Source organism: Nothobranchius furzeri, chromosome 14 (genome assembly GCF_043380555.1).
Source record: "Nothobranchius furzeri strain GRZ-AD chromosome 14, NfurGRZ-RIMD1, whole genome shotgun sequence".
NCBI lineage: Eukaryota > Metazoa > Chordata > Actinopteri > Cyprinodontiformes > Nothobranchiidae > Nothobranchius > Nothobranchius furzeri.
In genome coordinates this window covers 29,368,809-29,439,872 of record NC_091754.1, presented here as the reverse complement: position 1 = coordinate 29,439,872, position 71,064 = coordinate 29,368,809, and the positions used below count along the sequence as shown (strand labels likewise).

General features: G+C 40.2%; 4 protein-coding genes across 6 annotated transcripts; all 4 read right to left on the bottom strand.

Moving 5' to 3' along the window:
* Positions 1 to 19,295: 19,295 nt before the first annotated feature.
* Positions 19,296 to 26,641, bottom strand: asmtl (acetylserotonin O-methyltransferase-like). The gene is made up of 15 exons (XM_054746710.2): positions 26,577 to 26,641; positions 25,846 to 25,960; positions 25,527 to 25,658; positions 25,384 to 25,431; positions 25,224 to 25,288; positions 25,070 to 25,134; positions 24,504 to 24,609; positions 23,821 to 24,094; positions 23,520 to 23,744; positions 21,589 to 21,751; positions 21,318 to 21,496; positions 21,096 to 21,228; positions 20,881 to 21,021; positions 20,682 to 20,804; positions 19,296 to 19,922 (listed from the first exon to the last, which is right to left on the bottom strand). The coding sequence occupies exons 2-15, from the start codon at positions 25,936 to 25,938 to the stop codon at positions 19,717 to 19,719; spliced, it is 1,953 nt and encodes a 650-aa protein (XP_054602685.1). The 5' UTR covers positions 25,939 to 25,960; positions 26,577 to 26,641; the 3' UTR covers positions 19,296 to 19,716.
* Positions 26,642 to 27,102: 461 nt separating this feature from the next.
* On the bottom strand, positions 27,103 to 29,653 carry p2ry8 (P2Y receptor family member 8). Its single transcript, XM_015965979.3, has 3 exons — positions 29,378 to 29,653; positions 28,030 to 28,343; positions 27,103 to 27,934 (listed from the first exon to the last, which is right to left on the bottom strand). Exons 1-3 carry the CDS (start codon positions 29,525 to 29,527, stop codon positions 27,247 to 27,249), a joined length of 1,152 nt encoding a protein of 383 aa, XP_015821465.1. The 5' UTR covers positions 29,528 to 29,653; the 3' UTR covers positions 27,103 to 27,246.
* A 1,266-nt stretch (positions 29,654 to 30,919) lies between these two features.
* upf3a (UPF3A regulator of nonsense mediated mRNA decay) lies at positions 30,920 to 36,006 on the bottom strand. 3 transcript variants are annotated; one of them, XM_015965977.3, is made up of 10 exons: positions 35,709 to 36,006; positions 34,832 to 34,938; positions 34,631 to 34,737; positions 34,372 to 34,470; positions 33,147 to 33,257; positions 32,994 to 33,049; positions 32,748 to 32,906; positions 32,502 to 32,635; positions 31,809 to 32,115; positions 30,920 to 31,286 (listed from the first exon to the last, which is right to left on the bottom strand). In XM_015965977.3, the coding sequence occupies exons 1-10, from the start codon at positions 35,847 to 35,849 to the stop codon at positions 31,098 to 31,100; spliced, it is 1,410 nt and encodes a 469-aa protein (XP_015821463.1). In that variant the 5' UTR covers positions 35,850 to 36,006; the 3' UTR covers positions 30,920 to 31,097. The 3 variants fall into 3 exon arrangements, with proteins under 3 accessions (XP_015821463.1, XP_015821464.1, XP_070400578.1); XM_015965978.3 differs by having other exon boundaries at positions 31,821 to 32,115; XM_070544477.1 differs by having other exon boundaries at positions 34,832 to 34,942; positions 35,616 to 35,739.
* Positions 36,007 to 36,610: 604 nt separating this feature from the next.
* Positions 36,611 to 51,213, bottom strand: cdc16 (cell division cycle 16 homolog (S. cerevisiae)). Its single transcript, XM_015965976.3, has 18 exons — positions 51,022 to 51,213; positions 50,800 to 50,854; positions 48,234 to 48,331; positions 48,067 to 48,105; positions 47,829 to 47,966; positions 44,758 to 44,917; positions 44,554 to 44,648; positions 43,074 to 43,207; positions 42,825 to 42,904; positions 42,686 to 42,735; positions 42,533 to 42,606; positions 42,321 to 42,446; positions 40,024 to 40,176; positions 39,654 to 39,717; positions 39,497 to 39,558; positions 37,943 to 38,078; positions 37,643 to 37,733; positions 36,611 to 37,094 (listed from the first exon to the last, which is right to left on the bottom strand). Exons 1-18 carry the CDS (start codon positions 51,067 to 51,069, stop codon positions 36,841 to 36,843), a joined length of 1,857 nt encoding a protein of 618 aa, XP_015821462.1. The 5' UTR covers positions 51,070 to 51,213; the 3' UTR covers positions 36,611 to 36,840.
* Between the last annotated feature and the right edge of the window lie 19,851 nt (positions 51,214 to 71,064).

Here is a 71,064-nt window from a genome sequence, read left to right as displayed (position 1 = left end):
TGCCTATTGATCGTGCGCCCCATCCCTACATCACACATGAACAAAACCCAGAGATCCTTAACTATATGTACGTATATCTGCACAGTGGTGCTGGCACTGCTGTCTTGCAGCAAGGAGGTCCTGAGCTCACATCCCAGCCTGGACTCCCTCTGCAAGGAGTTTGCATGTTGCATGCATGCAAAGTTATCTACTAAGCCTAAAGCATTTAGAGCCAGGGAAGTGAAAAATCAGGAATCGGTTTTTACTGGAAACCTCTTGGACACATAAAAGTAACATTTAATAAATATCGCTGCAGCAGAGATGGGCATCATTCTGTTTGAAAAGCTCATAATTGTAGGTATGGAGAGGACGACAAGCACCAGAATGAAAAACCCACCTGTTTATGCTACCCGGCTGCATGCTTTCTAAACTCTTTTTACAGAGAAATGCGTTTTTTTTTTTTTACTCCCCCTGCAAGATAAAATATGAAACTGTAGTTGCAGATGAACAGTATAAGAAGTCAAGAAGCCAGCCTTCATGACAACAAGCATCAACCGTTCTTTGGTTCAGCAGAGGAGCGTTTGTCTGGTTGTCTCCTTCCATGACCAGATGCTCCTGCTGCTGTTGCTGCTGCAGAGACTCGCTAGCTGATGACAGCGAGGCTGAGCAGGTGAGGTCACAGCCAATTGTCACTAATAGGAGCGAGATCAGCTGAGGCGCCGGCATGCCGTGCACAAACTCTAACCTTATTATTACAAAGCTGCAGCGAGCACCTTATCTTCAGTGTGTGCAGATTATCACAGTAAAAAAAAGGAGAAATGGAAGACAAGCGATACCGCAGCTGTCAAAATTTCATCCTGTCTGATTCCCTCTTTTACAAGTGCCTCACTATATGTAAACACACACCCACATAAAGAGGCACATCTAAACACACAACCAAAATAAGTACAGCCCCTACACACACACACACACACACACACACACACACACACACACACACACACACACAAACTGCAATTTCACCCATCATGGATGTTGGAGAAGCTGTCAGACTCTCACAAAGAGAAGCAAATATATTTATTTATTTAAGTTTGGAGTAATTACTGGCATTACGGCGGTGCTTGGCTATGACATCTCTTTATAAAATCAGGTGTCAGAGTGCGCCGTGTAGAGACGTGTCACAGAGGCAATGTGACTCTGTTCCTCCTCTAAATCTTTAATCAAATTAAAGAGGTGAGCACTTTCTCCCTCGTCTCTCTCCCCCTTGTTCTCCCCCTCCTCTGCCAAGCTGGGAGAAGATACTGAAACTGCCAAGTGTATATCTAGATGCCATGAAAAATACTGCCTGTCAGCACTTCTGTCACTTTTTAAGGTCCTGAGGAATTTTTCAATAAGAGTGCATGAGTACACACAGCAGAAGCTGAAGGAAAACACCAGAGCCAAGAATCCAATTGAAGGTATTTGTTTCCATTTCCGGCTATTTGGCAAAGATGAGACTAGATAAATATGTTATTCATTCCTGCCGAACGCAGCAGCTTCTGAGGAAATGTGTTACTCCTCTCTCCTTTTCTTTGACTCTAAATAATTGAAGAGAAAAAAAAAATAGAAAATAACGGGAAGGCCTCTGCAGGGTTCATATTGAGTTTTTGCTTACTTTCCCTCGCATCTGTTCCTACTAGATCATTCACACACACACACGCACATGTGCGCGCGTACACACACATCAGATGACAACGCATCTGTGTGAAATTCACAGCTTTGAACTTTTGACGAAATAAGCAAAATAAGACGCGAGCAGGTACAATATGGTCAAACTCCGCTGGGTTTGCAGATGCTCACCCTCCTCCTCTTCCTCCAGCGTGAGCACCAACCAGGCGCCCCGGGGCCCTGACAGAAAAGATGTGACACTTAAAAAAAAGAGAGAGAAAAGGAAAAAGAAGAGGGGAATGAAAACAACTTCCTTTGTAAATGGAAAAAAGCTTGTGTTTTACATCTTCTTTCACAGCTTCAGGGACAGTTTATGTGCGCGAGACAAAGACACTTTGACACCGTCAGCTTCTGTCACAGAGGCTCCTGCTAGTTGCTGGCGAGGAGCAAAAAAAGGAGGCTGCATGACTCGTGCATGTGTGTGTGTGTGTGTGTGTGTGTGTGTGGCTGAGAGACGAGCTGGGTCTTTCTGTGCAATGTCTAGAGGCCTTTATGATAATGAATGTAAGCCCCCCTCCTGCTAAAACATATCGATAAATAATACATAGGAACTCCTCCATTGTGGTTGATTCACACACAGCAAACAGGCGCAGGGGTCCATTTTAGCTGGCTGCCACTTTAAGGGAACACCGCATAGCTGTGGTACAAATATACCATCATAAACACTTAAGATGAACAATCCACCTGAGACTGAGGAAGCAGCCCTTTTATCCACAGAGAAGAAGAACTATACATAATTAAGAGAGGAAAGTGTAAAGATGTAATTGGTACGTTGTTGATCATCTTGATTACCATTATTAAGTAGTTTTTAAAGATACATGACTCTAAGCCATATTTAGAGGATGTAACTTATTAATCAGGCAGCTGTTTGCTGTGGCGCTTCAGAGAAAAGCAGTAATAAGTAAGAGAGAGAGAGAGAATTAGTGGAGAAAATGTCGATTTAGCTGCAGAAAAGTGCATCTGAAATGTGTGTGCAACAAATAAAGTAGTAAAATCTGCTTGAAATCTTTGCATAAAACAAAATATTCCTCCTGGTGTGTGTGTCTGTGTGTGTGTGTGTGTGTGTGTGTGTGTGTGCGTGCGTGCGTGCGTGCGTGCGTGCGTGCGTGCGTGTGTGTGTGTGTGTGTGTGTGTGTGTGTGTGTGTGTGTGTGTGTGTGTGTGTGTGTGTGTGTGTGTGTGTGTGTGTGCTCTAACTGCAGAGGTCATAGTGTGGTTCTCAGCCCCCGGTCTGGTGGAGTCGTTTTCTGTCCGGGTTTAACTCACCCCCAGCCGTCCCCTGGCTCCACTCTGCTCTTCAAACACAACTCGGACAGAAATATAACTAGCACAACGCCGCTGAAAAAAGGGAAGAGTGCGGCAAATTAGACACTGAAAAGGCATCAACACGAGTTTATATTTAAAGTTAGAATTTGTCTAAAAGGAAAAAACAGTAGAGAATGTAAAACAAAACTGTCTGAATGAGTCGTTTTTAAGGTTCAAAAACACCCATTCTCATTTTAACTTGTAGGATTTCTAATACATTTTTAATATCATCTCATAACTTTAGTAAAAATGTATATAGGCATAAACATTGTAAAATAATCAGAAAAGTGGAAATAATATGTGCTAAATGAAAATATTGGTTTTGATATGAACCAAATATTGAATATTTTACCAAATTAACATGTTGCTAATTAATCTTAGGTTTAACATTATTGTTGCTTTTGTTCATTGTTTGTAAGCCACTGCACAACATGAAGATCTAACGTGTTAAAGTGCATCATATGGATGACAGAAGACACACTTTTCTGTGTTATTTATATTATGGGTACTTTTCCTCCCGCAACAGGATACTCTACAGAACATGGAGACCTCAGATCATATACTGCTGCACCCATAGTCATACTGCCCTCCACTGGTGACATATTGAACTGCAACTGTACAGGACCTAAAGTTAGGGTGACAATTAAATTTGATTTATGGTAATTCGTTGTTATTATTATTTAATCATACATAATTAATGACCACTTTCAAAGACTCCATGATGACAAATCACAGACTAACGACTTTCAAACTTCTTGTTCTCTACAGGAAATAAAATTCAGTTCATGTTTGTCAGGTGGAGGCACAGTAGGAGTTTAACTAGAAACACCTTCTGTGGCTTTTGTGTATTTGTGGCTCCTAAACGGTTACTTGAAGACAAAGTTTCTCTCCAAGAAATGTCATGCATGTGTTTTTCCACATGCAAAGTCAACTTTTACAAATTATTTCACATTTAATTTCCCAATGTAGGTTAGACTAATTGCAGTAAATGTTTTGTGTATATATCCAGCACCTTGAGAACTGTACACTAGCTGTAAGGAAGGAGGCCGAGGACTAGTGAATGTGAGAGCCACCGTCCAGGATGCAACATACAAGGTCCATCGTTCCACCAACTGGCTGGCATCGTGAACGGGAACGTATGTGCAGAATGTGGGCTGGAAGTCCCAAGGTCAAAGTGGGAAGCATCCCCTCAGGTGGTAGAGAACTAGATAGCCAAGCTCCTGTGGGACTTCTAGATCCAGAATGACAAAATGGTGATGGAGGACAGCCGTTGTGGTTGATGTGGCCATACCAAGTGACGAGAACATCAGGAAAAAGGAACACGAGAAACTAGAGGAGTACCAGGGCCTCAAAGAAGAACTTGAGAAAGCCTGGAGAGTGAAGACATCGGTGGTGCCCGTGGTCATCGGGGCACTCAGGGCAGTAACCCCCAGACCGGAGGAGTGGCTAAAGCAGATCTCAGGAAAAACATCTGACATCTCAGTCCAGAAAAGAGCTGTTATTTCTAGGAAGAGCTAAGATGTTGCTGAATCATCAAGCTCCCAGGCTTGGAAGCTCGGAAGGATGAAACCACCTGTGGAGGGTGAGATGGGATGTTTATATTTATATTGTTTACTTTATATTTCAGCTTGTAGTTTAGGCTTGTCTTATTACCATGTTTACTTTATACTTTTACATTTTTGCACCTTAAACTGGCTGTGTGTGTGTTCTAATTTAGCCTTATTTAATTTTACTCATATTTTACGTGAGCTGTCTTTAGTTAGCACAAAGTCAGTTTTGTTGTACTCCCGTGCAATGACAATAAATTATCTTTAATCTTGATTTTCTTCTGTTATTCCACAACGTTTCTTCATGCAGTACTTTAACCCACAATGCAGTTTCTCATTTTAAAGACATTGTAGATAATTATACTAATGTGAAGCTAACACAGCGGCAGGAGTAATTCCTTCAATTTTAATGACATAATTATGGAAATGCGTGCGTGCATAAATAAGAGTAACCATAAAATCCTACGCTGGCTTCTATTTTGCAACCTCGACATATGTATTTAGTGTTACTTGAATTATACAAGGAACCAAAACAACAGTCATTTAGCTGATCTCATAAAGAAGCTGCATTGCTTTCTAAAACAAATCTGAGGACATATTTGAGGTCTTTTAGGAGTACTAGGAAGGCTCCACTTTTAAATTCCCTTCCCATCAGTGTCACAACTTCTGCTCAGATTTATGATGCGCTGGTAACAGAAGAATGCTTTTTATTAAAAAATATAAAGTGACATGTCATGGCAGATGTTGGCTTTTAGCTAAATGTATTTATTCTCAGATAAGTGGTTTAAATAGAGGACTGAGGGGAGCGTGGAGCAAAAGGCCCAGCACACTCGCAGTAAAAATAAACCTTAGATTGGGTTTGGTTTTTGGTAGATTTATTACACCCGTCTGTACAGGTATCATTATTAATGCAATGTATGATGTTAGTTAACTTAAAAATAATCAAACTGATCATTCATCTTTAAATTATTAGCATGTAGGTGTGCAGCCAAACCATTTTATTAGTTCATTTAGACATTTTATACGAGATGAATGTTAAAGCAGACACATGGCCTGTGTTTGTAACCCCCCAAAGTGCTTCACAACACAATCAGACATCCACACAATCACACATTGGTGGGGATGAGCTACAGTGTAGCCACAGCTGCCCCGGGGCACACTGATGAAGGAAAGACTGCCGAACACAGGTGCCACCGGTCCCACAGACCACCACCAGCAGGCAAGGTGGATTAAGAGTCTTGCCCAAGGACACAAAAGCAGCCTTCTCTGGCGAGAGTCAGGATTGAACCTATGACCTTCCGATTGCTGGACAACCCGCTCTACCTCCTGAGCTACTGCTGCCCTTCATTCTTCCATGTGGGTCTCTACCTCTTCTACTAACACTCCAAGCTTGTGAATTATCTGTCCATCTGTTTTCTGTCAGTGTTTGGTTTTAGGAATTATGTGCTTCAAACAAACCGTTTCAAGAAGTCCTTGTTTGTGATGTCACAAATAGGGAAAGTAGAAGAGAACCACCTCTCACATGCACGGAAGAGCTGCTGCTCCCGTAGAAGCAGCCCTTCCCTAAAAATGCCTCTCTTCTAATAGCAGTCAATCAGAAGACGGGTGGGCGTGGTCATCTCCAGCTCATTCTGGAAGGTATTGAAAATGTCAAGAATAAAACTTTTGAAACCGCTTTATGTGAGAGGGATTTAGTGCAAAGATCTTCTTAAAAACGTTTTGTATCAACCTTAGAAATAGGTCCTACCTCAAGTGGAGGAGTTTAAGTATCTCGGGGTCTTGTTCACGAGTGAGGGTAGGAGGGATCGGGAGATCGACAGGCGGATTGGTTCAGCGTCTGGAGTGATGCGGACGCTGAGCCGATCTGTCGTGGTGAAGAGAGAGCTGAGCCAGAAAGCCAGGCTCTCGATTTACTGGTCGATCTACGTCCCAATCCTCACCTGTGGTCATGAGCTTTGGGTAATGACCGAAAGAACGAGATCGCGGATACAAGCGGCCGAAATGAGTTTCCTCCGTAGGGTGGCCAGGCTCAGCCTTAGAGATAGGGTGAGGAGCTCGGACATTCGGGAGGGACTCGGAGTAGAACCGCTGCTCCTCCGGATCGAAAGGAGTCAGTTGAGGTGGTTTGGGCATCTGGTCAGGATGCTTCCTGGACGCCTCCCTGGGGAGGTGTTTTGGGCATGTCCTGCCGACAGGAGGCCCCCGGGTCCACACAGGACACGTTGGAGAGGTTACATCTCCAATCTGGTCCGGGAACACCTTGGGGTCCTGCCGGAGGAGCTGGTGGAGGTGGCCGGGGAGAGGACAGTCTGGAGCTCCCTAGTTGGGATGCTGCCCCCACGACCCGGACCCGTATAAGCGGAGGAAGACGACGATGACGACCTTAGAAAATAGAAATTTATAATATATCCCCTTTAAAATTATATTCTAATGCATTATAATTGTTAGCTTACAAAGTATTCTGACATTGTCCTAAACTAATAAAAACCGGTGAGGAAATTAAAGGATTAAAGTTTTTAAAATGCAGAGCCAACATTTGATGTGATGAAATTTAAAAGAAACATGGTGCTGATTTAAAAGCTTATCTGGCGAGGGAGAGGAAGTAATGAAGTCCTACAACAGCTTCACATAACTGTTGATATGTTTACTAAATGATGTCATTTAAGAACCACACAATGATCTGATTACCATTCACCAAAGATGCAGATCAGCTCATAAAAGCCTTACCTGGGACACACAGCCCAGAACCAACCTGCATCATGATGATGGTCCAAACCGCACGCCTCCTGCAGCTTCCATTCAGAAGATAATAAAGTAATAAAGGCTGGAGGAGCAGTGTCCTACATCACCTCACACATCTCCCTTCAATAGCTCTGAGTTTTGTTCTCATTGACTGCGACAGACATAACTAGTCCCAGACTTTGTCCTTCAAACACACTTATTCAACAGCACCCAACAGCACATGGAGTGGAATTTTATTTGGAATTACAAGCTTCGAGATGAGAGTGTAGTATTCATCGATGGGATGGGGACCACAGATGCAGCAATCTGTGACTATTAATCAATATTTAAACATCAATTTGGGTTCGTATCCAAACTTAGATCAACAAGAGCCATAAAAATGCTCAGAAAATAACAAGTTTTAACATTTCTAATTAAAATGCAACAATAAAAACCACATTAGAGCCTAATGATGAAGTGATTGATGGCAGATTTGATATAGATTTTAATGGTGAAAAGGTTTGATTTCTGTTTCTGTCACTGACGCCTGAGCAGAATAATGAGTGGCTAACGTCTGGGAGGCAGGTTGAGGGTAGCAGATTGAAGAAACTGGTCATGTTTAGGATATTGCTGAGATTGAAACCAGATGGAACTAAAAAAAACATATCCTTTTCATTTTTCATTATGAACTCATTGGGTGAAAGTCCTCGAGTTATAAAGTCCCACTCTTTTGAAGACGTGGGGTTTCTTTTGCAACCACATCAAACCGCCTGAAATGGGTTTCTCAATGAAAATCTTTATGAGAATCCTGGCAGCGTGTCTGAAGCGCCCTCAACAAACTTATAAACTCTGATGAGAACGTGCTAATCCAATCCGGCTAAAGTTCATTCTCCTCGTCCGCTGAATCCAAACTCCATCGTGCCAAAGAACACACTATTAAAGGGCTGTTGAATTAAAGCCTGAAACCCAGTGGCCCTCCTGTTAATGTGCAGGCCAGTCCAGCGTACATAAAGTCCCGGTCCCTCAGGGCCAGGAAGATGGTTTGGCAGGGGATCACGAGGAACAGGTCAGGACAGGGACGGAGGGAGAGGGGGAGGCAGAGGGGGAGGCAGACGGAGGAGTCAAAAGCAACCCCGGTGAAGTCTTTGAATCCCGTGGAATTCCTCTCCTCCTCCGCGGCTCCTCTGGGAGGCGTCAGGAGCCTGCGGAGAGAGCGAGGTAAGACGGGTCCTGTCAGGAACAAAGCTCCAAATTCACATGATATGTTTAGCTAAAAGGGTGAAAGAGAAATGAATCAAAGCTTGGCAGGATCAAAGAAACGCAACAATAAAGTCAAGGCGGTTGCCATGGGACCAGCAGGAGATGCATATCATTTATAAGTTGTTCTGCAGCTCTGTCAGATGTGGAGGGAATTGACTGTTATTGTTTGGAGGGTGAGGCGCTGCTGCAGGGGGTTAAGAGCAAAGGTCATCATCACACAGCAAAAGGAACGCATCTTCAGCCTTGTTTTAAACAGCAGCAGCCTGTGATCGGTGTCAGGGGCCACCGCAGAAGCACCTCCGGCTTGTGATAACAGACAACAAGACAGACACAACAACAACAACTCCTCTCAACCCCGTAAATATCACAGCGCCACCAGCACTCAGAGGCTAAACGTGCCTTTTACATATCACATTGTCAGCGGTTGTGATCATTCCTTCTGTTTCAGTATAAAAATCAAGTGGATTTAAGCTGCTGGCGGCTCGTTTTTATTTCGTTCACGCTTTGTGAAATTCTAACAAAGCATGATGAAGTTCGACTGTAAAAAACATCATTTCCCGTTCGGCTTCTGTGATAGCTAACAATGAGAAGGAAATAAAGCGTTTAAAAAGTACAAGATGCAAGGATTTCTAAATGATTTTGATGACAGAGACTACATATCGGATTCGAAAACCTGGAAAATGTATGTTTAATTCAGAATATGTATTATTATTATTATTATCATCATCATCATTATTATTATATATTTTTATGCATATATTATGCATTATTATTTTCTGAAAACTCCTGAGGAATCTGTAAACTCGTTGCTGTATTTTTTAAAGTTTTGTCACATTTTCCCTAACCCTAACGGTTACTAACTCGAGTTAGTTTAGGACATTTTTAGCAATTTTTTGCAAATGTTCATTTAAATCCAGTATGCTTTCTATTAACTCTAAATGTACACAAGTGAACTACAATCCAGTGGTGCCAAAAAAGAGCTGGAAAATCATGGTTCCCTGGAGAGCTGAAGAGTGTTTCTTTCTCTCTGCAGAACGTTTTCATCCTTGAAAGATTTTCTGAATTATTATGAGATCGTGAACTACTAATGAAGTTCTAATTTTAAATAGCTGAACTATTAACTCTTGTATTTTTTTCCACAGCATGGTTAATCTGTCCTCAGATACTCATTTCTACAGAAATCAGCCTCTAATAATGACAAGAGATTTAGAATCTCATTAGTTTCGTTGATGGATTAATCAATTGATTGCCAACTAGTGTGCATGCTTCATTTTGTGTGTAGTGTGTGTGTGTGTGTGTGTGTGTGTGTGTGTGTGTGTGACCCTGCTGTCTGCGCTTTCTGATTTCACCCAGGAGAAAACCCAAAATAACAACAAAGAGCTCTCAGTGGGTTTGATGAAAGCTCCGTCACCAAACATTTCAGCTCAGAGTCTCTTCCCCCGACTGTATTACTGAGTGACACCTCCCTCAGAGAGGGGTGGGGGTCCTATTTGACCGAACCATATGTTAATATGACTGTCATTAGCTTTTTGGGAGGGGTCAGTTGGCTCTGGGGGGGAGGGGCAGCTTGTTTGCTGTGTTACTGCTGCTGTCCTGAATGGTAAAAGAAAAATCAGTCACTGATGAAAAGTTCAATAATTTAATTGAATGAAGAAAAAAAGTGTAAATTCCTTCTCATTCTTGTACTTACACACTTAAATGAGTTATTGAAGCACTTATTAACCCTGCTAGGTACGGCTGATCGATTAATGGGAAAACAAATCTAATTACTCATTATGGTGGAAAAGAGCTCACATTTTAGGGAGACATTGTTTTCAACATTTTAGTGTTGATTAAAACATGAGACCAAAATTGCATTTCTCATTCTAGAATCTGTAATTAAACCATAAACATGGTTTAGGTGTGCTATTGTTTGAAAGTACATGGGAAGCACGTCACAGGATGCCGTGCTGCAGAGCACATTAAAAACAATCAAGGTCCACATTTTGATAACTTGCCTCCGGTGTGTTTTGCCCTCTTTCTGACATCTTTTGTTGAGTTGATCTTTTGCAACACTATACACACAAACATGTTTCTTATATGTTCATTCTGTGTTGTTTATCAAATTCCATCATTTGGTTCTTGTTGGTACACAGTGTTTGTTTGTTTTTACCTTTTTTGTTGACAAGTTTCAGCTAACTCTGTAGCCTTCCTCAGAGCAATGCTGATGTTGGTGACATCGCTTCTGTCTCCGCAGCAGAGGAAGATATCTCCGCGCCCTCCTTGCCGATGACCAAGTCCCATGAATGGTCCAGTGTATACACTCCTTTGTCCATGTACATTGTCTTGAGTCCACGTCTCCTTATTTCTAACTTACTTCTTAATCCATCTTCTGTATTTTTGTTCTGCGATAATGATCCCTGTACTGTCCCAGTCCATTATTACTGTTTCCTTCTCACACTCCTATGTTCTATTTTTGGTGTGTTGAGTTGACATTCTGTTCCTCCTGTTTTATTGCAGAGTTTGCACTGTATTTGTGTGCACCCAAAGATTAGTAAAGACTACACCCAAAATTCAAATTCAAAAATACTTTATTAATCCCAGAGGAAAATTGATTGCTGTTGTTGCTCAGAATAATAATAATAAAGTCATCAAAGAGTTATTGTATATTACAATGGCTGTTGGCAGGAAGGATCTCCAGTAGCGGTCAGTGTTGCAGCAAAACTGAAGAAGCCTCTGACTGAAGACACTCTTCCGTTGTCGGACAGTCTTGTGAAGAGAATGCTCAGGGTTGTCCATCATTTTCTTGATTCTCTGGAGAATCCTTCTTTGCATTATCTCCTCCAGCGGATCCGAAATTGCCGAAACTCTGGCTGAGTCCTTGAAAGGGCTTGGAGTTCCTCCATCTTGTTGGCCAGTGATCTCACATTGCCCATTATGGTCGATGGAAGAGATGGTTTGAATTTCCTCTTTCTCTGTCTCCATTTTGCTCCCGCTCTGCACCCACGCTTCTTGCGTTTTAGCTCATTTGGGATTTGTGGCTTCACTTGAGGTATTATTTCAGCCTTTCCAATGTTAATCAGCTGCTCCCGATTGTAAACCAGCATGTTGCCATGGTTACGCATCATAACAAATGCTCAAAAAGTGAAAAAAGCTGAAAAATAGCAGTAAAAATCCCCCAAGCTTCACAGCACCAGAGACAGAAAAGTAAAGTGTCCAAAAAATAGTTTTTCTTGAGAAACTAAAAGAAAAATGCCCAAGAAAAGGCAAAACTGAGGCCTAGTCCACACGTAGCTGGGTTTATTTAAAAAACGAATATCCGCCTTCCAAAAACTTGCATCCACACCACCTCGTTTTAAAAAATAACTGTCCACACGTATCCGGATAAATACGTTGTTAAGGACATGCCAGACCTGTAGGCGGCAGTACTTCCCCCGTTCTTAACCTCGTCCTTCGTCTGTGGTCTTCCACAAGGAGCAGTAATTCCGCTTGCAAAAACAAACAAGCAAAAAGCGAGCGCAGCTCTGAGGGCATCCATGATGCCGGCTAGTGTAAACACAGGTCACACACGTGATGTCAGCATTTTTTGTCGCGGAAAGTGACGTTGCGGACCTTAAAACTCCGGTTTTGTCTGTCCACACGCAGACACCCAAAACTGAGAAAACGCAGATCTTCACTTTGGCCGAAGTTTTTAAAAAGATCTGTTTTCATGTGAAAAAAACTCCGTTTTCGTGTGGATGACAGGCCAAAACGTAGAAAAATATCTACGTTTTGGCAGATCCCCCGCTACGTGTGGACAGGGCCTTATATATAGCCAACAGAGATACTCCAACATGCAGCCACTCAGAGCAGCACAGTTCTGGAAAATAGACTAAATATCAGCAGAACAAAAGTGTGAAGTCATGTATGAAATATCATGAAAACTCTCCAATAAAACAGGAGAAACAGAACGCCAACTCAACACACGAAAATAAAGGAGTGTGAGAGGGTAACATTCAAGAGCAGCGAAACAAGAAGCAAAAAGTACAATAAAGAAATCAGCCTTAACAGACAAGGGAAAACCATATAATGGACTGGGACAAAACATGAATCAGAAACACAGAACCACGAAAATACAAAAGATGCATCAAGGAAGAGATAGAAATAAGGAGAGGTGGGCCCAGGATCACGAACAGAGACGAAGGAGTGGATACACTGGACTGTTCATGGGACTTGGTCATCAGCCAGGAGGGTGCGGGCAGAGGGCGACATCTCTGCTGCCCGCAAATAAACGGAGACGAAAGTAACACCACCAACATCAGCATTGCTCTGAGGAAGGCTTCAGACTTAGTCTACACTTGTCAACAAAAATGGTAATACACATGTTTGTGTTTACGGGTAATTCAGGAAAACAAACCAAAAAAATAAAAAATAAATAAAAAAGAATATGTTGGCAAAACAGAATTTGATATTTTAATAATATAAATGAATGTGTTGATTGCATTGGTTTTGTGATTTTTCTGAGCCAACATCGAAATACAAATTTGGTTAATGGCACAACCCTTTTAGCAGATTACACAACCAGCTAGCTTCGTATTCTTTTGTCTCAGATTACACATTACACGATAAGAAGCACTGAGATTAGCATGTTTTTAGCTTTTTTTAAGCACAAAATAATAAAAAAGGAATTTACTTGCATTCACTTCAGATTTGCTGCTGTTTTGCTGTTCACGCACACAATGAAATCAAACCAATCCTTTTCCTTAATTAGAAGTACTCGTTTACATAATTCCTGTAGTTTGATGCCCGTTTCAGCACGGATGTCAGGCCAACAAGCTGCAAACAGCAGAGAAGGACTCCATTGTTATTTCTAACTGGTAGAAGCCCTCAGGTTATTTTTCCTCTGCCTTGAAACAAATCAATGAAGCACAGCTCACTTTGAACAATTGCACATTTGCTGAAATCAGATGTGGGTTGAGGAGCCAGCCGTCATCACGCTTATTCTGTTTGTTGACAGAAGGAGGACTTTGATAAACAAGACGGCTCTTTGAAACAGGTGCCTGGGCATGAGATCAGTTTTGAGAGGCGAAGTGCACTGATTAGAGGATGTTTGTTATTCTGCCTGCAAGCATGTAGACCGTGTGTAAAACTGGACCGATTTTCAGCATAAACACGGATATTATTTATATTTTAGGGAAGATCATTTCAGATTGTTATCTGTAAATATCCCAAACTGTCAAATCATCAGTTCTTGAGGTGTTAAAACAACCTATTTGTTTATTTAACAGTGTTTGCATGGCTGTTTGTTTAAACCAACATCGCCCCCTAGCGGTTTTCTAATACGTTGCATGACATTTTACTTTTAGCGTGAGTTCAAATTATAACTGAACATTACAAATATCATAAAACTTGGTTCTTGCTAGTACACAAAAGCCTTTAATTACATCAGTCTTGATAAACGTTGCTTGTTTAACCGAGATGCTGAAAGCACGAAGCGTGATCGTAATGTGTTTTCACTGGCAACGGCAAACACAACAAGCCCAGTTCACTCAGCTTATCCTTCCCATCAACATGTGGAAGTGTTTTTAAATCCCTATCTGCTAGCAGCAAACGCTCCTAAATCAGTCATTTTAATATCAAAGCACTTAACACTAGAATGGTGATTGCTTGCAGGTGGAAATCCATGCTTGGTTGTCAAGACTGCACTTGGAGAAAATGACTGAGCTCTTGTCCGACACGTACAGTACAGCCAGTGTTCAATACACAAGATCACGTTACACAAGATTACTTTGGAGTTTCAGCAATTTTCCCAAATTACACTGGCCTTTGGTCTCTGGTAAACGTGATTGACTTGAATGGTTTTCATTAGGAAGCGTAGCAGAGTGTTTGCTGTACACAAAAGCATAGAGGCATGTGAGGGTGAGAGGGTGCAGCTGGGACAGTCGGAGTGGACAGATATGCAAATCCTTTTCCTGGAAGTGCTTCATCGTGTGTTGAGGGAACACAGGCTTTGCTTTGATTCATGATGCTCATCAGTATTCCACATGCCTGACATTTTCCCACAACATTTGGGGTCATTTTTGTTAGATGTCTATAAAAAGGACCTCATTATAGTGCATAGGAACATTACTGAATCTATCCAAGCAGGCAACATTAGCTCTGAGTATCTGGAAATGTGGCGGACATGTTAGGGATATGCACCGGTGTCATGTTTGAACTAGAGTCCACCTTTAACCTCGTCTATCCCAATTCACACAAACAAAAACTGAGAAATGGAAATCAGTTAGATGTCACAAAAAGCCTGAACATGGAGTGACAAGAAAATAGCCACGAATAACACCGAACACCCTTAATAGGAAAATATTTAAGAGAGGGATCTAGAATGAAGAGCCACGTCTATGCGATCTGTTTATCAAAGCCAGAGATATTCCCGCAGTTTCCCTGCAGCTATTTGGCTGCCTTAAACATGAAATCTAAGAAGTCTCTCTGTAAGGAGTTAAGGATATCTTATGCTTCTACACATTTGGAAAAAATGCTGCTAAACTGAATGCATGAAGAACACGTTAATTCCCCAAACGTGCAGCATCAAGCTTGATTCTGTCATTTTTATACATTTGATCTCAGTAATGCTGGAAAGAATTAACATGGATTTCTGAACAGTTTACAAAGTGAGATATGCAGGTTTTTGATGCCATCTTGAGGAAATGTAATGACACAGCAACAACTCAACACACTCCAGCAAAAAAAAAAAAAGAAGAAAAGGGCTTACATTTCCAGACTATCAAATATCGCTGCTATCATTAATAAAAGTCAAACAACGACGTGCACAGACGCTGCAGCTTAACACCAAAAAGTTATTTCTTCTTTAATGATTATCTTCTGTTTGCATCTAACCTGCTTTGTCATGATGTAGGAGGCTAAATGCAACCAGACATGTTATGACCACCACTCAGCTGAGTGTGTAGTGTGTGTGTGTGGGGGGGGGTCTACACTCATCATTCACTTAGAACACCTTGTCATGTACGAAACCATTTTTACAGATAAATCCCACCCCTAATGTAGTAAATTTGTGAGATGCTACCCAACACCACAATGGTTCTGCTGCTATAGGTAACTAAGAAATAAAAAGGACTCAGATATATATATATATATATATATATATATATATATATATATATATATATATATATATATATATATATTTATATATATATATATATATATATTTTTTTTTTTTTTTTTTTTTTTTTTGCATATAGTCAGTGTTGTGGCAGTAGTTCAGTTAGATGGTCAAGATGTAATGACAACACATTCTCACACACAAAACATCCCATCTGGTGGCATCCAGTGTAATTCTAAAATATCCAAGGTAGGATTTTAAGTTTAGGGTCATCAGTGGCTTTAAAGTGATGGTGTGTATTTTCCCTGGTGACCGGGGCAGAGCATACCTAAATCATTGCAAGCAAACAGTATTGTTGTGTGCATGTAAGACCTTACCAACGGATGCCCATTAGGGTCAAACATCCCTGGGACTGCAACCTCCAGCAAAATGACAAGCACATTAGGTTTCCTTCCATCACTGGCAACAAGTGAAGAGGTAAATGTGTAAAACAACATTTAAGAATGGCAAAAGTTTAGTAACCGCGCAAATCAGTGCAAAACTACAAATTACAAATCATTTTGCATTGTCCTCACGAACTCCCGTAGAAGTAGGGTGGGAGTGAATAGGTTGTCCCGATAGAGCAGGGGTGGGGAACCCTGGTCCATCGAGGGCCGCTGTCCAGCATATTTTAGTTTCAACCCTGCATCAACACACCTGATTTCAATCAGCAGGTGATTAACAGGCTTCTGCAGAGCCTGATGAGCTGCTGAACAGGTGAATCAACCACTGAATCAGAAGTGTTGGAGCAAAGACATGCAGGATACCGGCCCTCGAGGACCAGGGTTCCCCACGCCTGCGACAGAGAGCCTAAGTCATGCCCATCTACATTCGGACCATGGGTCCCCGGAAGAACGAAAAAATGAATGCAAGTCAATGGGGCTAAAAACGCTATTTTCTAATTCTGCTTGTTTTGTGCCATGGATATCACACATGATGTCCGTGAATTTTAAAGACACATTTTGATACCAAGAACGCGCTTATTTAAAAACGGGTGAATGATATTTTAGGTTTTGTGTGAAAGTGATGTCACTGAACCAGACACGGAGAAAACTGAGGAAAAAGGGCTGTAGGTTCATTAAACTGCAAATCCTTCCCAAAGGAGGAAAGAACCACCATTAATCTGGCCATTTGGTAAGTAGTAGCAACATTAGGGGAGAGATTATGTGGTGACGTCTCAAAATGCAACATGCCGATGTCTAATTTGTGGTCATGCTAATTACAAACTTTTACAAGCGAATAAATCTCAAAGGACGTGGTGGTCAAAACACACCTGTCACGTCTGTACTTTTCATTTAAATTGCAGTACAACATATGGGTGCAGGGCGCATTCATTTTTTCGTTCTTCCCATGAGCCGACCGGAAAGGGAGGCGTCTTAGGCTCCCCATTCTCAAGTGCGGAAGTTGGCCACACCCCTTTTGCACCTTGATCTGCACTTCACTGAAATTTGCATCGATGCAAACTTTGGCAAAGGGTAAGTCCCATAATCCATTGCTGTGTGAGAATTTTGAGAAGGCGGAGAAAACGCTCAAATGCTTTTTCTGAAAATATGTATTTTTGAATGAAAGTAGTTCATTTTAGGACGATTAATGATGTTTATTGATGCTCCAACTATTTTACACTAGGATTTAATGTGGACAGATATTAATGTACATTTTGTTAATAAAGATTTTTTAAATGCTCCCTGTCCCAGTTCAGCAATTTATTAGCACACTTGAGCACCACACACTCGAAGCCTTTTGCGCACCTTCTGCAAGTGCACTTCACAGAAGACTGTAGGACAGTTTGAGTATTGGGACTGGGCCTTAGACCCACTCCCATGTATTTTAGACCAGATGTTTATGGTTATATGTTATGAAGCCGTCAACATTTGTCAACAACTGTGCATCATTTAATTCATTTTCAGCAACATTTTAATGGATATTTCCAGAGATTACCAGTAAAAACTACACATTGTCTCTTTAAAAATGCATTAAATAGAGTAAAAGTATGACTGAGCACTATCTCCTAAAATATGTGCAGTGCTTCATTTTTAAGATTTCATTATTGAATAAAGTAAATCAATCAAATAAAATCAGTTTAGTAATCTTTATAACCTTCTGAAGATTACGTCAAGATAAAAAAATGAAGAGGTCTTTATTCTGTTCTGGTTGGGGAAGACATTTGGTCAGCAGTACTAGAACATGAGGTTTTTGACAATTCTGCAAGGTGAGTCCAAGAATACCAAGGAGAGACTTGTAGACATCCAATGAGTAAACTACAGAAAGCTGTGAGGTACGCGATGACCAGAACTAGATAAAACACAGTGCAGCCCAGTTTCTTCAGCATTTATCAGGTGCAGACAAAAACAGCAAATCAGCATAATCTAAAGGTTGCAGAGATTGTGTTCCCTTCCCTTCTGAGAAAAACAGAATTTTGTCATTGAAAACCGATTCAGTTTCAGCTTTGTGATAAGGTTTTCCATGTGCAATTAAAATGAGAGGATTTGATCGATAATACTCAAGTATTTAGGATGCAAACATCTTAACAGGAACCACGTGTGCATTTGAAATTTCTGGAAGCGGGATTTTTCTTATCTTTTGAACATTAAACGCATTTGGCTAGCAGCCCATTGCTGCATAAACGCTTGTGGATATTTTCAGGGTTAGGGTTGAGTTTTTATTTTTTCCCACATTCCTCTTGAGGACTGACCACAGGTTCCTTTTTGTTCTGACAGTGCTCCATCACGCTTACAAAGACGATGTTCATTCAATTTTTCTTGGATGGTTGGAGTTCCTCTGGGAGGATGTTTAGGTACCAATGTTTATTTGTGTCTGTTCTGAGGCTAAATTACGAGTGAGTCATTTCCATTGGCTCAGAAGCGACCATACACATAAATACTTTAGTGTATAAAATAGTACCTTCTCTTCTTTTCTGGTACCTCTAACCATAAGAGGGGTTAATGGACTTTAAGTATTCAGAAGCACATTGGTCAGAAACTATTGATTGCAATGAATTATTGAAGGTAGCTAATGGGATGTAGGTAGTCCGCTTTAGTGTTTTTTGCAGCTCATTCCAGTCGTTGGAAGCAGCAAACTGGAATGAGGAGCGGCCTGAGGAGGTGTGAGCTTTGGGAGTAACCATAGAGATGAAGTTACTGGAACGTAAATTGCGCTGCTTGTTGGAAGTGATGAGTAATGAGCGAAAATATGACGTGTTCTACCGACGATTGTTTTGTATATGAACCGATACCAATGTAACAACCTGCGGGAATGGTGAGTAGTGAAAGGGGCACCAGTGACCAAACGGATTGCTGAGTGATAAATGGCATCGAGTTTATGAAGAAGTTTTTCAGAAGCAGTCCTATAAATAATGTCACCGTTATCTAAGATGGGAAGGATTGTTATTTTGACCAAGAGTTGCTTTGCAGAATGAGTAAAGGATGACCACCTGTGGTGGTCTAAAACCCAATTCTTGACTTGACTTTATATGAATTAATGTGAATGTCAAATGAAAGTGTGCTGTCAAGCCAGTCAGATGCACAAAAATGGTTGAGCTTCTTTGCTCAAGTCTTAAAATAGCTTTAACAATAACCCCGTCATTGCCCAGAGTCTAATAAACTGCATCGCTCTTCGTTCTTACATGAGTCAACAAGAGATGCAAAAATCAGGAGTTATGGATGATGGTTCTTATAAATAAGATGTATTTATAACAATGGTTGCAGGATCTTTGCACTTACTGGTGGTGTGGAAAATTGTGGAATTGTTTTAGAAAAAAAAAAGATGGTGATGCAACTAAAACAGCAAATCTCCTTATAACTGATGATTAAGTTACTGAAGATGTAAACTTTTCATAGTTGCCATTATTAAATGGAGAAACAGTCTTCCCTCAGTCTCTAGAGGACTAAAAAAACATCTCACCATGTTCCGAAACAAGAATGTTCATGATAAACGAGCCTGAACTTTGTGCCTAAATGTGCACTTTTTTGACAGAAACATTAAAAGATGAAAACACTAAAGAAATCTTAGTGCTTCATACTGAACGTTTACCTGCAACACACAGTGTACATTATAATGCACATTACAGGACAGCCATGGTTATTCATGCTTTTATACAGAGCATTGCACCCAGGAGGCCGTTTGTGTGTTTGACATGCGCCGTGATGAAACCGTAGTTCTTCAAAAGCTGACTGTACTCTGTTGCGCTTCGCTGTTTCCCCTCGCTCATGCTGAGAGCCTGCAGCAGCCCGAGACTCGGACCGCTTCGGTTTTCCTCCAGAAAGATCTCTCCCAGCAGGAGGCCGCAGCCTGGCAGCACAAAGTATATGCAAACAGAAAACTTTAATTAGAAGTGGTGTTTGTACCCGACCATCTCCTTACATTGCCCTACTTCACGCAAAGAACAAAGTATTGTATAAGAAATTAAACATTTCAGCTTAGTCGTAAACTTTTCACTGCTTTATATTCTGCCAAGCGTTTAAAGCTTTTATACAAGTTGAAAGGTGCAGCAGGAGATGTTTTTCTTTCTGTTCAAGCAAGCTACTTTTTGGAAATGCACAATGCTTTTTCCCCCTCCTAAAGACTCAGGTTTACGTTTTTGACCCGTTTTTGATACCTTTTCTGTCATAATCCTTAATGTTGCGCATCTATATAACCTTATTTTTGTTATTATTAAAACACTGGCTAATATATTGTTGTGTTTATTGGCCGTAAGTGCAAAATCACAGCAGCTCAGTGGCACCAACAATCTGGGAAACCCCACGAAGAACAAGTCAAGACTTCCAGAATCTGCCCCAAACTTCCACCCACTCGTTCCACCTTCTCTGCTCAAAATGCCCAAGAAAACATTTCCCACAGCGCACTCATGATCATTCACAGCTGCAGTTGTGCAGGTTTAAAGGAGCTCCATGCTGTCAAGTTTTACTAGAATCAAACAGAATGACACATTTTTCCAATAAAAACATTTTCAGTTATGTGTAATTATAAGTCTAGATGCTATTTTAATTATCTCTGAAGTTACTGCACAGATAAAACATGTAGTTAGAGAAAAGGTTACCAGATATTTACCTGGAGTGCATGCATCTGCAACTTTACTCAGGAGAACATGCAGCTTCTCATCAGTCAAATCATGAAGGACTCTGACCAGGATGTACAGGTCTGCTTTGGGTAATTCATCTTTAAAAAAGTCTCCTGTTCACAAAGCAAACATCATGTATTCTAGTGACAGACGGACTGAATCCTTAATAACCAGAAGAGAGTAACGGACCAGCTTGGAACGACACCCTGTTGTCTGCATGCTGCGGGTGAAAATGTTCACTCAGCTCTACAACAGCAGGTAAGTCAAACACAGAAACCGAGAGTTCAGGGTGAGCTTTAACAAGCTCATTGGCCACTGCACCGGTGCATCCTGGGAAAAAAGGTGAAAATATTCAGAGTAATGCTTTCTGATAAAACAAAACAGTTGTTTCTTTTAAATCCTACCTCCGAGGTCACAGGCAGTTTTATAACTGGACAGGTCAAAGGCCACAGCTACGGCTGTCGCTCCGATCCTAGCAGTGCAGTGCATGGCGCTCATGAATCTCAGTCGGACTTCTTGGCTGTTGTACGCAGCACTCTTCAAACAGGCAAAAAGTCCAAATCAGCCTGATGACTTCAAAGACCTCTGGAGTGTATTCTTCTGTTTCTGAAATCTAGGATGATCACCTGGGATTCCTGGAGCTTCTCCCGCTGACTAGATCCCTCCAGGACAGCACTCTCAAGGAGGGAGAAGAGGGGCCACACTACATCGTTACAGTACTGAATGTACCCATGAAGGGAGAAATGAGCATCCGAGCACAAGAAACGTGTAGCTAGATCTGTGTTCCGGTACACAGGCCTGGAGCCTGTTGGTGATGAAGACAACAGAACACATGAAACGTTCAGATGAAACATGAAACGTTTAAGCAAAGAAAAATAAAACATAATTATAACTAACTTTTTTCTTTGGTCTTCAACAATCCTAGGGAGACACATGCTTCTAGGAGGCACCGAGTCCCCCTCACAGAGGCTTTTATCTCCTGGGCGACTTGTTCTACATCCAGCTCGGCGTTGGTGTGCAGCAGGTCAAACACACGCAGCTTGGATGCTGTAAACAAGGCCTGAGAGAGAAAAAGAGATCTGGTGACTACAAAGCTGGCTGCATGGTGGCGCAGTGGTTAGTGCTGTTGCCTCGCAACACGAAGGCCGCAGGTTCGAAACTCGGCTGCGGCCTTTCTGCGTGGAGTTGTGTGTTCTCCCCATGCATTCGTGGGTTTTCTCCGGGTACTCCGGTTTCCCCCACAGATCACAACACGCCCTATAGGTTAAAAAAAATTGTAAGTCGCTTTGGGTAAAAGCGTCTGCTAAGCACATAAACATAAAAGCACAATTCTAACCATATACTGTCATTTTTATTTATAATTTCTATTTAACACAACCAGCCTAACCTGTACATTCCTACGACCAGGACACTGTAGCCCACAATTTAGAGTTTTGATTAAAAGCATTGCTCTGCAAGCCTGGTAAGAGTCCAAACTCTTTAAAGTGTTGTTAAACTGCTGTTTTTAAGCGACTGTGTGTGCGTGTTTCTCTGTAGGAAAGAATCTATTGTTCTGATTCCTAACGAGCAGCATCTGTATTAAAACATATCAGTCTACCTCTAATAACCAGCCAACTCATCAGAGGGAGTTGTACACCAAAACCAATGCAAAAATAATGCTCAACACTGATTTGAGAACTAAGTGGACAGAAGGCATGCAGCAGCAGACTGTTCTTTGTTAATTTAAGAACTTCCTGCTTGGTTTTAAACCTTTAGTGTCTCGTTTTATCCCGTCAATGCAAACAGTAGGGATGGCAAATTAGACTGATGAATTAGCCCAATGAAATGTGGGTAAATTGAAATTTCTAAAAGCAAAAATAAAGAAATATAATTCTAGCATCACACGGGCACTAGAACACCTTCTAACCTAGAAAACCCGTGGAACTAGTGGTTGATGGTTTCTGCCGTCATTTAAAAGAAACTAAGAACAAGCAGTCAAGATAAAGAAAACCTAAAAGAAACCGCAGCTAACAGGGCTGTACAACATATCTAACAGACCGCTAATACACCAAAGTACTGTAATCTGTTCTTGTTTGCAGAAGACATTAATAAAAACATCTAAACTGTTGAGGGTGAGTTAAAATTCAAACCAATGGAAAATCTTTTAATGCATCTAATAAACTGAGTTTGCAGGTTTTAGTTTCCGTTTACTTGCTACATTTTCTTTAAAAATAAACCATGTGCTGTCGTTTCAGAGCTACAAAATGTTCCTTCTGACATGTTTTCTACATGTCTTTGTCTCACTTTCCTCTTCGACATTAGTTTTGTGGTCACCTCAAGGAGGTCATAAAAACCAGCTAGAAGAAGAAACTTTGCACCTGAACAAATCAAAGTGCAGCGTTTTAGTCATTCTCACATCTGTACAACCACAGCCCTCTGGGTTTTTAACTGGGCAGAAGGTGCACAAATAAATGCTGCAGTGTGTAGCACAATCGCCTCACAGCAAGAAGGTTGAAGGTTCAACACCAAGTTGTGGTCTTCCTTCAAACCCCCCCCCCCCCCCCCCCTCCCTCCACCCCCACCCGGCATGTGTGGGTTAATTTTTGAGTTTCCATTCAAAGACCAAAAACATGCATGAGAAGTTAATTTGCTACTTTGTTCTGAGTAAGTGTAATAATAGTTGTTCATCTCCGGGTGTCCCTGTTACGGACTAGCGACCTGTCCAGAGTGTCTCCCACCACTCGCACAGAGGCACCGGCTCCCCATGATCCTTACTGGAAGAACTGGTTACAGGAGATGAAAAGATGAATAAAGGTTCATGGTAAAAGGTCGTCACAGACAAAAATCACCTTGGATGCTTTGAATCCATCCAGAAGTTTAGAAATCTGCTCCAAATCTTCTTTTTTAGGTTCTGTGTGCTCATGTTCCGTAACGTTTAGCTCCGTCCTTCGTTCTCCACTTCTTATTAATGGTGATGAAGAACTTTCAGAGTTTAGAAGCTCAGCCTCATCGAGTTCTGTCAAGCCGTTAACAGGTGTCCAGGAACTTTCTCTGTCGCCATCTTTCCTTTTAACCTGGAGGGGAGGACGGATTGGGATTAAACAGGAACAAAAGGTGACAGATTAGGCTCAAACTGTGAGATTAACAAACTTTATGAGCTGGACTGGCATTGTGGCGAGTGGGTGTGTCTCCACAGGAGCGAGGTGACTGCTGGGTGAGTTCTGATGAAAATTGAGAGTCCTTGTGGATCAGGGGGACAGACTCGTTTGTTTTGTTGGAAATCGAGGGACAGTGGTTGTAAATGATGTCCAGCTGTCTGCAAAAGTGGTTGAGGGGGAAGCCCACAACATTTAAGAAATCTCCATGGACGTACTCTACCAGCATCCCACCAAGAGCCTGAATGCCATAGCTGCCAGCCTTGTCCCTAAAAAACACACACACACACACACACACACACACACACACACACACACACACACACACACACACACACACACACACACACACACACACACACACACACACACACACACACACACACACACACACACACACACACACACACACACACACACACACACACACACACACACAAATCAGCCATAAAACACTAAGTGTTAGGCATGTAGATTTCCAGATGACCCAGATCTAAATTTATCTCAAACAAAAAAGACAAACACAGTCTGGATAAATTTCAGGTATCAAAGAGCAACAGGTTCATTTGACTCATCATTAAATACTTTTCAATGATCGTCTGGTCAAAGTTGCCACGCAGAGAACGATCAATAGCTCTTACACGGTGAGTCTCAGAGTTCACATTTTTTCTTACGCACATGGGTTCACCACTATTGATGTACTCCCACAGCATATCTTCAGAGAGATCAGCAAACTTCACCTTTGTTTCTTCATAGAAGTCTATCAGCTGGTAGTCTACCTCATCTGGCGAGAAAAGGGAGTTGGATTGGAAATGAGATTTGTTCTCTACACTTGGAAAATTACGCCCCGCTGTGTGTACTAGAGATCTACCAAAAAAAATGAACTAATGACAATAAAATCATCCCTAGATGCTGACTTAAATAAGCCTCTAATTAATATATATATATATATATATATATATAAATGGGTGTTTTTTCTTCAATCTGCTAATTATTGATTTTGGAGGGAAATTTGAAATGACCAAAACCAGTATCAGCAGGTCAGATCTGTACAACATCTGGAGGTGACATTGGTCTTGAAAACCAGAATCCATCCCTAACTGAATCATAAAATACTGTAACATTTCTCAATGAAAATATTTTTTGCAGGACAACCATCAACCACCCTTATCCGAGACCACTTCGCTTTTGTTTTTTTACCAAAAGTGAACAAAGTCAAACCCTTTTAAAGTTTTGTGACTTACTTTCTTTCTCATGGCAGAGGACGATAGCAACACCAGTGAAAACGCTATGCTCTTTCCCACTCAGGCTGAAGCAGAAAAATAAAAGTAGTAAATTAAAACAGTGAAAACTATTGTGAAAGTTCTTTTTATTGATGAAACGACAAATGATGCTGACCTTGACAGCATCCTGTATGCATCATGTTTGTCCACTGGCTTCTCCAGAATTATGCCATCCACAGTCTGTGCAAATTAGACCCAAAAACAAGCTATCAGCTACACATAAAAACATTAAATTAGAATCAGCAAACAAAGCTTTAACTCTCTCCACAACTTACCACAATCGTGTCTGCTCCAATGACTACGTCTGGAGTCTTCAGGTGTTTCTGAAGCAAATCAGAACAGAACAAGTCAATAATGTCATCCACTTGGCTGATTTAATTTATAATATGTAAAAACAAAAAAAAAAGGTCACACTCACTAAAGGCATCCTCCTGGCCACCTCCAGAGCCTTCTGCTTGGCCGTCTCAACAGCATACTCATGAGGTGCTTTGAAAAGTCTCTTATCGAGGGTTTCTTTAAACCAAGATGGCACTACCTCAAAACGCAAACCCTGAAATGTAAAAGGTCACAAATGAAAGATGTTCTCTTTTTGTTCAGAATGACATGATCACATGTATAATAACCAGAGAGTAATTTTGTTTTTCAATTAATTTGAAATGACTCAATTTAAGTTTCTATGCAAATGTTTTTCACCCAACATTGCATACATCTATGAGATACTTTAGGAAAGCACATACCGCGTTACGGAGAATCTCTAGTCTTCTAGGAGAGGCACTGGCCAGCACCACCAGTTTACCAGCAAGTTTGGAAATGACTGGGTTCAGCACCATGGTGGCCTTCGTGTTTGACTGACTAAAGGTGAACATAGTTAAACATTACAGATGTGCTCTCATTTCTGCCGAAACCTAAGCAGAAAAACTGGGAATCAAGTGGGTTCACCTGCACATTAAGGAGCATGTAAAGACCTAAAACTGGTCCTTTAATAAACTTCAGTCGGTCATCTCTTGTTGATTTAAACTTAAATGGTTGTAAATTTAAACTCAACGTTTTTTTAATTTATTAACTGATTTCCTACCACAGTGACCATTAACTGCGTTCTTGTATCCTGTTCTCTGTGCAAGTAAACAAAACAATTAAATATTATGAGTAATAAATAAGAGTCTCCAAATAATATAAACATTTTAAAAAATCAGAGTCTCTAAAAGCAGACAAAAATGTTCTAGTGACGATACGGTGGCCTATAAGAGACACGTGTCATTTGCAACAAACATAAGCATTCCTATAATGTAAATTCATGCTAGCATACGTTCACAAGCTAACGTGACAGAAAGAAGTTGCTAGAACCGCACAATGTAGACAAGTCTGGTCAACGAACTCCCCTCAAAACAGAACTTTGTTTTGTGAGCAAAAATTAGATACATAACATTTGACAACTTAATGCTGGAGTGAATGACTGTGTAGCTCTTACCTGCGCCACTCAGGACTCAGGAAACACTGGAAAGCCAATACAAGACGAGTCGACTCACGTAAATACGTGATGACGTTTAAAAAAGAATGGGCGGATCAACCAACTCGGAGAAGTAAATTGAAATCTCGCGCGAAGAGACAAGGCCACTTCTACGACTACAAAAAATAAAACACAAAACAAATAGCGATAAAAAGAATTAATAAATTTGTTTTTGCCGGAGCAAAACAGAAAATAACAATATTCAACAAGATTTTATTATAGCAACTTCAACAAACATTAATGACAGTTTGATGAACAAAGACATTTTTAAACATTCATAATAAAATAATAAAACATTAGCTTAATCTGGCTATACAAGGCTACACAGTTTATTTACATTAATTCACTGCTGGTATTGCTCCATATTTTGGGTGAAAATGAGGTTAAATCAAATTAAATTCACATTAGAAAAAAACTTTTTCTCTTAAATGTAAAAAGCAAATGTGCAGCACTGATCCTTCTGCTCAGAGCACCTTCCTTTGTTCTATGACTCAACTCTTTAGGTGATTTTGAAATACCAATATTTTGTAAGAGCTCAACCAGCTTTCAGGCTCTCTCACACGCTTCCTTTCTTGAATCCACCTTTGTTGAATTGTTATGCTAATGACTGCAGTGTTAAAGAACAATTAACTCATTGTCCAGAGTACAACGTCTCCATCTTCATGGAGTCTGCACTAGTCACGCTCGGCAGATTCACCATCTCTCTCAACTTCATTCTGAAATCTTTAGAAGCAAAGTAGTAAATAAAAGGGTCCAAACAGCTGTTAAGACAGCTTAAACAAAGAGAGAGTTTGTATGCCATGTACACAGATTTATCAAAGAAGAGTCTTAGCACACTGTGAACCAGCAAGAGAATGTTGTTTGGAGCAAAGCATAGCACAAAGACCAAGAGGACAACAAAAGCCAGACGAATCGCCCTCTTTTTCTGGGCTGTCTTAGAATCACGGGCCAGCTTGCGTATGACACTGACATAACAGAATGTTGTGACACAGAAGGGGAACAGGAACAGGGCAAACACCAAACTGAAAAGGAAAGCAGACCATGATGCCACAGATGGCAGCATGGCTTTTTTCAGAACGTCAAAGCAAGTGGTGATCCTGAGTTCAGGGATTTCAAACGTCAGGTCTGTGGTCATGAGAGGGTGCAGGATGCTCAGCACCAAACTCCACATCAGAAAGCAGCTGAAGATTGCAACAGCCTTCCGCTTGTTCTTTCTGAATGACATAGGCTTGACAATGCCCATGTAGCGATCAATACCAATGGCCATCATGGTCAGGATGGAGCAGTACATATTGGTGTAGAAAACAAGGGTCAGGAAGCTGTGAGCAAGAGACAAGATATAATTTAATTTCATGTGTTTGAGACACAGAATTAATCAAACTCAGTAGGGTTGATGTGAGCTTATTTTGGCTACCTGCACATCCTGGACCCCAGAGTCCAGTTGTATCCATGGAGCTGGTAGGAGATCTGAAAGGGCAGGGCAGTGCCAAGAGCCAGGTCAGTGAGCGTGAGGTTTATCATGAAGATAATGGAAGGAGTCTTTGGTGTTGTACGAAAGAGGAGAAGCCACATCGACAAGCCGTTTCCCACCAGGTTAATGCCTGTTACAATCATGTAGATGATAGAAATGGCAATGCTGGTGTTCACATTCTGAAACAATGACAGTGTGGCATTGTCGAGATGGGTCCTGCTGGAATTCCCCGTCATGACTGGGTGGTCTGTCACCTCCTGCAAGACGGAGTTTGAAAAAAAAAAGATTAATTAACTTGTTCAAGACTGGAACCAAAATATAGATGTGCACTCTCTTTGTTTACTTTTTAAAGCATGTTGCTTTATGTTTTGCAATAACTGAGATAAGCAGCAAAAAACATCAGAAACTGCAAGAGAAAAAAAAAGGTTGATGCACACGGTTGTCTATTTTCTACCGCATGCAGACTATACATATTTTTCAAAAGGTGTGAAAATCTGATTTCTGATTACTTTATTCACCTGCATTGTTTCCATGCAAGAAAAAATGCTTGTTTCGGGTGGAGTTTTCACACAGGAAAAGGACATGTTTGATTTGTGGTGAGGCATGACAGCTCTGTGTACTAATCATATTCTTACAATGTTTAAAAAGGTTGGAAAGAGGGCATCAAATCTGCAAACGCTGACCATCAATAATCCTTAAATTTAGTAAAAATCAGATTATTTAAATGCAATTGCCTTTAAATGGTTTAAGCACAACATGGCACGTTAAGTAAGAGTAAAAATCACTTTCTCACAAATGTGGTGATGGGCTTGGTTTGGGCAACCTCCATAAACCAAATCCATAAATCAAACTAGCAGAAACACATCCTTGAGTCATCTTGACTTTAAGGTATTCCTCAGCAATGGAAAGTACCATTGCAACAGTGAGTGTGTTGCCACACTGCCAACTATTTATTTATTTTTATTTTCTAATTGATGTTCTGCTTATTTTCTAATTTTTTTTACTTTCATGGCAGAAAATATATTTATTTTTAATGTTGTATCCATATTTTCAGAATATTATAAACTAGTTTGGTTGTTAGAATCACATTGTGACATGACCAAACTGCTTTTATTGAAGAAGTTTTCTAAATATACACTCATAAAATTAACCAAATATATGTAAAAAAAAAATGATGGGGGCTTATCCACTAGCATATTGTTCCCCTTGGGTTTTCATCAAGACATTATTAGTACTCGAAGTTATTAACAACAAGGAGGAAAACATCAAAGTACGTATTTAAGACACTTACCAACAAGCGCAGCGAGGCAGCAAAGGCAAGTGTGTGTGTGTGTGTGTGTGTGTGTCTGTTGCAGATAAAGGTACAGATATTGTGACTGAGGAAGACTGGTGAGGAAATGGGGTTTGTGTTCGTTATAGTGCCAGAGAGGAAATGCACCATGTGACAGCCTTCACCCTACCAACTGTAGTAACGGCCACATGTTGATTTGATCTTGGTAATGACTGTTAAGAAAGTGTCATGTACACCCCCCTCTACCCCTATGTATTCACACACACACATGCATGAATGCACACACACACACACTCTTGATAATATTTAAATTGAGATCACTCTCATTTACCGACCCGGGTTTGATTTATTTCTTGCTTAGGTAAATGATCTTTCTGCAGATTTTAAGGTACATTTTACAAAATTCTAGAGAAGCACAACAGTGACCTCATGATAAACCACGATGGAAACACTAAGTTAAACCCTTTGGGAAATCCCATAACATCAAAGAGAAGTTAGTTTCATTCTCTTTTGAGCAAGTTGTCTAACAATAAAATTCTACAAGACATATGACTAAAGTAAGTAACAGGTGGTATGTTAAAGAATGCACCAGACATAATTGAGGAATCAGTTTTATTCACTATTTCACAAAGAAATTGTTCTACATTTTAGGATAAAGCTTTAGAAAGTAATCAGAGTGAAGTGAAAATGCGAGCTTTCATCTAGTTCACAAGATTCACACACTAAGTGTGCTCTTTTGTCAGCTTCCTGTTGATTGTTATAGTTCTGTTTTCTCTGGTGAAAATGCAACAAAGTCCGTCCCTTTGTCTTTAGTCTTCTTCTGACTGAATCTGTGGGCCAACAGTCACAAAGTACAGTTTCTCATTTACAGAAATCAAAAATCAGATCAGATGTTCATCTGATTTAGGCCAACACCCTTTTTCTATTTACTCATATAAGAGCCACACCTTCACTAACCTTCTTGTGTTGAATCACCTCCAACTGTGATTAACTCACAACCATACGGTGTCTGTTGTCACACCCAGAGAACATCCTCAATGACGGAAACACCGCAGAATTGTTTGACATCATGTATTTCTTATAAAGAAACTTACAAATGAGACGTGCAAAGTTATTATTAAGCTCGTAAAACTATTTTTTACACAATGCTATAAAACGTAGCTACCCCTAAAGCTAATTGTAAAACCTATGTGGACAACAACTGCAGTGAAACATTTGTGATAACTAGTTTTGAGTAACAGAACAAAAATGCAAACTTTTCATTATAATTATGCGTTTTCCTTACAGATTCATTGTTGATCATGTATAAAGCTGGCTGACTAAACCACAGCACTAGTAAAATATTTAGACAGAAACTTTGTTTTTCTAAATTAATTCATAGTCATCTTCTCACCTGTACACAGTAATAAAAACATATTTTACTCTTATTAACCACGTCATCGGTCTGCAACTTCCTCCAACTTTATTGTTTGTTTCATTAAAAATCTATAAAATCAAGAATGATGTTCCCATGCAGAGGATACAATCCTATCAAGGGTTGACAATTAGACTGATGCTGGCAATCAGGCAGCGAATGCTCTAATTACTATTTTAAAAATATCTTCTTTCAGTTCCTTTTTTGAAACAGAACCAATAAGCCAGTTAACCCAGTCAAACCAGATAACCTGACAAACTGTTTATTTTACTTTATACATGTATTTCCTCATTTTACCCAGAATACTCACAGCTCATCTTTGCTTTTTTCAAAGCCCCTCTCTAGTCCAGTTGTCATGGTAACAACATCATAACAACGATCCGTCCTGCATTCGGGTGAGTGGCCCACAGGGATGCAGTCATAGCCTTTACTGGCTGAGCTCATACGTTTCCTGTTGCGTGCTCCCGGCTGATACAGCTGCATGGCTGGACGGTCCTGCAAGGAAGAGAAGAGGGCAGAGATGAAACAAAGGGCATAGTTTAGATCTAAAGGCTCCACTTGGGATTGAAATCCAGATGTTTGACTACATACTTAAAGACACACAGCTGTTAAAAGTTACAATGTGTATTTTTACACATTTTTAGTGACCTAAAAACACATGTGCCACACAACAAATTCTATTATAAATTAGTAATAGAAGAAAAAAACTATGAAAAAATGTACAAAGATTATGTTAAGAACACACAGGTGAGAGTGATGGTATAATAGGATTTCAGTTATGAATAAATATACTTTTAACATTTTGTTTTTCTTGTTTAAACAGCCCATCATCATCTCCACCACACCATTCAGTGAAAGTGTGAGTGTGTGGGTGGAGGTTGTGTATGTCACAACACTAAGTGACTGACATATTTTGTTTGTAGTAAAAAAATAAATAAATAAACCTTCCGAAGCATAGTTACATGTCTGCATCATGGGATACATCAGTGACCAGCTTCCTTTTAATCTCATGCTCACCTTCTCGCTCACCTTGTTTCGGAGGCGTTCCTTCCTGTTACTCAGCTCCTCCCTGTCCTCCTTTCCCATTTTTTCTCCACTGTCAGGACAGTAGGAGTAACCGTGGTGATGGCCCTCTTTCTTGGCCCGGTCCTGGCAGTAGCCTTTCCCCCACTTGGTCTCATCTTTCCGGCGCATGAACTTATCAAACTCATAGTGGTGTCGTTGTCGTTTTCTTTCTTCATCTTTTCCTCTGTGGTCTTTGTCTCGCTGCCTGCGCCCGTGTTGCTGCTGCTCTCTCTGCTCCTTGTCGCTTTCAGGCTGACCTCTAGTGGTTACATAAAGTAGAGCATGCACTACTGAAGATAATGAATTGTTTTTCATAAAGGTACAACCACAATAATGAAATTTCCGGCTACTTAAAAAAAACGTTTACATTTTTTTCCCTTAAATGTCAAAATGAATTTCACTGTTAAATAATTTTAACTGCAGGCAATAAAGAAATATTTAATTTTCCAACAAAAGTGTCTTTTGGATGAAGAACATTGCTAAAAATTTACATTCCATATACTTTTAAATGTCAACAACCTAGAAATAAACTAATTAGAACATTTACATTTGGATTATTTTGTTGATATAATAAAAAAGAAAACAATGGCAGAAATTTCTACATGTTTTCAATGCATGTACATTGAATCATTTAGCAGGTCTTACTTCTCTTTGGGATCTTTTGACTTCATTTGTCCCACAGATTTCTCCCAATTACCCCTGTCTCCATCACCAGTATCACTTTTCTCCTTCGTTCTGTCTGAATCAATATCATCATCTCTGTCGCTTTTCTTCAGGAGCTAAATATCCCACCCCAAAAAAAAAAAAAGGAAAATTACGTTCTATTTGTGTGCAGCTGCACCATTCACACATGATAACCACATTAACAGCACTGAAAAGGAGAAGTGATACCTTAATTTTGATGTCCTTTTCTGACAGTTTCTTCTGCTTCTCTGCCTCTTTTCGCTTGCGCCTCTCTTCCTCTCGCCGCTTTCGCTTTTCTTCCTCTCGCTGCCTTTTCTTTTCGAGTTCCCTCCTTCTCCTTTCCTCTCTCTTCTCCTCTCTGATTCTCTGTTAAATGTGTGAAACATCAAAAATGAGTTTATTTTTCATGGTTTACATTTAATTGAATTTTCCTCCAACTGTTTTATTTCTTACCTGTTTTTCAATTTTCTTATTTTTGATGTATTCCAGCAGAGGTGTTGTCCTTTTGGCTGAAAGCAAACCAAGAAAAAGAAGCAATGATGTGATTTATCTTTTGGAACAACCCTAATTTAGAGGTATGATTTTGTTTTAGTAAAAACAGAGTACCTATGAGTTCTTTAGTCTTGGCTTCAATCTCTCCGAGCAGAGTCTCGGGGTTAGCCATGGACTTCTCCTCATCACAGGAGTAATTCTCCAGGAATCGCTTGTATTCCGGGTCTAAAATAGTTTCACAGCCCAATTAGAGTTATAAATTGTACTGTTAAATTCAAACAAGATCCTTTTAAGTAGTAACATTCTGTGTATGCAATATTTTTAAGACAATAATAACAGCTTATATCGGTCAGCCGATATATCATGCCTATATTTACCGTTTGTTATACATCAGCATCGGCCTGTGTATTTGTCCTTAGTAAGACCAATTTAAAGTGACACTAAATAGCTTTTTTAAACTTTAAGCTAGAGCTCTAACATTGATCTCAGTGATTGGTGGGTTAAAAACTTGACCAGTTTCAAATTTGTCACCTCTCTGCAGCCCTCTGCTGGCCAGACACACTGAACTTTACAGTTTTGTGGAGGGGGTAGGTGTTCTACGAGGCGCTCTTTTATACGCATTACGGCTGTTAGCTATTCTCTGCAGTTAGCTTTTTTCAGTTTGCTGATCGTCAATAAAAAGTACAAGAAGAAGAAAAATAAATTTGCTTTTCTGTTGGCAGAGCCTGGAAGTAAAAGTAAGAGAGTAAAGCTAACAGCCATAATGTAGGTAAAAGAGCTCTACCTAACACCTACCCGCTCCACAACACTGTTAAGTGCAGTATCTGGCCAGCAGAGGGCTGAAGAGTGCTTTAAAATACGAAACTGGTCAAGTTTCTAACTCAACAATCTCTGAGATAAGTGTTAAAACACTAACTTAAAGTTTGAAAAGCTATTTAGTGGTACTTTAAAGTCAGCCACATCCTCAGGCAGCCCGGTGCTTTTGCAGAATTTAATTTAAACGTATTTTTATGTTCACTAATAATATCTGCATAATGAATATTCTAAATTTACTTTATTTAGGTGTCAGACTTTAACACTGAGTAGTGCACAAGGTTATAATTTAACAGTTAAATTCAGAGTTGAAAAACTGATTCTGTTTCAGAAATTTTGAGCATCAACTGATGTTGTTAGCATGAAAATAAGGTGGAAAATGTCCAGATTTCAGCCATGAAATTGGGCCCATAGCAATCAGCAGTACATATCAGCCATGCCTCCTCATTGGCATCGGTATTGGCAATTTAAAAAAAAAATCATTCTACCTCTATTTAGAATGTATACCCATACTTTGTTTTGATACCTTCTTCAATGCTTCCAGCTTTGGCATCTTTCTTCTTCAGTTTCTTCTTGGAAATCTTCTGAAAGGGAGCAAATTCTACCACAGCAGGATACTCCTGGCCTGAAATCAAATTAAACAAAATACTTTTTTACAAACCTACTATCAAATGGTGGCAATGACTATAAAAGCTCTGAATCCGCTCAAGTCTAATAAAGTTCAAATATGTTTTCATTTCTAGTTCACATTATAGTCAAAATCTTTTTGAGGAAAATTCAAATACCCTTGTTATCAATGAAGACATAGCCGTCAAACCGATCCCTGAACAGCAGAATGTCTTCTGTGTTTTTAAAATTGATGTAAGCTCTGGAGAACAGGTGAGGGTAAAGACTATGAAGAAAAACAAAAGTCAAACATTAATTAGGACAGCAAGTCACTGCAATAACCCTAACACTGCACTATTAGGTTTTACATCTGGTAATACCTTTGATCTGCAGAGAAAAACTCAAAATAATCATAAGATGGAAGTGGGCTCAGCTGTTCCTCTAACTGGTCCTTTGACAGGCTAGGTGGAAGCCTTCGGATTACCACCTGTAACAAAGTCGCACAGCTACATTTAGTTTCTTCCAAGCAAAACAAGCAGGCAATTCAATTATATTTGTTTTTATATTTGTCCCAAACATACATAAAAAATAAACATTTCCATGCAGATGTGAGTTTTAGGATCATCATCAGATGTAGTCCTGAATCAGTTTGTAACAAGGTAGGGCTGTTATAAAGAAGCAAGTGACTGAGTGGGATTAGAAATTAGCACATTTATTATTTTTCCTACTAATAAATAGTGTTTTCATTGTTAAGATTTTTATTTTAGTGTCAATACTTTTTTGTCTATAAAATGTCAGTTTTTTAATTGTGTAAATCAAAACAAATAAAAAACAACTGTTTTAATATATCGTTTTGGTCCCAATGTGTAGTGCATGGGGAAACTGGCAGCAATACTCTGGTTACTAAACATGCCGGATTATTTGTGTTTGACTCACAGCACGTAGATGAGATCAGCTGAGCCAGTAAAAAAACATTGAATTTAAGAAAATGTAGCCTTATTTCTGGATGTTTTTAATAACACAAGGGAATAAAAATGTATAAATTAGAGAAAACTAATCATATAGCAGACAGACTAACAGACAGATAGATAGATAGATAGATAGATAGATGATAGATAGATGATAGATCTCTCTGAACTGATAAAATGTGTTTCCCTTTCCTGTCGCTGTCCCTGGTCCTGAAGCGTCCTCCATGACTCCATGTTGGTATCCCGGAGTGTAAACACCGCTGCGCGTCTGTCCAGCCTGCTCACGTACCTTTGAGAAAACCTCTTTCTTCTCTTCCTTCTGCTTGGCGTTACCAGGAATGATGTCCTGCTCTCTCGAGAGGTCCCTAAACTGTATCTCGACGACACATTTCTCCTTGCCAACCATCATCTCGTCCTTTTCAGACCGCATTTCTCCCCATCACCCTTCTCTCGCTGATTGCCGTTTCTCTATGCTCGCGAGAAGACGGAAACAAAATACCGCGAGAGGTGAATTCGCGGATAATGGTTCGTCGGTTCATGCCGTTTGGAATTTGAATGGTACTTTTTTGTGATGTTTTATTATTTCTGTCAACCGTTACAAAAGTCTTAAGAGTGAGAATGTCCCAGTGGGTCTTTATTGTAATGCTTTATTTTAGGTTGTGTGTGTGTGTAACTTGTCAGTTTAGTGACGACCCCCCCCCCCCCCCCCACCACCACCACCACCACCATCCAACTGCTCTTTAACACAAATTGCTAATCAACCAATCACATAGTGGCAATTTTGTACTGGTTGACATGGCCAAGAAAACCTGCTGCAGAGTCTATGTACCACCAGTTTATTGCCATGTTAAAGTGTTGAACTGGGTGGGAAAAGCACAATAACCCATAACACAACTTTTTTTTTTTTTAAAGAGATAAATGCATGGTTTATTGTAGGAATAACAACAAAAATCTATTCACCAAAATTGATTCTATTCAGCTGGTTCTTCATCCAGAGTGAAAATCCACAGGTTAAGCAGCAGGGAGGGTCCTGCCTCAGGCAGTAACAAGTGATATCATCTTTAACATGTGATGTGAGGTACGTGGCTGTGTTTGAAAAACAGGAGGCAGGGGGCCACGTGTTTCCAGTGTTTCAGCCCAAGACTAAACACATTCAACCTCTTAAACAAGGCATGTGTTCATACACCCCCTTTTAAAGTGCATTCTTGTTAATTCTTATGGTATACAATGGGTACTGGATACAAATTCACAAATCTCCGTTCAAAACCTTCACTGTATCTTTGTTTAAGACCACTACATAGTGCACAAAGGGGGAAAGGACAGCTGCTGAACATGTGGGTTGGTTGATGTCCTTTGGGCTTGGGTACTTGCATCCATGACAACCTGTTACTACAGCAGTTCCACCTCCTCACAGGATAAGATCACGTGCTGGTGTCTGATAGGGTGTCTAGCATCATGTCGCTCTCGTACATGTCACACTCAAGGGTCAATGAGAGCCGAAGAGGCGTCTCCAGCATCATCTTGTCCTGATTGGATACGGGCGTTTCCAGTGGCGTCACGCTCGTCTCATCCAACCTTGGCTCAGCTGGAAGCTCACCAGACTCTGATGTGTTCAACATCTTCATCAGCGCCGGAGTGGTCAAGCTGCCTCGCACCTTGTCATTTATGTCTGTGCCTTTGGAGGAAACACAGAAAAAAAGAAAAAAAAAAAAACACATTAAAATCGCTACAATACAAAATAATAGCTTAAACATCTAATTTATCCTATTTTTTTTAAGTTAGACCAAAATCTGTCAATATTTGGTGTAGTCATATATTAATGTAATCAAATGTCATTTGATTTAACTTCAACATAAATGTGCAAAAAAATAAATAAGATGAACAAGAACTATAGTTTACAAAAATAGAAAATTATCTGAGGCTCTCAGGAGGATAAAAATAGTTTCAAAGCCTTTAATATTCCATGGCTAATCAAATAAACCAATGTCTACTAGTTTCAGCCACACTGGTCTTCGTCGGGACAAGACATGTTTGTTAGTCGGCTTACTTCTCAGAACCTTTTCTTTTTTGGTATTGCTTGTATCCCTAACCTGAAGAGCACCGGAGGTACTCACAACCGCTTCACACCCTAGAAGCACTACATGCGTTTTTGATGTTTTTTACCTGATATTTGAGGACATAAAAGTACTTGAATGTATTCTAAAACACCAATACAAAACCAACCGATATAGGAATCTGTGTCACCGAAGTACATCTCAATGCAATGACCGAGCATGGTCACGGAGAAAGTGTCATCCCTTTTCAGTCCTAGTGCCTGTCACGGGAAAGAAACATCAAATCAGAATCCATTCTCTATACTGCATCTAGCATTACAGCAATACACCTAAAAGCATGAGCATCATTAAAAACTATTTTCACTGATTCATGAGTTCATGCTTTCATCTTTTTAATCCGGTGACATTATATTGTTTGTACAAGCATGTAGAGGACTGAAATAGGCCAAATCATATTTTGTAAACTTACTGTGTGAAAATAGTCAATGGCACTTTCAAAGTCTCCCATGAGGCTGTGCACGTATCCTATTGCAGAATAAGTAGAGGCGTGCTGCGGGATCAACACCAGGGCTTGACGGTGGTACTCCAGAGCCTGCTCGTACTTTCTACAAAATTAAAAATGACAAATATGAATACAAAGTCAACTCTAAATAGGCAAATATTAGCAAAAAAACGAGTTAAATATATTTCAGTTGGAGTTTAACTCCATTCTTGGTGAAACAAATCACTAGTGGAGAAAGACAGTTCCACAGCTGTTGAGCACCGGTGTCCAGTTGGATGACGTGCAGAGTGCTATCTAGTCAAAAGTAATAAAACAATGCAAGTCACACATTCCATTTATAACACAGTACTCTATAAGTTACAAATAATGAAAAATCATCTACGTTTAAATGTTGCATCATATAAAAAACAGCTTTCACTATTGCTGCCACGATTAGTCGATTTGTCGCGATGACGCCAACAAACAAAATAGTCGAGAATAAATGTAATAGTCGTCGACATTGTTTATTCTGAGCGTTTTTTAAAGTTCGACTTCGGCGGCTGCTTTCTGCTTGAAGCACATGCACAGCAGTGGGCCTCCAGATCAGCTTTGGAATCATCACCGTAAAAAGAAAACATCATGAGGAGTCAGCAACGTGGCTCAAAAGTTTAGGATCATTTTACAAAGACAAAAGAAAGGCACGTAGAGTGCATAATCCGCAAAGTGAAACTCTCCTTTCACAGGAGCACATCGGCGATGCATGTCATGGCAGAGAACGAACAGTCACCTCTGTAAGCTAATTACCTCGTTAGCTGCTAACATCAACAGTTACTTGTACTCATTGGTGTAACAACAACTGTAGCGCTAATGTTACAAATGCTAGTGATTTATTTTATCCCGCTACGTTACAATGTTATAAAAAGCAACCCTACTCTACAACGGATGAGTTTGTTACAAAGCCAAAGAAAGATTATTTTAGCTGGATACATTTGTGAGCACAAGTCATTTTGTGTACTATGCATTTTTGTTTTAGGTGCCTATCTGCATTTGACTGTAACATTTGTATGAACAGGCTACAAAGTTAATTAAAAGTTGATAAGTTATCATCTTGTCTTTATTATTAGATGGCACATAAGTGATCACACTTCAAACTAGAAGCTATTGATGGGTATATTAGACAATCCTGGTGCAATAAACTATACTTTTGCACGACACGATTAGTCGAGTATTAAAATAGCCGTTTGTGGCAGCTCTGACTTGAACTCACTATTTCTCCACTCGCGTCACCAACTATCCCAGTTCTACAACAAGTGCATTAGTGGTTTACTGTGTTTTTAGAGATCCTACTCTGACACCCCATTTGGACGTCCAACAGGATCTTTTGCTTCTGATTCTGGTAAAACACTTTTTTTTTAATTAGAAATAAAATAAAATCTGCAGGTTCTTAGAGTGGGTGCTTCTGACGGCATTAAGCAAAAAGTAAAGCGTTAAAGTCCACATGGGATTTTAATTCAAATTAATCGGACGTAAACACAAACTTACTTCAGTTTTCGACACACGTGACCCAAGTTATTTAACAAGGGCTCCCACTTGTCCACAGTAACCTTGAGTAAACAAGACAGTAAAAAACAAAAACAATCATTCTTCTGTAGAACCACCTGTGTTAAAAACACAATGACTCCACCAAATGATCCCTTACCTCATTCCCTATGGCTTTGATCTTCTCCATTGCATCAAGAAATAACCTTTCTGCTGTTTTCCAGCTGCAACAGTAGCAAAGAAGCACTCTTACCACATATTAGTTTATTACAGAATACATCAAACACTATGGTGTTACAGACATCAGCTTCATGCAAATCTTTCTGTCCACTGAAACAACAGTTGAGGAACAATTAACTGAACTATCAATCATTTTGTTGCCATAGTGACTGCATCAGGACCAATAGTTAAAAACAGACCTACTTTAACAAAAAAAAACACAGCTTGGCAGCATCTATTTGTGGTAACATTTATACAACACCATGACCTCTTAGCATGCTGTCTTTGTGTGTTTGCAGTAATTAACTTACTCCCCATTTTGAAACGCAACCACCGCCACCTCATGGATGACAAATGGGTCTTCTGGAGCGATGCTGAGAGCCTGGCTGAAGAAACGCTCTGCCAGTTTAGAGTTGTTGGTCAGACCATATTCCAGTCCAATGTAGAGCATGGGTAAGTGACAGCTATAGAAAAAACAAATAAACAATCCACATTCATAGTAAATTAAAAACATCGAACAAAATAAACTTACATCTGAGACAGGTGACACCTCACAAAGCTAAAAACTTCTAACTTTATACAGTTGTGTAAAGACGCTGTTTATGAGGCCTAATTCTGTTATTCTAACTCTAAAACCCTGTCCTAAAGGAATAAATCCTCTGATACTTCAGCCTGTTTGCTTTTTAGGCATGAAATAAATAACTAAAAGAGTTTATTATCAGTTGCTATACAAAATTTTTGCTCTCAGTTTGAACTTGTCCCAAGTTCTGTAATTTAGGTTTTGTTAACTCTCAGTGAGTTAAACTCAAACCATTTAAAAGTGGCTATTGCAAATTTAGAAAACAAATTAGTTAAAAAAATATTCATGCCTCTTAACAACGTTCTAACATAGTATAGCTATAAATATCTTTTGGCGATAAAAAAAAAAAAGAATAAAGTGGTTCTCTTGCATTTATTTGAAAACCTCCGCCAATAGCACGGCTCAAACCGAAAGCAACTACTGAACCATCCGGATGTCGGTCTCACCAAACCGCCACAGTTCTGAGGGGTACTCCATTCATTACACACTCGCGTATTTAGCAACAGAACACCACTGGTGTGAGAGGTTCTCAGTAGTGATGTGTCAACGCTTCGAAGTGTGCTTCAGGTATACAGGAAGATTTTTTTGTGAAGCGCGTATCGAGGCTTGTGTTGATTACGTAAGCAGTGACGTTTGAGGCCTCGTTGGCAGTCCGTGCCGCGTGATCAATCCAGGAACTGGCTCGTGCTGGATTCTAAATAAAAGGGGCAGCCACACACCGCTGATTCCCTCGTCACATTGTGCTGTCGAAACCCCAAGTCCTGTTAGTTTTCTCTCTATTTTGGACCAGACCGTATATTAAAAGGACAGTTTAAGATGATATTAAGAATATATTGCCATCATAAGCATTTATTTCCTCAGTTTAAAGGTTTACAGTTTTACTTGAATCGTCCAACTGATGGCGCAATAGAGCAAACGAAGCACCTTGGCGCCTCAAATCAAGAGTTGACCAGTCGGATGGAAAGCTTCAGCTCATCATGACGCTTCATCTCGCCATCACTAGTTGTCAGCACAATAAGGAAAAACAGCCCTAGTCTAGGTAATCTGGATGTACTCAGGAGGTTTTTTTTTTTTAAGATATCGTAGAAAGTTGCTGACTTTTGGTCAAACTTAAAACGTAAGGCGGAAAACGTAGTCCAGTGTAAATACTGTAAAATGCATTTAGCCTGCCACAACACCACATCCTCCATGCTGCAGCACCTGACCAGGAAACATCCACATGTAAATGTCACTTCTGCAAGCGGACTCGGAGGTCCGCTATATATTCTGGACACTGTGCGAGTTTTTCGTATGTAGCACTCAGTTTTCAGCTCACACTGGTAGCAACACGTCGGACCTAAAAATGTGCTAAAAATAGCAGTTTTTACAACACGTCAGACTTTTTATTGCGTTGTTATTGACGTCTGTTGTCCCTCGGGATTGCTGCAGGAGGACACAGGTATTTATGAGTGGTGGAGGAAAATGAAAGAAAGTAAATAAATGTTTTGTGATCAGTATAACTTGACATAATCATGGCAAACATGCTTTCTCGAAAATCCTTGTTACTGTGTGAGAAAAAAAAGTGTAGAAATTAAAACGGACGTGTGTTAATAGGGAAATAGCTGGCGAGCCATGTTAGCACATGCGCCGTGAGCGGTTCTAGTGCTGTTTGGGCCGCAGCCGCTCCCAGCGCTACTTCAACAGTTATCCTCCTAGTTTTTGTCTGGCTTGCAAGCTAGTAGATTCTCACACGAGGGGAAAATCGGCTCAGGTGGTATACCTATTTTTTGCACAGACATTTGTTTACTGTGAAGTAAAGTTGAAGTGCTGAAGTTTTGAAAACTAATTTTGAATAAAACTTGAAGAATAACTGGCAATTGCGTGCTCATTGCAAGAGGTCTTTCATATTTTATAACATGCTATGTGATATAATGGTTTACAAACGCAAAAGGGTAATTTATTAGAGTACTTGATTAATCAATAAAAGATTCGATAGAGTACTCGATTACAAAAATAGTCGATAGCTGCAGCCCTAATTCGTTCATTAACCCTTTCATCAGCTGAGCAGCAGTGAAGTAGGCAGCCATGGCTTGATCGTGTTCACTCTCCACAGCAAACGAGTGGCCGTAGGCGATCCACGCAGGACCGTAGGTTCTCTCCAGGGTCGTGGCTTTGCTGCAGGAAATTCACAACAGGAGGTTAGCATTAACCTGAAGGTGCAAGTTCAGTAATATGGCCTTACATCTTTCTAACAAAATTACCTAAGGTATCGGCGGGCGTGTTCATTTTTGCTGCCGACCATGAGATAGTAGCACCCAACGGCAAACCAGGATACCTGGTAAAAGGTTCAACTGGTTATGAAAGACAGTTAAGAGTATGTTTCTGCAAAAAGGTAAATAAAACAAAACGCTTACCGGGTTGTTGGGGTACAAGTCAACAAGTCTGTGTGAGAGGTAAAATAACTCTGCAGAGATGAAAAAAAAAAAAACTGATCAAAAACAAAAGCCGAGAATTCCAGATTTTTTATGTATTTATTTATTTTGGGTGGATTACCATTTGATTTACCGAGCTCCACCAACGTTCCTATGTGAACTGGTAAACAGTTGGCATGGAAAGGGTCTTTTACCAACACCCTAAAGGAAAAAAAACAAGAGTCTGACTTTTAAGTAACTTGTTTAACTCTTTATATGTAGATGCACAGCTAAAAGGCTGCCAATAACAATACCAACCACACATTAGTTATCATTAAACTTAATATTTCACCAAAAGGAAAAAAAAAGGATGAAATGTGAGGACACCTACATGGCTGTGAGTTTGTAGCACATCTTGAAATCACAATTATAATAGTGCCTCTCAGCAAGAGACACGACTACATCCAAGTTGTCCTGAAGACCGTTTACCATCTCTGGCACCACCAGATCACTGGGCTTGTTATACTGCAGAGACAGAAAAGGACAGTTTATGTGTCTTCGCTCTCAGAGCAACGATTGGACGGCTATGAAACCACATAAAGGCCCTTATGCAAACGTATTACAAGGTATTTTTATACTACAATACAATATTGATGAGTATCATAGCATCAACTACATAGTTTTAACTCGTCTTTCTATAACCGTTCATAGATCAATCTGTAAAAGCGAATCTGAGCTCTTACTAGAGGTAGACGATATTTACCTTTTTTTATACATCGGCATCAGCCGATTTCTGTCCTCAGTCAAGCCGATTTTTAGTGAGGCGCATTATTAGGGCAGCCCAGTGCTGTTGCAGAGTTTAATTTCAAATTTAAATTCACTAATACAATCTAATTAATACTAATTAGGTGCCTGACTTTAACACTGAGCAGTTCACAAAGTGCAGATTTAACAGTTAGTTAAATTCAGAGGTCAAAAACTGAAACTGATGTTGTCAGTGAGTTTTGCATGAAAATAAGATGTAAAACCTCTGAAAATTGGCAGTACACATCGCTCATCGGCTGACCATGTCTCCTACATATCGGTATGGGCAATAGAAAAAACAATATCGGTCGACCGCTAGCTCTTACCACTGTAAAAGTGATTTTGGAACTACAGAGAAATCAGACCCACGTACCGCAAGGTCACAATGAGCTAAACCACAATTTAAGCATCAGTTAACATTATGGCTCCATACAAAAAGTGCTAATTGATTTTATAATAGGCGAAGCTGAAATAAAGATTTTAGCCTTGCCAGAGTCAGAAAGAGAAAAATATTACACTATAAGAAAAATGGCAGCACCTATAAGATCGCAGTTTATTTTCTTTATTGTTTTTTTACCTCCACCAAGGCGGTAATGCTATTGCTAACTTGCTTTTATGGTTGGGCAACAGGATATCTGCATGCATCTTTAATTTAGAAATTTTTTGGATGCTTTACACTGCTCCAGTATTTCATTTCCTGTCTGGCTTGATCTGAACTACTGAGCTTGATGCATTCTAGAAGTGCGGCATGTAAAATATAAACCTGACATGTAAATTATACGCGCTGTCAGAAGGAAAAAAAAAACATTGAGTATAACGATGACTCTTCCACGTGTACTGCACTTCACGCATGTCAAGTGTTGCTTACACATCCCGTGGAAAGCTGGGATAACTCTTCTGCAGTTTTGTTAAAATATTTAACAGTCAAATTTAAATTATTGTAATTTTTTGTCTGATAAAGGGCTGTTAATTGTCCACTCACCATTAAAATGCACAATTATTACATTTTACAGTTTAAAATATTTGTACGCATAGAAAACAAATGTTCCTTTGAAAAAAGATGTTACCTTCTTTAATTTATTTTCAAAAAGGAAGTGTAGCAGCTCCTCCTCTTCCTCTGTGCACTGCTGATTAAGGTTAAGTGACCCGAGGAAGTCTTTTTCTGAAAAAAGAGCAGAAAGTTTTCTTGAAATGGTAAAATTCTGAATGCTGCTGCTGCTGCACGGTAAACAAAAACAAAAAGCCACATGATTTGAACAGATTAACCGCACCTTCCTGTGCCGTCAACATGTGGTGGGAAGTCAAAAGGTCAAAGGCTTCAAAGCAGTACACATCTAGTTTCAAGGCCTCTTTGTAGCTGGAGGTTGCCAGAGGCCTGTTGTCCATGGCATCGTAGATCTTACCCCGCAGGAGGCAGATGGAGCTACTGATCTGCAGTTTACCAGAGTAAAGGAGAAAATAAACAAAGAGTAAATGCCTAGAAGTAGATTATTGTCAGTTTCCTATAAACTACTTCAGGCCTTAAAGTGGGATAATGAGGATGAGAATAGGGCTGTAACAAATGATTATTTGGATCATCGATGAATCGGACGGGGTCTCGACTCGATTAATCGGGAATTTTTTTAAATTGCAAGGGAAACCTTTTTTCTCTCCTTCAGTTACTCTGCCAACAGAACATGATTGTGTTCTGTTTGTTAACAGAGTTGTTAAATGTTAAAATAAAGTTCATTAAACAAAATAAGAAACATCCTGGATCGGTTTCTTCACTTTCTTTATTGAAGTATCAGATCGATACTCTGTAGCCGCAGATTCTCAAAATCTAATTATTAGGACTTGAGTGCAAAAGAAAAAAAAAAACTGATCAGAAAAAAAAAGTTTAGTTATCATTAAACTTATGCTACAGTAGCTTGCCGTATTCCTTCAGTGGAGTGGTGTTGGGCAGAGCAGACGTGAAGCAGCAACTAGGGGTTGCATGACTTAATTTTTTTTAAAGTCGACAGTCAAGTAATGAAAATCGAGTCGACTTTGACTAGTCGTCGATGACGTCATACACCTGAAGCAGCACAGGGGGGGGGGGGGGTCGGTAGGTTCGCTGGAGTTTTTGACAATTAAAATTGTGCCCACATTTTCAAAGTTAAACACATTTCTTTTAACAACGGTAGTTTCTGCTTCAGCCCTCTCCCCCCTCCCCCTGCGCAGCGGCCGCAAACTCACTGATGCGCCTGCAGCCTCTCAGTGTTCCTGCTGCTCTAAATATTAAAATAATTATTTCATTTTCTGTTCCTCACTTCTGATTACCTTCAATGGTGTCTGTTTGTTGCAACCACCAGGTACAAAAACTAACTTGTTTTTATTTGACTATTTTTCTGTCCTGTCTGTTTATTATCTTCCTGCATCTCCTCTCACTCCTAAAGAAAAACTGCTACATGGGTTCATATATATTCACCTTATGAGTTACCTTTGAACTGCAGTTCTAAAAGATCTACCGACCACAAAAACAGCAGAGTGCAGCTGCTCGCCGGCCGACTACAACGGGACCGTTTTTACTGCGGAATTCGTGCCGGAGCGGAGCGGATAGTGGAATCTTGGGGGTGCGTCACCGGAGGACAAAACAGGTGATGCGCCTGGCTCCGCAACAGCGAAACGCATCAGGCACAAATGACAGACAGAAAACATTAAAGGAAATGAGCCGACATGAACGATCGCGTGTTTAACTTGTTTTTGAGGTGGCGACACCTGATTTGGCGGTGCTCAGGACGCAGATGTCTGGAGCGCGTCAACAATCAGAGCTTTGCATGTGCAAACTGGTTAAGATTAGGATGGGGTGAGGGGAAGGTTAAATTGCAAGAGGGAAATGGTCACAGTTTGGTTAAATGTCCGTTTTACCGCGGGCGTCAGTACCGACGCTCTAGCACAGCGCGTTGCCTCCGCCTTCCGACGCGCAGGGGCTCATCACCTGCTGTCTTTTCCCAGGACTGCATCTTGTCAGTCATTATCACGTGACAGTGACTAGTCGATGACAGGCATAAAAAGTCACTACAGAGCCGTGAAGTCGACTAGTTCATACAACCCCTAGCAGCAACCTGACTGCAGCGGCGCTGGTTCTGCTCCGTAGCGTTGCAGACAGCTTCTGAACAGGATGATGATGGGGGACTTCTCTTCCGCTTGTAGAGTTTAGATTTTAGTTTCACAACTATCGTGTTTTTTGGAACCCACTTAATCGTGAGCCTGCTACCCGCTAGCATTAGCTAATCTGCTTGTAGCTACACCTTTGATAGCAAACTGGACTGTTTCTGCCTCTGTGTCTGCTGGTTTCTCTGCTTTCCTCCACAGAACCTAGATTAGCACAGCGTGTGCCAGTAAAAGGCATCTTCCTTACACAATAATTACACGTGCAACATATTTGTGTCTTGCGTTCTGATCTGCCTCGGTCTGCTCTGCTGACACATCAGATGAGCTGCACGCATTGACTGTTACTTAAAGGTTGCATAACACAAAAAAAAGTTGCACAACACGAATCGATGACGAAAAGCGTTGCCAACGCCTTTCTTCATCAAATTCTTTAGATTTGATCAATTTGTTGTTGCAGCACTAGATGAGAATTCACCAAAAACCATAAATAGTCCTATATGTCTACTGCCCCCCGGTGGAAAGGGACAGTTTTATGACTTCAATAATGTTGTTTTTGTAATTTGATTACACAATAAAATGTTGTTTTAACTAGGGATGTGTATTGGTGAAATTCTGGCGACACGATACTTATCACGATACAGGGGAGACGATACGATATTCAGTCGGACAATTATAGCGATTTTTTTAGGCTAAAATTATTATAAGAAAATTCAATAAATGGTCCAAACTGATTCTTAACACGATTAACATGAGGTATCTGAACCATAATAGAGGGATTTACATTTCAGTGGTGGAAAGCAACTCCACTGCACCCTACTGCTGACTAGCGGATGGCATTTGATTTGCACCAAAAGAAAAGAAAATACACAAATGTTTGCACGTAAATTCTTCCCAAAAAAATCAATACACAGCTTTTGAACATCGATATAATATCGCAGGAAAAATATCGCGATATATTGCTATATCGATATTTTCTTGCATTCCTAGTTTTAACATTAGCCAGCACGTAGCTAGGTTTAAAAAGTTACATTTAAACATTTTTCATAGTACAGGCTAAAAGGGGTTAACAAAATATTCATCAATCTTCAACAAGATGACAAATATTTTAAAAGAACATTTTATGCAAAATTTTCTATTAAGCATTGTGAAATAAAAAAAATAATGGTAGGTAGACTAGACAAACCATCATAACAATGACACCAAAGCTTACAGAAGCTGGAGACATGTCCCAGTCCTTTGCAGACTCTGTCCCACCGTCCTCCTTCCCCCTTTGCTCAAGTAGCTTCCTATTAGCTGGCTCCTCTGCATCCAGGATGTCCAAGGCCTGCTGGAACTCTTTGGCAGCATACTAAAGAGATGATAATCATACCATGTTTGTGTTTTAATATTTAATACGGTATAGACTGGAATACTTAGAAAATGGAATAACAAACTTCTTTTTGACTTACATGGCACCTAGCAGCAAGATACTGACAAGCTCCATATAACTGTATGGATAAAAGCAACAAGATAAATTATGTAGATTAAATTATTATGAAGTTATTTTTACAAACAAAAATAGGAATGTGTTTAAACTCCAATCTCATCACTCACTAACCAGTTCAATATTACCTACCTTGTCAAGCTTTCGTGACCGGAGGGCGTGTGAGGCTCTGTGGTACTGTGAGGTGAGATAAAGGCACTGAGCGAGCCAGTAGATATCCTGGGGGTCCTCTGTGTGTCAAACAAAGAGGCAGAGGTGATCATTTTCTGCTAAAATGTTGTTGAGAGCAGTGTTTCCCTTACATAGGCGTTGCCATAGCGGCCCGCCACGGCTGAAATCCAAGCGCCACGCCTACAATATCCCGAGTTTTTTTTTTTTACGCTGTTTCCCAAAGAAGCAGCGGGAACTACTCTGTTGTTGCTTGTGATCACAGGCGGCAGGCAGCAAGGAGGAGGAGGCAGGGCAGGGTGAAGTTACAGCATACGTTACTGAGTTCAAATTAGAAAGGTAGCAGTAGATATAATGCTTTTTTGTTTGCAGCCCGCCAGGTTTTCCTCCCCCTGCCAGGCTAAGCGTCACTTATTTATGTCAGGGTGACCATATATCCTCTTTCCCCGGGGCATGCCCACTTTTCACTGTCTGTCCGGGGCGTCCGGGAGGTTTTCCAACATTGATCAAAATGTCCGGTTTTTCATCCAGGAGCAGGGATCAAGTTATGGGGGGCTAGATATATTTCAGGAAAAGATCCAGCTTCTGCCTGTATTACAATATTTATGGACTCTCAGCGTAGCGGGATTCTGTGGAGCGGAGAGGATGCAGAGCGCTGATCGTTGGTGCGTCCGGCACATGATACATTCTCAAGGTGGTGCAACAAAACATTATTATTAACACATGATCGTTCATATCTGTTTATCCTCTGATATTCTGTCTGTTAATCGCTCCGTCATCGTGTGCTGCGGTGATTTCACCTCACTGACGCAATATCGAAATGCACACTCCGCTTTGCGGTCAGGAGATCCCTTTGATCTGCTCAAAATTAACTGATGAGGTGAAAAAGTAAGAATCCAAGCAGCAGTTTTTCTGGAGAGTTTAGAGGAGATGAAGGAAGATGAGAGACAGACAGGACAGGAAAATAGTTAAATAAAAACAAGAAAACAAAGCTACGTGTTTGAAAGTAAAATGTAGGTAGATTTATCTCCACTACGCGTTTTATAAAACAATAAGTTATACACATGTAATATTTATACATTTGATACAGTTCAGATTATCTGAATCAGATCATCTTCAAAACTCAGCCACACACCCAGGGCTGTTTCAAGGTATTTTGGGGGCCAAGGCAAAACAGAACATCCCCCCATCACTGGGTTCCCCCAGAATTGTGTAATTCCTACCCTGTCCAGGAGTGTTAATTATACAGTTTTTATAAAAAAACACCTCAGACATTACTGACATGTTCTAATATTGTCTGACGAAAAACAAAATTGTTGGACATGCTTTCTCATCTGCTTCTTTTCTAAACTCACAAAAATCTGTCAGTAACAAAACCGTTTAAAAGATACTATTTGTGGGTTTTCAGAAAGTTTTCATGGAGTTCATGACAAACTTGTTTTTTTATCATTGACCCTATTTTCTAATCTCACAGCTGAAACAAGCATCCTTAATAATCTGTGCACAGGAAGCTTACCAATGCTGTAGTAAAACAAAAGGTATAATCATTTTTTGATTAATAAAACCTTGTTGCAGCAATAAAGCAGCAGAAAAATTAGATTTTGCAATAAATATGCAAAATATTTACAAATGAATTGTTAGTTGGAGCTGCCCCGTGACTGCCTGATGGAAAATCAGCGGGTTTCATCAGACTCGTAAAGTTTCTTGTTTTTGCTGGGGATCCCCTGTATTTTACCGCTCCCTCCTGCAGTCTTCCTCTATTAAAATTTAAAGTGATTCTGTAATCAGACCACAAGGCCCTTGAGATGTTTTTCCAGATGCCAAGAAAAATTAAATGACAGTATGCGGCTAAACGCAGAAGATGTGCTACCACACATGAAAACAGGATAAAGTGGGAGGATGATTTGTGACAGAAAACTGTCCACCCACAGAAGATCCATTTAGAAAAATTTGAGACTGTAGAACAATGCATGTGAAAACAGCTCAAATGTACACTGTCAATCTACGTTTCTCCATTTTACTTTATAAAATAAATAAGTTGACCTAAAAGTGACAGTGCTAGTGCCAAATTATGGATTGAAGACCTAGACCCAGAGTCTATGCCTGGACTACCAACAAACTAGTAAACTAAACAGTAAAAGACTTCATGTGCTAATAAATCTATCAGTGCTTTCATGGGCTGTAATGCAGTTATGACACTACTTCCTTTAGCACTGAATGAAATGCCTCAAATGCGAGAGAGGGGGGAGAAAATCAAAGCAACGTGGGTTAAATATATTTGCAAGTGAGAGAGAGAGGAAGAGAAAATATGCATTGCTCACACTATCTGAGCTCTTTTTCTGAAGTTCCGTTTCGATTTATATAAACAATTATTTTGTCCAAATCACAACTCCAGGATTAAGTTGACCATTTTAAGACTGCAAGTCAGAAAGAAAACTAACAATGCGGCAGACAAAAAAGCTATATACTTTATAATTACTAGAGGAACAAATAACGTGTGATCTTTACTGGTTAAAAGCCATTTACTCACCATGAGAGAGTGATGCTATCTTATCGGCCCAAAACAGAGCACTTTGATATTGTTGCTGAAAACAAGCACACAGGTAAAGATCATTCATTTCTTTATCAATCCGATGTGTACATCGCTTTTCATTTGAGTGAATGGGAAGCCCACTGAAGGTTTGTTAAGCTAGTAAAAAGCTAGCATCAATTAGCGCCACATAAATTAAAAAAACATACTTGGACTTCTCACCTGGTCAATGTACTGCCGCACTCGCTTTCTGAGCCTGTCAAGGTTCATGTTGATTCATACAAAAACTGGACGTTCTGAGTGTTAGAAGTGAAACATTCCCATAAACAGACAAAGCTGTGCATTACACAGTACGTGTTAGCTTGTTAGCTGCAAAACTCAAATCCGCGGCTTCTCCCTGCAACGCGTGTTCTGCGAAATCGTGTCGTAAGGAAACTTGACCAAGAACAAATAGTTCCGTTTCCGTTTTGAAAAACATTTTTAAAAAGTAGTAAAAATAAATAGTATTTTGTTTCCTGTGAGAACAATGTAAATGAAAGCAATGAAAAGAACCATTAAACTTTATCTTGTTATTCTTTTTTATGCAAAGTCTTAGGACAAATTAAAATGTTGGACTGAACTGCATTAAGAGCTAAAGAAAACTCTTTATACAGTAGGTTACAGGTGTAGTGAAGTGCATTGTCAACCTCTCCCCTCTTCTTTTCCTCAACTGTAAAGGGCAGGGTGCCCTTCACATCCCAGAGTTAACTTTTCCTCAAACATGTTTTCCAAAGCAAAAGTGGTATTTTTTAAATTGTTTTGCTGACGTTTCAACTATCATTGTAGCCTTTCTCAGAGCTTTGCCGATGTTGGTTGTGTCACTTCCTTCTCCATTTATCAGCAAAAACAAGATTAAAATGACCCTTTTGCTGTGTTAAAAAATAAGTGTAATGCAGTTGGATGAAACATGCTGAATGAACAAAATGACTTGTAACAGAAAGGCTTTGTTACAAAAGTCGACAGGGCCACATGACAATCTACCTTATAGTGTTTTCAAATTCTTTGTAGACTTATACATCAACCATTACAATCATCTTTATATTACCTACACGGCTGCTTTGAGAGCAGCCTCAGAAAATATATTTATAGGATTTTAGAGTTTATGCGGGATTCCACACAGAAACGTTTGCAGAAATTAAAAGCAAAAAGAGAAAATTACATTTAGATTAGTGCCTAATTAGAAGACAATAGTTTCCAAAGTTCAAAGGTGAAAATGAAATAGGAATATGATTTCATTTTCTTAGACCCCCATACCTTTCCTTTGCAGCATATGGTTCTCAGTAATCTGCAGACAATTTGTGCATTTTAACTATTTTAATTACAGTCATACAGTCAAAGTTTATGGCAGGCAGCTCTCACGCAATGAGCGTGAAGCACACAGATTTGACTTATCTTGTGCGATCTCACGCCACATACTAATTTTTCATGCTGAAAAAACAATCAATCAATCAATCAATCAATCAATCAATCAATCAATCAATCAATCAATCAATCAATCATCAATCAATCAATACTATATTAATCCCAGAGGGAAATTAGAGTTTCAGTACACACAATTCAGAGATCAGACATACATGGGCAAGACACATGACAAGAATTGGTGACTGTGGTCATTCGCAACCTGAGTCGCGCTACCTTAATAGAGATAAGAGGGTTACATGAGGATTGGTTCAGGTGGAGGGAAAAAAAGGCACTTCAGAGTTTCTCTCCAGCAGGAGGACAGCTTTGCTCTGCAAAGAAACATCTCAACAGATATGCAACAGACCTCAGACAACACAACATAAAATGAGACTCCAATAGAAAGGCGGGGGGGTGGGGGTGGGTGGGGGGGTGGGGGGTGGGGGGGTGGGGGCTGGGATCCTGTTTCTCCCAGCGAGAGCAGCCATCTATGGCGCTCATCCACTTTACAGTCACAGGTGGGAGATCTTGGGAGAATCAAAGAGTACATTGACTCCTACAGATTGATGACCTCGCCAGGCTGAAGTCCACCAATCTGAAAGGGGGGGGGGGGGGGGTCCACAGCATCTGTCTGCATTCCTTCGTGGGGGTTTTAGTTGCTTGCAGCTCAAGGCTACCAGGGCGTCAGATTCAGATAACAAGACTTTGTTTGGGTCAGGTTGAGATAATTTTCCTCTCTGCTTTCAGTCTTTAAACTGATCATTCCAGTCCTTCAGTGAAGCCAATTTGGGGTTTTTTAACTTGTCCATACCGTCCGGTGACTCTCTTCGAGATGACATCCATTTTGTGCACTAATACCAGTATCACAGCTAGAACGTTGTCCAGCTTACGATTCACCTCGAGTAACGTCCCAGTCTGAGAAGTCTCCACATGGACGGTGCTTTCCGTGGGTGCGGGTCGCCCTCCAATCGCTCCCGTCTTCCCAAATTTCCAGAAAACCAGATATCCTCCCACTCCAATCAGGAGAAATCCAGTGATCATCAGGCCGAATATCCACACATCTTCGATATCCTCAATGGACAGCTGGGAGAGGCATATGATCTTCCACTCCTTACGGGAATCCAAAATATACCCCACCGGGTGTGTCCCCTGTGGACATGTGGGAGCCCCCTGCTCCGTTCTCATTGTTAAAAAAATCTTATCGATCGCATTGAATGACCAGTTTTTCAAATCCATGGTTAGTAAAAATAGTACAGCAAAGAAGTAGCCATATCTAAACACCAGCATCATGACAACATGCAGCAGCAAATCTCAGAAAACCACTTGGCCCCTGTGTGGAAAAGTTTCGGGAACATTGCAAACTACAAACCCAAAATCCCCACCTCCACTGGTAATCTGCTCTTGTCCAACAGCTTAAATAACTTCTATTGTTGGTTTGATGAGCCATCAAACAGGTCTCACACCTCTTCCAGTCCCAATAATGGAGATATTGGTGACCCATCCCCCACCCCAGAGCCATCACCATCATTTACCTTCAGCACCCTCCTCCTCACCCAGGAGGTCCTCACTTCACACACCTCCACCACAACCCTATGGGGCAGATGTGAAGAAGCAATTCAAAACTCTAAGTACACAGAAAGCCCCTGGACCTGATGGTGTATCTCCTGCCAATAACACTGTGCTGAAGTGTTTCCAGGCATTTTCAACTGCTTACCAAAGACAACTCATGTGCCTGCCTGCCTGCTTCAAGATCTCCATCATAGACCCAGTCCCCAATAAGTCAATGATCAGTGGACTCAATGACTACAGATTTGTGGCTCTGATGTCTGTGGTCATGAAGTCCTTTGAGCACATGGTTTTCCCCCACCTTAAGACCCCCACAGCCCCTCCTGGGCCGCCTGCAGTTTGCCTACAGAGCCAGCAGGGGTCTCATTTATCAAACATTGCGTAGAATCCTCACTAAAACCGTACTTAAGCTCAGCAAAAAAAAAAAAAAGAAAAAAAGTACTTACGCCAAGTAGGTTTGTGATCTATCAAACATGGAGTACGCACAGCTGCATGCAATCTCCGCTTCATAAATCGGAGACTAACGAGAATGTTTCTCAGCTGCATTTTAGTCACATCCTGCCTTCACCACGCCCACTTACTACCATAAATAGTCATTGCAAAGTGCCTTGTAGATCTCATGCATATACACAAGCCGGCTTGTTGTAGCGCTCTGCCAATGACAATGATGACCGTAGATCAAGGCAGATCAAGGAAGCGCAATTTCACAGAAGCAGAAATTGAGGTACTTGTGGGTGAGGTGGAGAAATGAAAGGAAGTGCTTTTGCAAAACAAATAAGAGAAAATCCACGGAGTGGCACAGCGTTGCTGAAGCCGTCAATGTTGTGAATTCTTCAGAAAGATCTGTGGCGGATATAAAAAAAATGGTCCAATCAGGATTCAAACCCCAGTCTCTCAGGTGAAAGTCACACACGCTAACCAGTCAGCCAAACAGAGATCTCCTCTGTACAAGTATCCAGGATGCATGATCAGTAGGGTCACAGTGACAGGACACACACTGTCACAGACGCATGACAATCTGTCTCAATCTGTCCCCCTGCTGATATTCTGCATTCTGCATTCCGTATTCTGTGCTTCAGGCTGTGTGTGTGTGTGTGTGCGTGCGCGCGTGTGTGAGTGTGCGCGCATGTGTGTGTACGCGTGTGTGTGTGTGTGGGGGGGGGGGGGGTCTTGTTCAGTGTGAAAACGATGCAGGATATCATAATTGTATCCTTCTCAGCAGCAGCACTACAGGTGCTCTCCATGTCCAAAATGTGCGTAAGCCAGGCCCTTAGTCAACTTAAAGTTGCACACATTTTTCCGCTAAGTTTTCTTTCATAAATCCCAAAGTTTACATGGAAAGTTGCTTACGCAGTTTTCCAAACCCGTTTTGTGCGTAAAGCCGGGCGTACACTGTGCGACTTTTTCACTCGCAGCGTTCAGCTTCAGCTCAAACTGTACGACTTCCTCGCAGAGCAGATCTCACGAGTCGTGTGCTCACACTGTACGACCCAGTTCTCGCATGCGACCTGACTGCTCACACTGTACGTCTGGTAGCAACACGTCGGCCCTAAAAATGTGCTAAAAATAGCAGTTTTTACTCAACACGTCAGACTTTTTTGTCTTGCCCGTTGTCCTTCGGGAGTGCTGCAGGAGGACACACAGGGATTTATGGGGGTTGGATGAGGAAAACAAAATAAAGAAAGTGAATCTGTGTTTTGTGATCAGTTTAATTTGACATGAACACGACAAACACGCTTTCTTGACAATCTTTGTGAGTAAAAAAAAACGTGTAGAAACAAAAACGAACAGCGTGTGTTATTAGGGAAATAGCGAGCGACCGGCGTTGATGCATGATTGCGCATGCGCCGTGAGCGGTTCTGACACTTTTTTTGGGATCGTAGCTGCTCGCAGCTGCTCGCAGCGCCGCTTCAACAGTGCGATACCCTCACGAGGGACGAGCGAAATATTAAACACACTAGAAGTCCCTGCGACCTCACGACTGCTGATCGGCGGCTGGTCACGTGGTGTTAATCACCTCTCGTAACCCCCTGTACACTACACGACCGCTCGGCGCAAAACTCGCCCCGATGTCGTGGCTTCTCGCACGACCGGAAAATCGTCTCAAAAAAGTGAAAAAGTCGCACAGTGTACGCCCGGCTTAAGCAAGCTTGATAAATGAGGCCCCTGGTCTGTAGAAGATGCCATCAACATGGTTCTTTCTTTCATCCTGCAGCATCTGGACTCCCTGGGTACCAATGCTAGGATCCTGTTTGTGAACTTTAACTCTGGCTTCAACACAATCCTTACAGACCTCCTCCAAGACAATATATCCCAGATGAACGTGCCTGACCCCATCTGCAGGTGAATCACCGACTTCCTGACAAGCAGGAAGCAGCAAATGAGGCTGGGGACAAATGTCTCTGACCTGCAGACCATCAGCACTGGCTCCCCTCAGGTTGTGTTCTCTCCCCTCTGCTCTTCTCCCTGTACACCAACAGCTGCACCTCCAACAATGAGTCTGTCAATCTTATCAAGTTTGTAGACTACACCACCATCATCTGACTCATCTCTGACAAGAATGAGTCTTTCTACAGAATGGAGGTCAAACGGCTGGCAGCCACAACAACCTGGGGCTAAATGCCCAGAAGACAGTGGAGGTTGTTGTGGACTTTAGGAAGCACCCCCCCCCCCCCCCCCCCAACCCTGTCTGACACTCTCATCATGATGGTGGATGTTGCTTCCTGGAGACCACCATCATCCAAGACCTCAAGTGGGAGCCCATCATGACCTCTGTCATAAAAAAGGCCCAGGAGAGGATGTACTTCCTGAGGCAGTTGAAGAAATTCAACCTGCCAGTACAGTCGATGAAGTAGTTCTACACCGAAATCATCGAGTCCATCCTCACCTCTTCAATCACCGTGTGGTATACTGGAGCTACCATCAGGGAAAAGAAGAAGCTCTGATCAGTACCCATACTGTCTTGTGTATAGTAGCTGTTTCTCTAAGTACTGCCTCTTTATTTAATCACGATTATACTCTTACTTCTTTTTTGCACCAAGTACCGCAGCAATTTTCTAATGCTGTGATTTCTCGCACATATGACAATAAAACCTTCTGATTCTGAATCTGTAATGTCTGGCTCCAGAGAGGACAGATTTTTTTCCTGTACTGGATGAAAGTTGTTTCTACAGGCAGTGTTCATCAAGCTAAACAAGACATTACTCATTAGCACTCCCTAGATTCATTCAAAATAAAAAAACAACTTCAAAAATTGCTTGGGGTTTTAATTTAGTGTTACCAACATAAATAGTCGAGATAACTGGAAAGTCAGAATGTCTTCACCAACTACTTAACTATTAAACTCAACAAATGTATTTTAATTTTCTGCGTTCAATAAGATTAAGCCAAGGAGCTAAATTAGGAACTATTAGCAACTAGCTAACAGCACCACAAACACATCAGATCATACACTCGCTGGCAGCCACAGGTCAAAATGAAGTTCCCAGTAGACTAAAAGGTATTTTACTCTTAATAAATGAAATGAAGTTATTAACAGGGCATAAACATTAAATGTATTTATTTACAATTTTTTTTACCAGCATACATTTGTAGTTTATAATCAGCCTTGTCATAAATTAAACTATTATTTTATGGCAAAGACCACTAAATACCCAACTTCATTTATGTACATGAAAATAAACATCTTTGATATGTTTTGGTCATCATTAATTAACGTTGTGTTTTTTTACATAGCAAACTGTGATTAGAGAATCCATTTTGCCTCTGAAAAATGAAATCTGCCCACATATCAGTATTTTTTTTATCTGCCAGATTAATGTGTCCTTTTATCCAAACCTAATGCCCTAACGTCCTGAATCACATTCATATTGTACCTTAATTTAACAGAAAAATATTGACATGTGTTTCAACTATGTCTGTCAATTTGTTTTAGATTAATTTGCTTGTAAACCTTCTTAAAATGACTACAATGCACCAGTCGCATGTTTGACATCACAGCAGTCTCCTCTCCCCCAGTGTAGTTGCTATGACCAGATTTATTGTGGTTTTCTCCACGTTTACTGCTTCTTTCATCCTGGAAGAAGAATTTGAAGCTCGCTAAACGTACAGCCATTTTTCTTCTCCTTGTTCTCCTTGTCGGGTTTGGTGACAAATTTCAGGAGAAAAGCAGTTGGAGTTCTTAGTTTTCACACAAAACCTAAAATAACTTTTCCCTGTCAAAAACAAGCCCCTTTTTCTATGCATCAACATGTGTCGTTATATTTCACAGACATGTATGAAATTCATGGCACATATCAAACAGAATCAAAACGTAAATGTTATCGACCCATAGACTCCCATTCATTTCTTTTTTTTGGCAGCAGGGCATAGGCTCCCCATACACAAAGATTCACATATTGAAGTTTCTTTGAATGAAACTCATTCAGGAGAAATAACTTCATGAATGATAATCTACATTACATCTCCCTCTGCTGGCCACAGTTGGCTATGGTCTTGTTTGATTCAGCTGAAACAACTCCTGTATTTTTTCATTATTATGCTACAATTCATAACTGAATCATTTATTAATCATACCAGCTTAAACTAATACATAGTAATTACCCTCACTCGCGTGTTATGCTTTTGTGCAGCAGTGTTCTTGTGTCATCTATGAGTCATGTATGTCTGTACGAAACTAAGACTAAAGAAGTGGTTGTAAAGTCAGTTAGGCTAACAATACATCTTATTTCTGACATTTTCCAGTTGCTCCCAGAGCCAAATTGATTCTCCATCTTCTCCCACATTCTTGTCTTACATGGAAATATTTCTCAAGAATGGATTACAAGTAATGAAAGGTTTCCTGTCTCACCCCCGTCTTTGTCTTTTTATATTTTTTCATAATCAAAGTTGTTATAGATGGGACAAATACAGAATATTTGCAGATGTGTTAAATTATTTATGATAATTTTCTTCCTGTAAATATTTGGGCATCAATTCAAGAGCAATTATTTGTTTAAAAAATGTAATCAACATAAACTTAAAGGGAATTAATAATTTTGCAAGGCAGAGTAAGATTCATTACCCACAGGGTGGATTATGTAATCGAAAAAAGAAAATACACGTGTATTCAATCATACAAAATCTTGGTTATTGTTGTGGTATGAGTACAAACCACATTGATTTATGTCTTGAGGTTTCATTTTGATGATTCAAAATCTTTTGTGAGTGAGTGACTTACTGCATCAGCTAACCAATGAACCAACCAGCCAACCAACCAACCAACCAGCCAACCAGCCAGCCAGCCAGCCAACCAGCCAACCAGCCAGCCAGCCAGCCAACCAACCAGCCAGCCAGCCAGCCAGCCAACCAACCAGCCAGCCAGCCAGCCAGCCAGCCTACCAGCCAAGCTGCCAACCAAACAACCAACCAACAACCAACCAACCAGCCAGCCAGCCAGCCAGCCAGCCAACCAACCAGCCAGCCAGCCAGCCAACCAACCAACCAGCCAGCCAGCCAGCCAGCCAGCCAACCAGCCAAGCTGCCAACCAACCAACCAACCAGCCAGCCAGCCAACCAGCCAGCCAGCCAGCCAGCCAGCCAGCCAGCCAACCAGCCAGCCAGCCAGCTAACCAACCAACCAGCCAGTCAGCCAACCAACCACAACTTTGAAATACCTTCATAACACTGTTTCTTTGGAAATGAAAAATGAAACAGTGGCCCAAGACCTTTGCACACCGAACTACACATTAGAACTCAAGTCATATTCAGTCCTATATTACTCAAAAAATTCTTTATTTAATTAATATACAGATAAATAAAAACCTCAGTAACTTATTTGTGGATCATTAAATATTGCGTGTTTATCTCAAAGTAAGTTCTCTTGTTCGTCAGCACCAGTAAACACATAACCCAAAAGAGAAACAGAGGGAAGTGAAAACCTTAACCAAGGCGGAAGATAATAATGATTTAATGAAGCTTGTTTTCATGTCCAGCTCAGAATGGCAGGGGATGCTGCCTTTTCCGGGAATCTTCCATTGCACTCTTGTGGGGAAAGAAGGTCTCTTTGGGCCTGAGGACGTACAGTCAGACTCAAAGCTTAACAATGAAAACTGTGTGAGTGTGTAAGGTTGTGCATATGTATGCATTGTTTTGCAGATGTTAAAAAAATGGACACATTTTTGGTCACACTCAAAAACAGGAAACATAATTTTTTTGCAGAAGTAAGTAAATTTGGTCAAATATAGGTCCATAGTGCAATTGTTTTGCCTTAATGAGCCAGTTAGTTTGACAAATCAAGGAAGCGTCCAAAAGAGATTAAATGTTTTTTTTTATTGAGATACACGATTAAAGTTTACTTATAGTGCTCTTCTTGTTTTATCTTTGTTTGTCCAATCATTTAGAGATAAGCTAGAAGAAACTGTGCTCCTCCCTGAGGTCAGGTTTTGATCCAAGTGATGGTTGTGACCATGGCAACAGGTCCCAGTGGAGGACCCTGTTTTCAGGTGGCTGCGTCACCGTGGCTCCAAGCCTGCATGTTAGGATTATGGAGGACACACCTGCAATCAGGGTCTATTGTTATCTAAATTAAAAGCTATAGTCTAATAAAGTCAAAGTCTAATTCTTTTTCAGACAAAATATTCTCATGTCTCCTGCTAGGGCGAACAGATAAAATATTATTGCGTGTTTTATTTAAATGCATTTTCCAAATCAAAGCAAATCTGGAGTAAAACTGACAGGAAAATTTTGTTGTGCAATGATAAAAGATTCATGTTAAAGAGCCAACAAAGTCATGACCTTTACAAAAATAGAAAAGGGAAATTAGAGACACCTCTAGACCCACAACTGTGTCTGAGAATTGGAATGACTTTTCTACATTTCACAAGGGTGGGGGGCTACTCTCACAAAAAATAAAATAAAATAAAATAAAACCTCTCAAACCATTGCTTGCTTGTAATGCAGAAAGCTGTTTCAAAGTCAACAATATTTCCAGCTAATGGGCGAGAGAAAAGGTAAGGCACTACAAGCTCAGCCCTGCTGCACCACTAATGCCCCTGAGCCATGGATGAATGGATGCCTTGGCAGGTAAATAGGTTTTAACCATGTAAAAGTGTCCCTTCTGGAACATACTGGCAGCACTCAAAGTGGGACGTTTGCCCTATTTCAGCACAAGCCCTTACAGGTCTATGTTCCAAACAGATCTGCCCTATGAAATGATATAAATAATGAAAGGTGCGGTCTTTACAAGTAGAAAAAACACAGCCTCACCACTGTTACATAATGGTAAAATGAGTTATGAGAATAACATATAAGCCTGGGTAAGGCTGGCTACAGTAAAACGCTGGGCTAATTGACTGCAGGACAAGTTTATTTTCATTTCCAGGTGTTTTTTTTCAATACTGACATAATCAGGGACAATTTAAAGATTTTTATTGTTAAGGTAGACTTCTTGAAATAGGTTGATTCTTGAAATGACAGTGTGTATTTTCCTTGGCAATAGGGGGCAGCACATACCTAAATCATTGCAAGCAAACTGTATTTTTGTGTCCAAGACCTTACCAACGGATGGCCATTAGGGTCAAAAATCTCTGGGAGTGCAACCTCCAGCTAAATGACAAGCACATCAGACTCCCTTTCATCACTGGCAACAATTGAAGAGGTAAATGTGTTAAACAACAAGGTTTGTGAATGGCGAAAGTTTTGTAACCACTTGCAATGATTTGCATTTACAAATCAGTAAATTGCATTTTGTCCTCACGTGCTCCCGTAGAAGGAAACATGGCCTCTAATAAGGCGTTGCCCAGAGGCTTAGGCCCAATCCCAACACTTGCACTGCACCCTATAATCTTCAGCAAAGTGCACTTGGAGGACGTGCACAGTAGGGCTTTGAGTGAGTGGTCGACAAATGTGTAAATAATTGCCAAATTGGCACAGGGAGCATTGCATCATAAATCACAACGCATGATGCAGGTCATTGTGCTACTTAAAAAAATTACTTTACTAACAACTTTCAAACAAACAACCAAACACTTATTTTAAATAAATGTACATTCATTGCTGCTTTGTCTGAAACGTTCAGAGCATCAACTAATCCTAAAATTAACTATTTTGATTTCAAAATACATATTTTCAGAAAAGGCACTTGAGCCTTTTTCCCCGCAGCAATGGCTGGTGGGCAATAAGGAGCCTAAGTCTACTTCCACACCATGGGTCCCCGGAAGAACGAAAAAAATGAATGCAAGTCAACAGGGCTAAAAACGTAATTTTCTAATCCGCTTAGCCCTATGATCTGGATCGCACATATGTTGTACTGCAATTTAACCGTCTGGAGACAGACGTTGCAGATTAGCAACGTTAAAACCTACCTACCTACCTTACTCCACATACATATTTCAAGAGCATTTGTTAACTCAGAAGTACCCCTGAAGGACTTAGTTGTTCGTCCTTTTATCAACACTTATTTTGAGCCTGACAGGGTTAAATGAAAAGTAATGATGGGTGTTTTGGCCATGCCATTCATGCACTTTGAGATTTATCAGCTTATTAAAGTTCGTAATTAACACGACTACAAACTGGAAATCGTCATGTCGCATATGTGACGTCACCACATAATCTCCTTTTCCCTAACGTAGCTGCTACTTAACAAATGACCAGATTTATGGTGCTTCTTTCCTTCTGTGGGAAGTTTGCTGAACTTACAGCCATTTTCCCTCAGTTTTCTCTATGTCTGGTTTGATGACGTCACTTTCGTGAAGCGCAGTTGTAGTCTTGGACTTATTTTCACACACAACGTAAAATAGCGTTTCCCCCCCGTTGGAAAATAAGCAGGTATCAAAATGTGTATTTAAAATTCGCAGACATCATATGTGAAATCCATGGCACAAAACAAGCAGAGTTAGAAAGTAGCGTTTTTAGCCCATTAACTTGCATTAATTTTTTCGTTTTTCTGAGGACCCATGGTGCGGAAGTGACTTAGGCTCCCTATACACTTCACCCAAGTCTTCATCGATGCAGACTTGGGTGAAGTGTGGATAATGGGGCGACGGTGGCACAGGAGTTAAGTGCTCGCCCCGTAATCGGAAGGTTGCAGGTTCGAGCCCCGCTCAGTCTGTCGCTGCCGTTGTGCCCTTGGGCAAGACACTTAACCCACGTTGCCTGCTGGTGGTGGTCGGAGGGACTTGGCACCAGTGCTCAGCAGCCTTGCCTCTGTCAGGGTGCCCCAGGGTAGCTGTGGCTACATTGAAGCTTATCTCCACCAGTGTGTGAATGTGTGTGTGAATGGATGAATGACTGATTGTGTTGTAAAGCGCCTTGGGGGGTTCCAGGACTCTAGAAGGCGCTATATCAAATACAGGCCATTTACCATTTAACGGGTGTAAAGGGGGCGTGATCAACTTCCTCACTTTAGAATCAGGACACCCTATGCACTCACACCTCTGGCCGGGATCGCGGAAGACTGTGGAAGTGTGGGTCTTGGGATTGGACGTTAGACCTGCTCCCACCAGATTTTTATGGTTATATGTTACAAAGCCGCCAATATTTTTCAACATCTGGGCATCATTTAATTTACTTTCAACATTTCAATTGCTATTTCTAGAGATTAACAGTTAAAACTACACATTGTCTCTTTAAGTATTCCTCAAATCTGAACTCATCAGAATAAAACAACGTACTTAATGGAAACACAACACCCAGCTCATGTCTTGCACACTGAATACTCGGCTGGTATCACATTTGTTTTGATTCTTCCGTTTCATTCTGGTGCAAGATAATCCTTTTTACCTGTGGTCACACTCCGTGTTTATGCTGGAACAAGAACAGAGTGGAGCAGAAACGAGTGCATAGGAGAAAAATGGCTGCAAATATTGATTATCCTGGTGGCAAAAACAAAATTGGTCAATGTCTCCGTGAACTTTGGCTTCATTGGCATGACTAGATGCTGTTTCATTACAGCCAATCTTAAGCAATATCCAGAGAGGCTGAAAATAGAAACATGTTAATGTTAAGGAAGAAGGATTTTGAAGATGTGAAAAGGAAACTCCCAGAGAGATGATCATAGAAGGGCACGATTTGGGCGTGGGCTTTATTTTGGGCCATGCACTTCATTGAGATACGAGTTTACGTATCACTTCTGAGGAAGGTTTAGGTGAAGGGGCAAGAGTAAAAGGCCAAAAGAGGACAGCCTTGGGGTCAGGCAGTGCTTGGGGTTCGAGTGACCAGAGCAGCATTTGCAGCTAATGGCTACTAATGTGTTCACTGGTCCATTTGACCCTTCTCCATGACTGGTCTCTGTTGGGATGTCCTGGTGTCTATGTTTATGTATGATTAAGCTACATAGCTTTGTGACAGAAGTTTCCAAAAGCAAGTGTTTTTGGTTAGATTTTAAACTTTGAGACCGACATTGAAGGGAAAAAATCACACGTCACATTTTGGATCATCATTGCATCATGGTGTGTTTAATTTCTAGTGTAGCTGCATCTATGTCCTCACAGAATGTGGGCCTGCCTTGTGCCCTTTCAGCATGCCCGAGGCTCTGCCCTTATTGCTCTGCACAAGTGAATGCACTCAGTAATGACTTGATTTTAAAGAGTAGACATCTAGTATGTGTGTGGGATTCCCCTATTTGCTTGATTGGTCTTTTGGCCTTTTATTCACAATGTGAGTGCACTTAGGAGGTTTCAGAGAGGATGTCTAATTATTACATATGATGTGTTATTTAAACCACAGAGAGGAGGAAAAATTATGATGACTCAAAAGAGGATCGTAGCCTATGATAAACTGTTCAGTGGCTATTATGTCATGTGTCGTAGGCGTGTAATGAACACTAACCCATTCTGATACAAGAGTGATTTGTAGTGCAGTGACGCTTTTTGAGCTCAGCAAAGCACCAGATACTACTGAGATGTGTTCAACACCTATTGCCTTCAATTAAAAAAGCATTTGTTAGTCGTGTGTGTGTGTGTGTGTGTGTGTGTGTGTGTGTGTGTGTGTGAGCATGTGTATATTTCTCTGATTGGTTGACCACTTGGCTGCAGGCATGAGAGAAAAGGGCCAGGTCTGCTCGGTTCTGCCCAGCTCCCCGTCCCCGCCATCACACATAAATATATAAAAAAGCATCTAAGTCATTAGATGGCTATAACTTGTTTGTTTCTGCAAATGTGGTGCAGACATTTTACTTATTTATTCTGTCACGAGTCTTTGCCTGCCATGATGTGGGTGATTTATCCACTACAACTGGCTGTTAACCACTGCCTTCGGCCAATTTTATCAACTGGAAACCTGTAAAATTTAATGTTTACTGTCCTTTCTTCCACTTGTGCAGCCCACAGCTCTACGTGTGTTAACCATGCTGGTAGATTTTATTTTGCTGCTATTTAACTCAGTTTATTGATAACTAAAAGATAAACACAACGCTGGTCAACATGGAGGTGCCGGCTTCTTGCCCTGTAGCCTGGGGGTGGGGGTGGGGGGGTGGGGGGCATGTGACATCATGCTTCAGTGGGTCTATAGGAGCTGAGGGAAAACAACTTTAATTGGGGCAAAATTGAAATAAAAAAATATTAATTTAGTAAATTGAACTTTACATTATTAAAAATTATCTGAACATCTGATGAAATATTATCTGAAGGGAGAAGAAAAAAAAATAAAGAAGGTACACAGGGCAGGAAATTGTAAAGAATTAGGGAAAATCAGGTTAATGAAATATTAATTTAATAATTTTTTCATTATTTAGAAATCAAGATGAACAATGGGCAATATATGAAACAAATAGATTATTATTATATACATCAGTTTCGTATTATTATGAATTTAAATATATTAGGAGAACGAACAAACATAACATAACTTTGCTATAGTTTAATGAAGATATGTTATGAATGCAGTTCTAAGTAAAGATTATTCACACATTTTTAACCATAAAGAAAGATACAATTTGGGCCTTACATTTCCCTCAATAAATGTACCCTACTCTGTCCAAAACTCACAACCATAAATCTAGTCGACATTCTGTGGGGGGCAGTTTTCAGTCCCTCAATTTAGTCTTATTTTATTTCACTGAAATTATTTTCTTTTAAGTTTGACCCCGTGTGTCGTCTGCTCACCGCTTTCTTTTGCTTGCTTCTCTGCTCATTACATACATGCCCATGCTCCATCTGCCAATCCCCTCTGCTGTTTGCCACTGAATAATCACTCCTCCCTGCAGATGTAGTCCTCAGTTTCTCACAATCAGTGTCAGTTCATCCTCCTTCCTTCACTGTTGCTTTTTCATGCACTTTTTGCTTTGCTTTAGTTGCACAATTGGATCATTTTCACTACATGTACTACCGTAAGATGTGACTTCCTTTTAATGAGTTCATAATATTTAGGCTGATAATGAATCTTACAAAAGAAAAACGACTAACATTTTTTACAATTAATCGACCCACATTTGTCGTAGTCATCGTCCTCATTCCCTAAGCAGCCCATTTTCTTGTGAAAATTCTTGCATAAACTTGTGAATGTTTCCAAAAATAATGTGTAAACATGGTTTGTCACCTGTCTGCAAATGTGAAATAAAATTCTCGATTCAAATAAACAAAACCTAAAGATTAACTAATAACATCAGCTAGATAACCGGCACATCTGGCAGATGAATAAAAACTATTTCATGCATCTCTGCATGCATGGAGAATTCATTACAGTATGTTTCCTTCTTCTGTAACTTCATATAATATTAATAAAGGTTATTCAATTCTATTCAATTCTATTCTATTCTATTCTGTGTCATGCAATTGCAAATATCAGTGACAAAGTAGGGTTCGGTTTCTTTCTCAAGGTCACTTTGACACACAGAGGGAGTCGGGGATCACATTGTCAGTCTTCAGTTTGAGGAACGATGACTCCTTTCTCAAACACACAGCCACCAAAGGATCTTTTCTAGAGATGAAAAAAACAATAGAGCATGACTAAATTTAAAAGTTTAGAGCTCAAGTGAACAAATCATTCATGGATGTGTTCAGGTTCCAATATTTTATAGTTTTTTTTCAAGGTATTTAAAAAGAAGAAAGCTTGTACATCATTTTGTAAGGATTATATTCCCAGTCTTAGTTATTTAAATCCATATTTCTTTTCGGAGAAAAAGGTTAATAATAAAACAATACAGCAAATTGCTTATCTTATGAACAGGGTAGTTGCCATACTTATAAAGAATAAATATTTAAATAGGTTTCAATATAATGCACCATCAGTTTAATAGAAGTTCTCATGTTAAACAAAGTTTAGTTTACAAGAAGTTTCTTATGCTCTCATTTTAAAGCACACACTATCACTTCTTTCTCTAAAATTGCATTATTATTATTTTATTGCCAAAATAAAATACACAAATTCTGATTTACATTTAATAAAATTTAATTTTACTCAAATTTCCAAGTGATAACACATTCTCAACACTCCCGCATGACCTTTATACAGACGTGTACAAACTGCTGCTGCTTTTATGAATCCTAAATCAGGTTTATTAGTCCAAACAGGAGACAAAAAAAAAAACCAACTGATTTTATGAGACACCCGTGGGAGCCATATTTTTCTGCTGCATTCTAAGCAATCAAAAAGAAGTATTTTAATGATCCCTGACAAAACTGTTAGACAAAATTCCTCCAGGGTGCGATGATCCTTTACATTAAAGTGAGAGGATCGATAGGAAGGATGACATGAGAGGCCTCTGCAGAGGAGGGAATCAGGAGAGCACTACGCTCTCACTTGTGCAGATTCCACAATCACTCTTGAAAACACGAGGGTGGAAGCAGGAATTAGTGGTTTGATTAATTGTTTTCAAGTGTAACTGTGCAACAAATGTGCTATTGGTACAAATAATCAAAAATATGCCTGCCGCTTTCTAAATGTAGTGAAAAAATTCTTAAGCTTAAAGTGTTAAATAGAAATAAAATCCCAAAGACAGTCAGGAAACTCACATCCCAAAGAAACAAGTTAGCATAAACAACCTTCAAGACCCGAGAGCCACAAAAATAGGCTAAAAAAAGTAGATTAATGCTGAAATTCACTAACGAACACAGCTGTTTTAATGAACTCCATTTGGTTCTAACAGCTTATGTGACTTTTTGTCAACTGCTCAGTTCCTGATAACTCCTCCGTGTTGAGTTTAACTGATATTTGTTTCATGACAAAGATAATATTATAAAAGGTTGCCTTGTGCACTGTTCCCTATACAATTACAATATTTATAAAATGCAAACATTCCTGTAATATTTTAAAGTTCTTAAGGTTTTTAAGTTATTTTTCATAGTTTTCCTTGGACTTGGTGACAATTTTACTCATTCTCAGTGATGTACTTGATTATGACTTCTTGTTGTGCAGTACGCAGTTAAATAAGCAAGAAAGCAGACAAGTGGAAAACAAAATAGGTGGTGTAACTCCTATTTTGCACTGGAAGCATCAGCAGCATGGAACGGCAACAGAATGGTTTACTCGCAAGCTTCAGTGTGGTCCAGAACACACCGGCAGAGTCTTGGCCATGAAACGATTTCCTTGCTGGACTCGCAAGTTTACAAAATCCTTCAAGACTTCAAATTTCATGGTTTGTTTATGCCGTCTGTCAACAAACCAAAAATATTTGTTTGATATCACTGTTTGATGTCATATACCTGTATTATGTTGTTCCACCTGCTCAACGAATTGGTAGAGCATTTCTAAAGTACATCACATTGAAGCAATGAATGAATTTAACAAGAAAAAAATATATAAACAAGAAAATTCTTAAAAATAAAATACATTTACTTTTAGCATAAACTCCTAACATTTAAGCAAACAGGTCTAGTGGAAGCAGTTGACATTACTTGGTCAAGTAAATTCAACATTTTATTTCTTATAGTGCATTGTGTAACGTGATGAAGGAGCTATTCCTCAAGGTTATTATCCTCTAACCACAGTTCCCTTTGACACAGCACCAGAAGTGCATGAAACAGGCTCAAGGTCATGCATTCACTTCTAAACTGTTTACTTTCCAGCAATGAAGACAGAAGATGAAGAGACTCTATTCTTTTATCAAATCAAAGAACTCTATTTTCAACAAAGCTAATCAAAACAACTGTTAGTTAATAATACAATGTGACCGATCTGTGAAATCACAATATTATGATTAATATGTTTGTAATAAGTAATATGACTTATTCTAGTCACTAGACACACTGATACACTAAGGTAAATGATCACATTACACATTGCTGTTGCTGATTCAATCAGAACCTTCCTAGTCTGAAGCATGGCAGAGTCTCTGTGGTGTTTATAAATCTGTCAGCTTTGATTCGTCCAGAATCAAAAACATCCAGATTAATAAAACAGTTCCAACGCCATCTTAAGTTCAGTATTCAAGATCTCTCCTCAAGATCCCCTGAAGTTCACCGCATGTTAAGTGAAGTATGGACAGGCCATCTATACTTCTCTTTTTAAGCTGAGAACCATCAAGCTGGGAAAAATCTGTCGTTACCAACCAAACAACGGTTCCTTCAGAATAAAAGCTGAACTCTCTGACCCAAGGAGGGTCCCTTTTTTGACGCTGTGAAACACCTGTCACTTTTTACCTGGAGACTATCCAAAGACTGGTTTGTCGTGCTGTGACGCTGTACCATTGGCTCCAGTACCGACAGGAGGGTCCGTGGACCTGGCCTCCGGATCTGTACGGAGGTCTCACTGAGGGTATGTGGATGCAACATAAATGGCGTCTCATGTGTTCATGACTACGGGTCTCAAACCCTGATCAGTTAGGAGCAAAACATCATCTCCCACTCAGACTTGCTTCTCCAGATGCGAGGGCTCTGAATTTAACATCATTCACACACACCAACCATCTCACACTTCATTCCAACAGAACATCCATCATTAGAGAGTTAGTCTTGTTAAATTGTTTAAAATTAATTAGTAATAAATTTTCTTAAATGTTTGAAAGTCTCTCTTCTCTTGTCTCTCAGTTAATGCAAAGTGTTATTTTAAAATCCCTGTAATAAAAAGATTCAATCTTCTGATTTAAATAACCCAGTGTCCGTAAGATGGAATTCAAACTAGATATGAATTTTTAATGTCTTATGGTCCTCAATTAAATGTAATTAAAACCGATCATTACAATTGTGTAAAAAAATAGACCATCTAGTCCAGGGCTTTTCAATTCCAGGCCTAGAGGGCCGGTAACCAGCACGTTTTAGTGTTGTATCTGGTCCAACACACAATTTTCAGTGGTTGAATCACCTGTGCAGCAGCTAATCAGCCTCTGCGGAAGCCTGTTAATCACTTGCTGATTAAAATCAGGTGTGTTGAAGCAGGGTTAAAACCAAAACGTGCTGGACACGGGCCCTCCATGCTTGGAATTGAATAGCCCTGATCTAGTCAATTCAGCCAACAGTGGAAAACCTAATTGGTGCTGAAATGCTAGGTAAATTGTCAAACTGTTTTATTTTTTGTGTGTTTTTAACAGATTCATCTTAAGCAAAACAAGAATAAACATTGTGTTTATGGCAGACTGTTGTAAATGTCAAGAGTTCAGATCAAAGCTTTTAAAGAGAAAGTCACCCCCTACCAGAGTCTAACTCCACTCCCATTTTCTTTTTTAAGAATGCACCACAAGGAGGCATTGCCTGACAGACCGAGAGGGTGGAGTCACACACACGGTACCAGCTGATGTCCTAGGATACCTCTTAGCCAAAAGCAGATTTAAATTCAAATGTGGCACCGAGTTTTCCCTGAAGAGGGCGCAACACTGACAGTTTTAAGAATATTGGAATTTTAACTAAGATGTACCAAAATGCCAAATTCTTTACTACACGCATCTACAGCATGATTAGACACTTATATAGTTTAATGGGAGAAAACAGTTGATTTGGACATGACTTGCTCTATAAAAGTCAAAAACCACATCGGTTTGAGTTCAGGAATTCAAGTATAATTCAAATCTAAAATTTTAAATTATTTGGAGTTAGGTGAAAACACAAAGTCCAACATTATAAACAAGCCAAACTTTAAAAAATTAATATTCATTTAAGCAGTTTTAAATATTACAAGGAACTGTGGAAGGAGGGATGATTCTGCAGCTTCTTTTGACGAGACGTGGGCCTTTTTCCTGTCGCATGTAAACAGGAAGAAAGTGAAGGTGGATTTTTGCTGCCGTCTTTGTTGCTTCTTCCCCCGCAAAAGATCAGCGGATAAAAATCAGAAACCAAAACTGGTGGGTGAGAGTCAACCTGAATACATTTATTGATCGCTGTCAAAAACTGTCAAGATGTTTGGCAATGCTCGACC

Bases quoted from the DNA above. Each gene is read 5' to 3' on its own strand.
- asmtl (XM_054746710.2), bottom strand. From the start codon at position 25,938: ATGGTGCTGAACCCAGTCATTTCCAAACTTGCTGGTAAACTGGTGGTG. The intron at 21,497-21,588 runs GTTAGTTATAAT...CATCACCAACAG, and splicing joins GTTGAAGACCAAAGAAAAAA to GCTCCAGGCCTGTGTACCGG. The intron at 20,805-20,880 runs GTCCGTTACTCT...CTTTGTGAACAG, and splicing joins CAGGGTGTCGTTCCAAGCTG to GAGACTTTTTTAAAGATGAA.
- p2ry8 (XM_015965979.3), bottom strand. From the start codon at position 29,527: ATGGTGCATTTCCTCTCTGGCACTATAACGAACACAAACCCCATTTCC. The intron at 28,344-29,377 runs GTAAGTGTCTTA...TCCGTCTTGCAG, and splicing joins CTGCCTCGCTGCGCTTGTTG to GAGGTGACAGACCACCCAGT. The intron at 27,935-28,029 runs GTAGCCAAAATA...TCTTGCTCACAG, and splicing joins CTGGGGTCCAGGATGTGCAG to CTTCCTGACCCTTGTTTTCT.
- upf3a (XM_015965977.3), bottom strand. From the start codon at position 35,849: ATGCGGTCTGAAAAGGACGAGATGATGGTTGGCAAGGAGAAATGTGTC. The intron at 33,050-33,146 runs GTACTCTGTTTT...GTTTGCTTTCAG, and splicing joins CAAGACTAAAGAACTCATAG to CCAAAAGGACAACACCTCTG. The intron at 32,907-32,993 runs GTAAGAAATAAA...CACATTTAACAG, and splicing joins ATAAGAAAATTGAAAAACAG to AGAATCAGAGAGGAGAAGAG.
- cdc16 (XM_015965976.3), bottom strand. From the start codon at position 51,069: ATGAACCTTGACAGGCTCAGAAAGCGAGTGCGGCAGTACATTGACCAG. The intron at 44,918-47,828 runs GTAAGCTTTGGT...GGTAAACTGCAG, and splicing joins GGGACATGTCTCCAGCTTCT to ATCAGTAGCTCCATCTGCCT. The intron at 38,079-39,496 runs GTAAGTTTGTGT...TTAATTTTGTAG, and splicing joins CACGTGTGTCGAAAACTGAA to AAAGTACGAGCAGGCTCTGG.